Genomic DNA, 72,089 nt, shown 5'->3' on the forward strand with positions numbered 1-72,089 from the left:
AACGTCCGGTGTGCAGACGGATGAAAAAAAAGAGAGAGAGAAAAGTGCTACTGAATCATGTAAAGCTCAGGCTAGGTTAATGACGGACATGTAAGAATACATTATTAAAGGGGGGAAATTAATTGTTAAAATCGGATTGCCCTTGACAAAAAGCTTTTTTTTTTTTGGCGAAGTAGTTACAGTTCTTATGCTCAAAGCTGAACGCATAATAAAGCATCCACACCTAACTCTTCAGCTAGAAAGTGTTCTCCTCCAGAGAGACTCAAAGTGCTGCCACAGCACGGCGTGACTTGTCTGAATTGTTGTCATTGAAAGTAGCGTAGGATATGTGGTATAAAAATGCCATTACGTGTAGACTTTCTCCTGCCAAGCAAAGATATAAACCCTACCAATTCTTGCAGCAAGTCACCTCACCTTGCTGTGCTGTGGGAACCTGCGATAAAGTACGGCCAGCAGCTGTAAATCTTAAACCCCTCGAGTAAATCACTTGCCATGAAGCAATGTTCCGTGGTACTATGGCTGGTTTTGTAATTGGAAGACTTCTGTAATGTTCAGTTGCGCTCTTCCCATAATATATATCATGCTGAGGTTTTGCAACAACAATAAATATATAAAGAAAGAAAGTAACACAATATTGAGAAAAAAATGCTTTACAGCCCGAGCCTTGGATTATCTCAATTGACGCTAGCTACCAGTCTGGATAGTGGCTACCATTGTACGGTAATCCTGTCAGAAAGCAAAGTAAAATGGCAGTAATCTTGGTTACAGTCGGCACAATGCATAGAGGGGTCTAGCTATTCTGAACAAGGGATCTGTGCATCGAGGAACATTGCTGGTGATAAACTGACAGGCCTCCATGCCAACTGTGAAAAGTGTGATCGGGGTTCCTGGAATTGTACTGGTTGTTGCTGGTCAGTCACCCAGCCGGGGCACAGCTGTCACCACACCATTCTCCATGAACTTAATCTCAATGAATTATACTGCAGGGGTTTCTAACTGCTAATAGGCTCCTCTAATAAATGATCGCCGAAGACAGGCTTCTGAAAACAAAGAATTTATCATGGGCTTGTCAATATTGCTAATGAAGCAGGAAGATCCAACACACAGCAGAAATTAACTTACATTGACCCTCTCTCTCTCTCTCTCTCTCTCTCTCTCTCTCTCTCATTTTCTCCTCCTCTCTCTCGTTCATTCTGGTGCCTTCATTCTCTGTCTCTCCATCAACCACTTCTGTCTCTTTCGCCCATTCCCACTAATCTTTACCGTCTCCTATTCACCGCACTGATTTCAGTCCAGCATTAGTGTCGGACGTTGAGAGCATTGGCTCACAAGAAAGTGTGTGTGTGCGTGTGTATATACCTAAATGAAATGGTGTATTATTCATCGTCCTCTCCTCAAATGCTATGAGCTAATCAGTTCTCATTTCAATAAGCAAATCATTTCCAGATTAACTGCATGGGCAATTTGTCATTCAAAAGAAAGAGAGAAAGAAAGAAAGAAAAGCCCTGTGGAAGACAAAAACAGAACAATAGGGAGCACTGGGTTTTGGGGGGGCGTTATGTTAATGAAGTGAACGTTTTGTCTTGGTAATTAACAAGATTGTGTTTTTTCTTTTACAAATAAAAATGTGGAAGTGGATTTCCTTTCTTAAAAATTGAAAAATGCCTTTCATTTTGCCTGTGTCCTCTTACAAGAAGGCCATTTGATTCCACCTTCCTTGTCAACTGAAGAAACTGCAGTTATTACTGAACTTTCTCTGTCTAGTTCAGAACCAAACATTTCATGATTTCCTGATTGCTTAAAGACACAGTGGTGTATATTTGTGTTTAAAAAGTTATGAAGTGTCCCCACCAGAGGATTCATAACATATATTTGGTGCTATTCATGTTTTATGAATCTGTTGAAGGATTTCTTGAATATTACAATATATTCCTGGCCTTTTTTAATGCTGCATGTGCTCTTAACAGAGAAACATTGCGAATATCAGAACCCTTGCAATGAAGATATTTTACCTTTATAATGTTATGTTATGAATCCATGTTTTTCATTTTAGTGTTGTTCAGCGAGGTTAGAATTTATTAAAATCTAAATCAATATGTCGACATTTGTTCAAAACTAAAACGCATATATACACCTTACACTCCTATTCAAAAAAGAAAAATTGGTTAAAAAGAATAGACTATTCATTTGAAGATGTGTTTCTTTGGTATAGTATATGATTATCTTGAAGCCCACTGTGAGTCGCATCCGCAGTCGGGCACGGGAGTTTGAAAGCCTCAGCAAAATGGTAGAGTCAATAGAAAAGGAGCATATATTTGCGTTATCTCATGATAAAAACATTGCTCTATTCAAAGCAGGAACAAAAAAGAAAAACTAACTAACAAATGGAATCCCTTTTCACTTTTTCTCCTCTATTTTTTTAATAAACTTGTCATCAAGGCGCATAACAAATTGATGGGGTTCTTCCAAAGACACAAATTCAATTTCAGGTGGACTAAATGAACGCGGAGAAGAACACAGAGGCAGCCGGGCTGTTTTTTTGCTGTCCTTTGCAAAACTGCAAAATAGATTTTTGTGTCTTATTACAGAAGAGACAAGTCCAGACGGTAACAAAAACGAGTTTAATTATAGAGTTAAAATGATAATAAAGATACTAATAAAAGACTGTAACTGACTCTGTGGTTGCAGAGGTTACAGCGTGTCCGTACCAGTGCATTCAGTCTCCATGTGCCTTTTATTCCCAGTTCGGATAATGGAAAACATTGTCCTAAATGTAATCTAAGGTATTCATATTGGGGCCTCTCTTCTGCACAGAAAAAGAACAACCTCTCTCCTCTGCTCCATTTGTAAAGCCTTTCACTTTTATAGGCAGCACAACTTGGCCACCAAATGTCACTGCTGTGTAATCTTTTCATTGCACGTGTGAGAGAGAAATGTAACAGCTTCACATGAAGTATTTGGCAATTAGCAAGAAACTTGGAACCTATTCATTATGAGAAGAAACAAGTAATTCAATCCAGTAAGGAACTATACCTAATTATGCCTTTGATTGGAAGTTGGGAAATACCTACAACTTCTCATACAAACCTGTATATATATTTATATAGAAAACCTCAGAGTTTAATCAGTAATTTGTTACAGAATATGTTGAATCTCTCCCTCTCTCTCTCTCTCTACACACTTACAAACATGTGACTGAAAAAACAAATGTCCTCTTCTATTTCGAGTGCTGACAATCTGAAGTGATAGTTTTGCACTCCACACCACGGTCTATGCATTATTTTTGGACTTTGAAAAGTTTGACATTCTCTGCCTTTTCGAAAGCTAGGCTTGCCTATCTCTTGATCCCTGTTTAGGACAGCTGGGTCCTGGTCACCTTTCACAAGCGAGCGCTACTGCATTTGGTTATGGGCAGAGAGGCCAGGCAGCCCCCTGCCACGCTACAGGTGCCATTTTGAGGCCCATTTTCAGTGGCAATGGCAGCTGGGAATGGCAGCTATTAATAGCAACTGTTCTGGAGAGTCATTCAATTTGTCAGACAGGAACCCCCCTCCCCCCTCACACACACACACACTGTCCCACATCGGTGGCTTTTTTAGCAAGCAGGGCACTCTGGGGCTCTTTCCTTATCTGGGCACAGCAGCACACACAGCCACTCAAGGCTGAGACACCCAGCTTTTTAGAGCTGCATTAAAAAAGAAAACGGGACATCTGTTCTCTTGCATCAATCAAGTCACGTCCCCCCCGCACCCCCCCAGTCCCTACCACACCTACAGTGCTTCAGCAGGAGAGCAAGTTTTGTGATGACTAGCGCAGGACGCTTTTCTGCAACTGTAACTGCTGTCGCTTTGGTGGTTGGTATTTAGTGTTGTATTAAAATTAAAAATATATAATAAATATTTATTTTACATCCAAATATTGGTTCTTTGAAGGCAATAGTATATTCGCACTGAAGTGTGACTGATGGACTTGGTCTTCTTGACTGAAATTTGATCACAGATCCACTTTACATTGTCTGATGCAGCAAATAGTGACTGCGAAACGGAGCAAACGCTTCTGTGTTAAAAGTGTATTCAGACACTGTGAGAATTACGCGGCTTTTGGTTTATAATAATTGCCGTCTCCCGATGGCAGATGTAGCACTGCAGTATGGCCCTCCATCAATTTTAATTAGCTATCTAATTTGATTATTTTAATGTCTGTAAAATAAGAGGCTGACCTTTGGTCTGTCCATAAACTTTAATGAGGGTTCTTTCCTTTAATAGGGATGTTTTGCGAGTGAAAGGTAAGAGAGACACCTGTGGGCCCCTATGCTGCTGCTGCGCCAGAATGCCTTCTGTTTTTTGTGCTACCTGAACTACCAATTACTTAATTGATGTGTACTTGTTCAGTTGAAGCAAGTAAGCACTGTTTCCAGGCTGTAAGCAAGTGGGGGAATTAAAAGCACTTGCAAAATGAGCACTGGCCTACAATGGGGCCTGGGCGTGGGAGCGCGGCGCTGGCCCCGGAGCAGGCCGGTGTCAGGGCAGGGAGCTGCTGCAGTGCAGTGCAGTGCTGCCTCCTCTTCCCCTGCAATCGGACGTGCACAGCACCCGAGCCTGAGTCAGCACAATTCCCTTTTTGATTGGTTGATCCGAGTAGCATACTTTCCATTTATGCTAAAGCAGCGACTACCTAAGCCTCCTTTACAGTAACACAAATTTTGCTTTTCGGGTTGTTGATTTTTTAGTTTTAGTTTTGTTTTTTGTTTCTTGTTCTCTTTCACAAACACTGTAACTGCAACCCATCTCGGTGAAAGGCCCTGGTCGTTCACAAAATGGTTTTAATCTCTGTGTCTCAAACGCGGTTACCGCGTTTGTCATTTTGTTTATTTACTCTCACACATTTGCATTCAGCAGTTTAAAATCCCCATATCTCCTAATATTATTGATATCAGTAATATTTTTTCTCCCCCCCAAATAAAAAATAAATTCAGCACCCAACGCAGATTTTAGATCGACTAGCACTCCTGCAGCAGCTAAAATATCTGTCCTGGGGGTCAATGTAATCTTGCTTAATAGCAGTTTACTCTTCGACACAACATTTTTCTTGTTGGGACGACAGTTTCAAAGGAGATTGCTGATGCTCTTTTCACTAATGCTTTTACCAGGGCCGGCCAGCTCGTGCTTTTAAATACCTGTGCCATAAAATGCTTTACAGCCTCAGATGAGAGCACTATTAAATTTGGATCACTAACCATCTCTATCGTTTTCTTTGTGGACACACACATTTGCTGGACTGCTTATTCATCAGAGGACTAGGCTTAATTAATTTTATAGTTAACATCCGAAGCAACGGGCAAAAACTGGTGAGGTGTTATGACCGAATAGACAAGTACAGGAGACAGTTACTCTGCAGCAGAGACCCAGAGAAAGGATGAACAGCAGAAAAAGAAAAAAAAAAAAAAACAGTTTTCTAAACACACAATGTAGAAAGAAATCAACCTCTTCACCTTGCATTTTGATGTCGGCAGAACGCTTATCCTTACAGCCTTTAATGTGCATTGTAACTAATTGCTACCATGCAGTTGTTTCTCTGAGGTCATTAGTTGTTTTTTGCCTGTGATTATTTTCAGAGTTGCAGACACAGAAATGGTAAATTCATTCCAATATATTTGGATGTGCAGACTACTTAATATATGGCTTAAATAAAATATATTACCATTTTAATCTAAGGAAACACATAGGAACATATAATTTACCTGCCATTTAAGTTGACAAATGCTGTGTAAGACGGCAAAATGTGGCGCTTTTATTTTGTTGAAATTACAGACAGATAACTAAGATGTATGTGCACAGGAAAAATATGAATTCATATAGTTAACAAACCCCAGTACTTCACTGGAATGTTTGGTATTCCATTAATGACAAAATTCATTGTATTACTAAAAGTCCATTACAATAAAAATCTAATGAAAAGCATAGATTTTGCCTACATTATCTAAATTATCCATCCATCCATCCATCTTCGAAACCGCTTATCCTGGTGAGGGTCGCAGGGAAGCTGGAGCCGATCCCGGCAGGCATACGGCGCAAGGCAGGAATACACCCAGGATGGAACGCCAGTTACCTAAATTATCTCAACTGAAATTTGTATTATGCCTGCTTAATTTTGTACTGCATTTTTGCACTTTATCTGCCAATAAATAAATACAATAATAAACAAAAATACATGTTTTTATATATATTATATCAATACATTTTTTAAATGCCTCTTTGAAGTGTCCTTTTTCACCGGATTATTAATCTGGACTCCCACAATGTTTTTTTTTTTTTTTTCTGAAATCCTAAGAACTAATAAATAATAAAAAACAATTACAGTTCATTCCATTATCAATTATGTTCATTTTTAGGAATTGAAAAATACATGGGAAAAACTGAGGTGATAAATCAACATCCCCAAAAACCCTGGATCTAAAGAACTTGTCCGTGTTAATTAAATTAAATATTGTAAATGCCTACATTGTCGTACGTAAATGTTAAAACACGGTTATTTACAAATAGTTTTTTTCTGTGCTGCCTCATAAGTTATATAGGCTTGTAGCATTTTAAAATATACGATCACAGTTTCATCTCCTGAACTGCCTCCTGTAATTTGGTTCATCTTGAAATAGGTGAATTTCTTCCAGTGCTTCAGACAAAACCAGTACTTTCGGGAGAAAATTAAAAAAAAAAAAAAAAAAAAAAAAAAACAATCTGCAGCAATACAGTAGAGAGCAGGAATTCAGGATTCTCGGCCTGAAGCGCGGATGACAACAGAAGTTATGGGGCATCGTTGAACCTCTGAGGCTCTGAATTATAAGCATCCTGCTTCAAACGCCACCACTGCGCAGTTTGTCCGGCTAAAACGAGCAACATTCGCACAGGCACCTCACGGCCCAGGAACTTTGGTAAAGCATACAAAAGCGTCTAATTTAACATCTCGTCATATGGAGTACAGTCATAAGAAAATAAATAAATGGATTAGTAAAGTATGTCCTTCAGTAGTCCCGCAGGAATTCAGAACATGGGTGGTAGCTTCTGCAAACCCTCTGACCGTTTCCCTGAAAACAAATCACTTTGCTAAATGTTCTAATCGGGTGCTAGGCCCACACCCTGGGCTGTGTGAAGTGACGTCTGCTGATGCGGTGTCATGCTGTCAGTCACACGAAAGGGCACCGCCGTCCTGCCAGGACATTCTGGGGTTCAGACGGCTTCACACCATGAGTGGATCTCCCGGCAGCCTCAGCAGGCCTGGGTCTCTAGTAAGGATGGCTGCTCAAGCGTATGACAGGAGTCTGGACAACAGCACTTCTCACACCGACTCTTGAATCGTACTCCATCTGACTGTCTTAAGAACAACTACAAGCCCTCCCAGCTACACCTCTTTTTTCTACATTATGAATTTAAACCATATTTTCTCTTTTCAGAGTTTGCCTGAAAGCGTCATAATTTCCCTTTTTTAATTCTCACTTTCGTTTAATCTGTTCTAGAAAAAAGCCCTCCTTTCATCTGAATCAAAGTTATCAAAATTAAATGAATACTACTTTTAAAAATAATAAGAAAAGCAAAAATAAAACTCTAGGAGTCACGTTTGTTGACCTCTCTTGCTGTGCCACCTCGCCGTGCCATTCCTGGCCCGAGAAGCAGATAAGTTTAAATCACAAATACAAATTGACCGAGCTGCACATAAATCCACTTGCCACTCATGTAGCAAGCCGCGTCATTCTTGATTTTATTAGGGGATCTGAATTGAATTTGCTTTGCATTCTTTGAAATAAATTAAAATAAAGCTCTTGATGACTGTCACTGTTAGTTCCTTGTCCTTCTAGTGAAGCATCAAGGGCTCGGGCTGATGTATCTCATCCAGAAACTCCTCTTGCAAAGTTAATAACCGACACTATTAGCCTCCGAAAAAATCTTTACATTATATCTTCAGAGCCTGATGATGAGTAGATTAGGATTAGTGGGCTGATTTATAGGTATATAAATCTGATTTCTTTGGTTTAATTGTACACTCTTGATGGACAAATTGGTGCATTTGAGCCTTAATATTTTCTTTGCACAGGCTGCTACAGACTGGGTCTTAAATATTGAGAAGTATCTACACTTCTCTCTCTCCACTCCCATCTATTTTGCCTCTGTAGCCCCACTTTCCCCCAGGAGAGATTCAATTGATCATGAGGAGACCACTATTGATGAGAATCCACTACGGCAATGCACATCGTCTGGCAGTATGTCTCCCTCGTTTCTCGGGACAGATTGTTCATTTTGTTACAACCTCTGCTCGCTTCAGATTTTAAGTATTTGTTGTTCTACATTTCTTTATTATTATTATTATTATTATTATTATTATTATTATTATTATTATTATTATTATTTTATTCCAATAGTTGTGGTCTTTTAATATAATCTCAGCTAGACATTTTCCTTCACCAAATATATTAATCACAAAAGGAATCTGTTTTCTCGTTTTCAGTTTTTGCCGTTTTCTCATGCATATGTTGCCCGTTGCCCGTAGCTGTTATATTATTTGAAAATAAATATGATACAATACAATAACAATAATGCTGATAATGAACACAGTCCAATGACTTAATATATGTATGGTACGAGCCTCAAGACCTGTTTTGAACGTGTCTGTCTTTAAATGCGTTTGAGCGATTGTTAATTTTCTTTCTTCGGTATCTGGTTCTAATACTGTTTCCTTGTGGCTGTCTCTTTCTAGCTTTTAGCTAAATTCACCGCTGTCGTGGAATGCTAACTAGGTCTTCACTGTCACTGCATTCCAGAAATATATGTGTACTTAAAGCAAGCGCTCTGATTGGTAATGCAGTCTGTAGCATCATATGCCTACTTAGTGGACTGTTAAGACATCAATCTACATAACAATGCAATTTTCAATTAAATTCCGCTTATACTAGTGCACTATATGAATATATACCATAAAATACACTCTGGATACAAAGTGTATTCCATTAGTGTGCTGGCTGCTGCCGTGTTGCGAGAATGCTGATGTGAAAGATATTTTAACGTTTTATTTGAGAGGAAATTGTCTGGGCGGCAGTACAAAGTTGCTACATTTTACTCATGTTGAGAGATGTGGTAATGTAACATACGGTACTGATGATGATGATGATAAATAAATAAATATAATATAATAATAGAAAAAAAGTTCTCACATAGAACAAAAAGTATTGTCTTGTGAGTGCACTTGTTATTTTAAGAATGCACTGTTTAAGAACCCCCCACTCTCACACACACACAAACATTTGTCTGTCTGTTTCGGTTTAACACATCCAGACACACAGTCCCCAACACACCAAAATGGCCATGCTGGAAATCTCTTAATTTCAGGATGCATAGCTGTAGCTGACAAAAAGAAGAAAGTTAGACATATCTACTTGATCTATATTATCTTTAATCTATCTTCAAATAAAGGTAAATTGATGAGGAGGTATCTGTAATTTTAACTTCTAAATAATTCTGTTTTCCCAGTTTTAATGAAGCTGTAAGAAAACATTTCTGTGACTGCTAAAAATGTACATAAAGCATATAGTATGTACAACTAACAGTATGCAGGATCTGCAGAAAGAAATGTTTAGTTCTCCCTCCCCTGCCAAATCAGTATTACAAACTGTATTAAATAAACAAAATTCTTAATTTATTTCTCTGCCAGCAATTTAGGCCTCGAGATGCAAGTTGTTCCATTTTAAAAGAGTTCAAAGAAAACAGTTCTGGATGCTGATTATCTGCAGTGGTGTTTACTGGAATATTTTACACTTCACAGAATGTTTCCTTTTCAAGTGTTCAAAGACAAATATTTAATAACCACCTTTAGCGTAAAGATGTTAATTATTCAATTTTCTGACAAATATGGCCAGTTAATTAAGCTCTTAAATAGTATTTGAAATACTAATTATGTTCTCATTTACTGCATTGCAGCTTGCTTTTATTTTGTGTGATGATTTTACATTTTTTAGATTAAAATCATCACCACAGACTTGACCTTTTTGTTGAAGGCATGTTCTCTGTGATCTGAGTACAATTGATGTAGTAATGATGAAAACAAATTGATGTAATGCCTGCATGCTATTTAAGAAATTTGCACTACACCTGTCATGCTTGCTCTCTTCTTTTTTCATGAAAGCAAAAGCATAAAAAGCAATGCAAGAACACGTAACTTTGGTCCTGTTTTACTGCAGGAATTAAACACGGGTTCAGACTTAACGTGATAGTCGATGCTTGGCGTTTTTCCTTTTTTCTTGATTTACTTGTTGCTGTTTTGGCACTGATATTGGATTTTTGAAAAACAAACAGAAGTTGTCTTTAATTGATCAAACTCATTGATCCCGGCCCTATTGTTATTCCAACACTGAAGGTGTGAAAGCGTGCAGCCTGGCCTGTCCCTGGGAGTTGGGACTGATGGCAGTCTTGCGTGGCCAGCAGATGTTAGCTGGTAGGAGGCCAGCCCTTTATGCAGGGAGAGCATCAAACCTGCTGGGAGAAGGCCCTCTTTATGTGATTAACCTGCCCCTGGATGGTGTCCAGCTTGACAGTCATGCTGGCAGGGTGCTGCTGAAAGCAGGCCCCTGGCCATCCTGAGGGACAGGTTGCTGCTCAGAAAGCCCCCTCTCCCCGTGCCACCTTCTGCCCTGGTACTGGGCTCCATTGCCTTCTCTAGCCTGCCTATTCGATATATTAGTAGACCCTGCAAATTAGGATTTGGTTCGTTTCAGATTTGACTGACATCCAACGATGCATTCTGCTGAATTATTCAATGTCAAATACTTTTGCTCAGCGCGAAGGCACATCATCATAGTATTACTATTACTGCTCCTGCTGCTGCTGCTACTACTACTACTACTACTACTAAAGGTTATTATTCTTATCTATTTGATTATGAATAGTTTTGTATTAATCAAATTGATATGTTAATATTCAACAATTCTAACCACACTTTGCAGTCAAGTTCAGTTTCCCCTGATCTGTGCATGGCAGGGTCCTATGTCATTGCTGTTCGCATTATTTAATTAGATTGAAATGGTAGCGGGTAATAGATTTTACGCTGTTTAGATTGACAGATTAATTCAGACTATGAAATATCACTGATTTTCATTGTACAATTGACAGTTTGACCCGCATGGTTCTCGTTTTGTCTTTCTACGGTAAACTGCTGTAAAGTTTTTATTTAAAATTCCACACCATGGTGACCAAAAAAACAAAACAGAAAAAGTTGTCTGAGGAAGATTTTTATATTTATAGAATTTCATTTTTAAAAAGATTCTAAAAATCGCCATGAAGAGCTGCCATGGTAACCATGGAAATGGCAGATCGTCACGCCTTCCGAAGAGGCGGATTCTACAGCCCCGGCTGTGTGTTTTCTGTGTTGCAGATAGTTACGTGTCGTAAAGCGCTATCCTCCAGCGAATATATCTCGAAACATAAATATAATTATGTAGATCACAGTCACCTTCCCTGACTGTTAAGTAGTGTTTCTGTGCTTGTGGTCTGTCGCCTGTAATCATTCTGCCATTGTGCTGTATAAGGTTGGGGCCATGATGTCAATAGCACTGCATCTCAATTCCCAATACAGCTGATCCTGGAAACCCTGCAGATATCCTTCTACCTATCCCTCGCTCTCTGTTTCCAATCTATCAATATATTAATATATATAAGTATATACAGACAAACCATTAAAACAGACCATTTGTCTTAGTGCTATAATATGATTAAGGCCAATGGTATCTAAAAAACGAAATGTTCTTTTTATATTTGTATATATTTATTTTTTACCTCACGCTTTCTCTCCAAAATCTGACCCCTTAATTCACCTTGATTCCGATGCTTGTAAACTAGAGGCAATTCAAATGGGGCCCCTGGTCCACTGAAAGCACACACTATGCTACACAAAGTGGACCCAGCCAGATCTTGTCTTGTGGCATTGCCTTTCAGAGCCCCTGCCGCAGTCAGCATTATTGCATATTTAATGTCCTGATGAGCACTTCCACCTGCTGACACAGGCAAAGTGACAGAACAATACACCCCCTGGAACAAGATCATCAATCGCCTCCTCTCTCCGGCTCCCGCGCCTCCCGCTCCTCACCGGCAGAGGAAACCAGAGGTGCAGCGCATTTGCTCCAGATTAAATATTAGCTCAGCGTACAAGCGTTTACACTGCGCGCACTGTGCACACTGTAAAAAAAAAAAAGTGTGTATGTGTGTAAATACATATATATAGTTTTATCTTTTCAGCTCATTTATCTTTAACTGCTTTCCTTGCAGAACATTTACATACAATTTTACAGATCTGTCCATGCGCACGTTGCGGAATCGCCTGTGCTGGATAAATCATTCGCCGTCATATTTACAAATGTATGTAAATACAAAAGCGTGCAAGATGTGTACTTTTTTTTTTATCTTTTAAGTTTGAGTATTGAAAACTGGACATATTAACCGCCCGTGACCATGTGTTTTGCTGCAGGTTAATATACAGACCACATTGTGCACAATATCTGAGCCTCCTTTTCATTTCTCTGGTTCTTGTTGGTTTTCTTTAATGTGTCCTAAGCATTGTCATACGATTCTCCCTCTCCTGTGCTTGCTATGTTTTTCATGTGAAGTTCACACATTGGGGGGTCTCAATGACTGCTACTACACCCGTGCTGCACTGTAAAGATAGGGGGCAGGGGGACAAAGTTAACATCCTGATGTTAGCGCACACTATTCTAGGTTTTCTGGGTGAGGGTCTCTAAACATTTAGTCGTTGGTTGACTAGATGGCGGCAAATCTTTCTAGCTCTTCTTCTGAGAGACCATGAAGACTAACACAGTTCAGAAAAGTCCACCAGTCCTTTTTTGACTGTCTGTCTGTCTGTCTTCATCTTAGCGCTGGGAGTCCCCTACCTGAGATACATACTTCTTTACATTCCATAGCTGGCCTTGTTCATATGGGCATATAAAGAAGTATGTCTCCCAAGCAGGTAGTTTCAATATGCGCATATAATCATGCCTGAGAATAAGTGCTGATTCAGGACTTCAGCCCCCTGAGTGCTGGAGATCAGACAAAGCCTATCAGGTCCCCCACGCCCCTGCTCCTCTCCTCCATACCTCATTGATTAATCTATATTTAGAGTAACAGCAATTGCTTCTAAGTCTTTACCTCATTATTGGGGTTTTAAATTAATCAAAGAACTCTGCACAGCTTAAGACAAAATTCATAATAATTATGATAAAGTATTTCTTTCAAATGTTTTAGTTATCTATGTATTTATTTCCGATTTCTCCAATATTTAAGCAGATCCCGTACACACACGTCCCATTTAAAAGTACTTAAATCACAACAAATAAAGAATTACTCTGCCTGAACAAACATGGCTAATTTTTCCTTTCCCCATGTACATCCAGAAGCTTGACAGACCTAGCTATACTTAAACGTACATTTTAAAATTTACTGTTCTGGACAAGCACAGTTCTGGGCCTCGTTCTGAGGTGTAAATCTTTCCAGACCTACAGCTGTGATTCAGTATTAGTTATGTCTTCATTTGGATTTAGTTTTAGTTTTCCCCCCTATAAAGGTCAATGCATTTTACTATTAATATTTTAGAAATAAATAAATAAATAAATAAGATAAAAGCATAACATGACATAAATCTGTCCATCACCACAATAAGGATGTTTTAACACAAGCTACGCAGTACGACAAAGACTTCACCTTGAGTGTGAAAGCAGAGAAGGGAAATGGCTTACCTACTGGGTATGTGAGTCCAAGGCTGTCAAGGTAACTCACCCCCCCCCCCCCCCCCCAAAATAAGAAAAAGCAGGATTTGTTTTTCTTTTTTCTTTTTCTTTCTGGTTTTTGTTTTTGGGGGGGAGGAGGTTCAGTTATCATATGCTGTCTGTTAGTATCTTCCTCCAAAAACTTTGGTCAGATGTAGTCCAAAGAAGATGCGTTCACCTTATCCACTGCAGGCCTACAGAGGAATCTGAAGGTTGCCACTGATAGATAGATTAGGCTGGGGATGCGAGACTCGAGATAATTTGCTCCCACCAGTGAGTCTCCCTCCCTCCCCTCCTGTCTCTGTCTGTATCTTGCTCTGCTTCTGTCACTTTCTCTCTCACACTCTCTCTTTCTTTCGTTGCCTCTCTCTCTCTCTCTCTCTCTCTCTCTCTCTCTCTCTCTCTCTCTCTCTCCCTCTCCTCTCCCCCCTCTCTCTCTTTCTCTCTCTCTCTCTCTCTCTCTCTGAGCTTTAAAGCTCTTCTAACAATGTGGCCTGGGCAGCATTGCAGAAACTGATGATTGCACTGAATAGAAGGCTATTATGGACAGATTTAGGTATCAGGCACACGCTTGGGGTCATAAGGGGGCACGTCATGCTCATTCAGCACTGCTGTAACGGTATGCTTCAGTGGTCCGCTCACCTGAGGTGCGCTTGGCTGCTACAGTCCGCAGCAATCCCCCCCACCTACCCCTGCCTCCCCACCAACCCCCTCCTCTCTCCTCTGTCCAAGCCTACACCCCCTCCTTTCTCCTCCCTCTCTTCCTCCCCCAACTCCCCCACCATCAATAGATCAATACCAATTTACAGGCAAATGTGGAATGGCTGCTGTTGTCGTTAATGAATTTTTCCATTTCTCACAGTCCTTTAATGAATACTTTAAAGGGGGTTTAAGTAAACCTAACGAGTGGGAAACAAGTGCCTAAAAATAATTGCGGCCCGTGTTTTAAGGTCTGTTCAGCAACACGCCTTGTCTGAATTTATTCTGATTTACATGGTAATGTAGCCGTACTGCAGCTCAGCTGGTTTCTAATATAGCACTAGTGCAAAATGAAGTGTCAGCCCTTACCATCATAAACTACAACAAAGGTCAAAGGCAAGAACATTTTCAACTAATAATATAATCACAGTGATTAACCATAGTGCGCCAAAATATTGCTACACAAGCGACACCGTATCGCACTATTAGAGGAAGAAGCATCTTGTACTAACGGTTGCAGTTTAAAACATCTAATTTCAACACAGAAATGAATACATATGTGCCAATATATACCCTTCTCTTTCTGAAAACCCCCCGCCCTCTCGGCACACACAGTACCTACAACATATTCACACTGGGAGGTGTACAACTGCTCTATTTCGTTAAAGTGCAAAAGCAGTGTTTTAAGCATGACATTAATCAATAGTCGATAATACATATATTAAAACAAGACCGCAGTTTTGTTGAAAACATATTTCCTTTCTAGTGTTTAAACCCTGCAGAGGATTTCTCTCTCTCAAGCGAGTGTGATACACCAAGGGAACGATCTGCAGAATATCCAGCAGTGCGAATTGTGTTTCATAAAACAATGATTACTGCACACAAACTTTATAGATGTTTTCCAGAAGGCACCAGCCCTTCAACTGAATTATGCCATGCTGCATATATCATGCAGTCCATGTTGCAAAGTACATTGGATTCCAAAAGGAAAAAAAAATACACTTGACTTGAGAGTAATTAAACTAAAAGTGTGCCTCATAAATCTAACTTATTTCATTCCTTCTTTTTCCACCATCCTGAAAGCAGGTTCATATAAATCATCAAAATGATAACTTGCAATACACCTTCCCCACTACTGTTCTGTAATTAAACCAAATTAAACGAGTTTCTGCTCTACTTCTTCCTATCACTTCTGCAATCATTTTTTTGTTTTTATGATTTTATTGCTTAAATGTGAAATTTAGTAAAACATTAATGAAACCCTACCACAGGTGTGAATGGGTGTACTGTACAATAAGTGAATTTCTCCCAACTTCTGTCCCTCACACCTCTAAAATAATTGAAATGCATTTCGCTGCACTCTCTTTCGTAACGTGCATTGTTTTGCCAGCCAGTCTGCCCCCATCAATTTCCCCCGATCTAGGTGAGAATGAACCCAAAAAAAAAAAAAAAGAGCTGTATGACAAATGAGAGAGGGATTGTGTTGAGAAAGAGAGAGAGAAAAAAGACTAAGCCTACTAAGGTTGTCTTCTCTGGGATTAAGGTGATAGAGGACAGTTCATCTTTACTGCTTCTACCCTCCCCCCCATTCCCCTCTCCAGTGTCTACAATTATGCTGTTTAATTCTGTATGTAATGCATGCATTTCAGAAACCTATAGATAGACATGGCTCCTGGGATTCAACTTTAGTAAGGCAGTTAAAAGCCACAGACGCCTTTTTCATTCAAACCTGGTAGACACAAAAATCATCTCAGAACTGACATCTATAAAGCAACCCCATCCACTTTCCTTTCTTCTTCTTCTCGTTTAAAAAAATGTAATCTGCACTAACTTAATTCCTCAGTGAGAATATGATGTTGTTGAGATTAAAAATACACTGGTCTGTATCGCCAGAAGTCGACAAAATATTTCAATTTCAATCATTTAAAAATGTAATACAGTACGAGCCCTTCAATGAAGAATCGTGAAATCAACCAATCCCTTCAACCACAATTTCAAATAAAGAATATGAATAATGGCCCAACAGGAATGTGATTCAAGCCAGAACTTAGTCTCTGGGTGAAATATTGCTTAAATGTAGAATGAAGTGTAACACAAAAATATCAGTGGTTTAGTGTTGCTGCTGCATTGTCAACAAGAAGTTGTGTTAACTTGCGCCCCATTTCAGGGGTTCATTAAAGCCCTAATGAGGACGGTCACTTTACAGTTTTTTGGTAAGCTCAATATTTAGTCAGCGGCCATTAACTCGCTCGTTGTTTCAGCACGAAGCATTAAGAGTCTTTCTAACCCGGCAAAGTGATCGCATGTCAAAGGTCTAATGTTTCAATGTAGATCATTCCAGTGGACTGCTGGCTCTGCAGATTTTTTTTTTCTCTCCTTTTAAATGCGGAGTGTGCCAGAAAAGGAAAAAGAACAAAACCCTCCTGCGCGCTCACACATACTCCCACATATTTTAAAACAAGACAGAAAGAGAGAAAGAAAAAAACAAAACGCAGAACAACAACAGAAAAAAAAAAACTCACTCGTCACACGCAGATACACGTACACACAAAGCCCACGGCACACAGATGCTCCCGTACCCTATAAAATGCTGCACAGTATGCCGTGAAGCAAACCGCCCCACATTGAGCCCGAGCAACTTTGACAAGCCGAAGGACTAGCTACAGCCCTTGCCTGTCTAGGAAAGTGTCAGGATAAAGCCAAGGTAGTTAAAGAGGAAAAAAGGAGGAAAGGAAAGAGAAAAGGAGAGAGAAAGAGAGAGTGTGATAGCAGGGACAGCAGAGAGGCATATACATGCGCGCACACACACACACACACTCTCTCTCTCTCACACACAGATACACATACCAGTGAAGAGATTCCAGCGGCGGCAGAGGCAGCAGTAGAGGAGGAACAGTTACCGGAGCGCCCGTTGGAAGCTGAATCAGCTTTTGAGAGTTAGGGATGCAAAGAGGAGGGTCACCGAATCACAAGGTAGTAACGCGCTTCACACTGCAGCCGTCAGGCATCTCCCATAGCCAATCTCTTATGCGGGAGGAAGAAAGAGGGGAGAAAGGAGAAGGAGGAAAAGGGCCCTCAAAAAAAAAAAATCTTTTATATTAAAAAAAAGGAGGATAAAAAAAATTCTGTCAGTAGTCCACATCAGAAAAAAAAAAACCCACTCAAAACTAACAAGAGCAGATCTATGTTTTAAATGCGTGGAATCAGAGCACCTTGTCAGTGCGGCTTGTAATGAAGCTTAATTAACAAAGCAACACCGAAAAACTGTCAAATTAAAACAAGGAGACGGGAGATGGGAGGTGTGCAGCCCTGAAGGACAAAGCCCAGGGCGAGGAGCCGGTGTCCTGCTCACACGGCTGCAGACACCTTGATGTGTCTGAGCTGCCGGGTGAAACGCACCCTCTCTGTCCTTTTACCCCCTCCCTGAGCGCACACCTCCCCACCGCCCTCCCCCCCAGCCTCCAGTCTGAGGTCACGGCAAGGTAAAGGTCAATCCCATCCATAGGAAGGGAAAGAACAAGAAGAAAAAAAAGAAAATCAAAAGTTGCCGTAAAGGGGAGAAGCGGGTTGTTTTAAACTGTGAACGCAGAAGAGAGATGGGTTGTGTTGCTTTGTCGCTCTTGTTGTTGTTGTTGTTGTTGTTGTTGTTGTTGTTATTTTTGCCCAGGAAAAAATAAACACAAACTTTGTACGGTGTAATCGGAATGAAAGCCCACCTTCCCAGCGCTTTTATACTCAGCCAGGCATGTGAGGCATGTACTCCCATGCTACACAGCCACCAGTAGGCCACCCCCTCCACACACACACACACACACACACACACACCCTCCGCTCCCTCCCCAACTGATCCCTCCCTGACCATATTTAGTCAACCGTGGCAAAAAATAGCCTGTCAACTGTAGATTGTCGAGCCGGGAGTACATAGAGTTCAGATCAAGCTCTCAGTCCATTGACTACTCTGCCCTGCGAAGCCCTGACAATGACCCCACAAAGCAGCCCACCTCCCCCCTTTAACGGCCCAGCAGTAGCCAGCTACCCCCCCAGCTATTTTTAGCCAATCCAAATAAAGAGGTGTCCCATCTTACCATGCTACCCCTGCAGTGGAGATACGGTGTCAGGCAGGCCCCGGCTATGTATGGTAAGAGTGTGTTTGGATGCAGGGACGCAGGCAGCAGCCTCTGCAATGATCTCGTGGAAACCTTTTTGCAGAAGGAACATATCTTGAGAGAGAAGTGGGGGGAGTTGAAAAAAGATATTGATTTTTACCTTAAAGAGGCAATCTCTGCAGCCGAAGAGCTCCATAAAGTGCATGTTAAGGTTGTCATAATGATGCGCTGTTTAACTTTTTTAAGAGCGGGCCACCCCTGCTTTTTCACTGCAGGGGACCTTTTCCAAGTGGGGTCACGTGGCGCAGGGGTCCCGTATCGTGTAATAGCGACCGGGTGGCCTCCTATAAACCCATTAAAACTCTTTAAATATCTTGTGCTAACATCTCTCTTGGCTCCAGCCTTGCTCTGGGCCTTTTCGGACATCGATTCTGTGACTGTGCTGACACATTGGCTGCTGTTTGTGCTGCTCTGAATTTCTGTCTTCTTGCAGTAGCTGTACGTGAGCGTTTTCTGCTCATCCTTTGGACCGTTTTTTTTTTTTTTAAAGCTTATAAATTGATTTAGTCTTAAGTGTATCTTTTGAAAATAAGAGATCACTTTGTCGAATTCAAGCAATCGCAGAACATTATAATTATCATTATTATTATTATTATTATTATTATTATTATTATTATTATTATTATTATTATTTTGAGAAATAATGATTGTTTTAGTGGAGATCGTAAACACCTAAAATAATTTTAAATGTATTCCTTGTATATGTTTTAATTTTGCCCCAGACATTTTTTGTATATTGTTGATTAAAATCAAGCTTGTTCTTTAAGCTTCTGTGCAACCAAAAATTTACATTACAAATTTTATGAATGAATAATAGTTACAGAGTTGTGAACTCTGTCCAATTTATTTCAATAGTTTTTTGTTTTAAATCCTGATCTTTAATTCTAGCGCAAGTGAAGAACACAAGAGAGCAGTTGTTTGACGTGTGTGAAGGCTACAACCATCAAATATACTTCTCTGTCATTCCCTCGCACACTACACGATGTGGCTGTTCGGGCAGAGAGAGACAGTGACTTTTCTGAAATACGTAGGGGCATTGATCAGCTAAAAGCAGAGAAAAGTGAGGAAGTGTATCCTTTATGTCTGTGTCCTCAGGAGGTGGTCCCTTGAGACGAGGTGGTTAGCATGTTTCACCACCGTCCCTTTTTCTGACGACTTAAACAAAATGGAAGTTGCATATTCCAATATCTAAAAACATTTTGCTCCCTACTTAAAACTATCCTTTTTTCTGCCCACTTAAAACTATCCTTTTCTCGGTGTTCTGCAGTTGTTATTAGTAAAAGTATTTACTCATCTGGAGAATTAATGGTTTAGCAGTATCAACTAAACTGGACTGGAAGAAAAAGGGTTACCGAATCAAAAAACACTGAAGACATCACTCTAAAGTTACTTTTCTGTTTTTCATTTATCCAAAACCATTGACATTATTTTTGTCCTGCCAGTCCTTCCTCAAATCACAGGGCTACTGCCGCCTCCTCCTCCTATCCGTGTTGTGTGTGGTGCCTTCTAAGCACTGTATTACATTTCAGCAATGTGTGTGACTTTTCAGTGGCGCTTGTCCCCTGAGTGTGTGTTTGTGTGTGTCTATGAATGTTACTACATTAGGGACTTTGTTGACATAATGTAATAATTACATTGTGCCATTACTTTTTCTCGTGAATTAAACTTTCCACCTGCTAATACAGATAGAAGCTGTGGGATTTCTGCGATTGATTTACTAGTGGAAAACAGTGTTAGGATCTGTCACTCAGTTGTTATTCTTTTTTCTTTTCTGTAGCTCACATCTCGGGGGGGGGGGGGTGTTGGGAGCCCTGTACAGCTTCAATGGAGACTAAAAATGACAAATTCAAGAGGGCTTTCTTATCTGAGTGGGTGACGGAGCCCCCTCCTAATGGGTAATAATATCCCAGTGTGTGGCGACAAACAAGGAAAGCACTTTTTATAATTGTGGTCAATTACAGCGCTGTGTCAGGGAGATAGGCTGAGATAGTGTGCCCCTCAGGTTCCTTAGCCCTGCTCCATTGAACACTAATCAACTATCGGGCTTCACAGAGGAGTACGCCAAATCTCATGGGGGACGGAAATGGAGGGAGAGATAAAGAACCTCTAGGGTCAAAGCTGATAAGTGACCAAGAGATGGGGAAAGCAGACTCCCTTCATCCTCCATCCAGATGCGAACGTTCGCTGTGGTGCCTGTCTTTCGTACAAATGAGTTAGGCCTGTGGGAGCTGGGCTATCTTATTTATTTTTGTTTGTTCTGTATTTGTTTTACTCAATGACAAATCTTTTTCTCCGAAATGAGCTAACAAGAGCATTGATTTATTCTGAGCACCACAGACTGCTGTGTATTACAGGAGTGTAGGGTTTACAGGAGGTGATGTTCTCTTCTCTGTCTGTTCCTCCAGGCACTCTCTCTCTCTCTCTCTTTCTTTCTCTCCCTCTCTGCTTGCAGTCTGTTGTTTAGAGAACCACAGCTATTGAAATAACCCTGGCCATCGATTAGTGAATGGAGGATGACGACATGTATTGGGAAACACCTTGATGGACTCGCAATCTGGTGAAGCACCACTAAAATATCAAAGTTGTTTTGTGTGTGTATGTGCATGTACTCGTTATTAGTAGTAGTAGTAGTAGTAGTAGTAGTAGTAGTAGTATTAGTTGTTGTAGTAGTAGTTTTTTTCCAACTTGCTGAACATTTTCCAAAATGTTTCAAATTGCAAGAACTCTCGTGAAATAAATAAATAAAAAGAGAAAATAAAATGTTAATCTAAATCGAACCACTAGATACTTCTGGTCACTTACTGTGAGAGAGGTGTGCTACTATATCTGTTTTATTTTCCCTCCGGTAACTAAAGTAATAGACATCCACCAGTAATTGGCTTTTCAGCACTATTTTGCCTACTCGCATCAGTAAGAGCTGTCATGTCATGCCACCTGTCTGAAAATGGCTAGCAAGCGCTTCTCTCAGGGGTGGCCCCTTTACAAACAGGTTCAGCTGTAAGCAGCTTGTTCAGGCAGCTCCGGGTTTGGTGCGGCAGTGGCTTTAAGGCTGAACAGGGACATGGAACAGGTAGAAACAGCTTTCTCAAAAAATTAGTTGGGAACAAATGTTTGTACGGAGGACGCAGTTAAAGCCCTCTGTGGGACACCAGCTGCAGAGCTTAAAGGAAAGAATCTTTCCCCCCAAAACAAACATAAATAAATAAATGCATAAATAAAATAAAAGAGGGGGGAGTGTATAAAGCTGACAATATCCACCTCGTATTCTGCAAATGAGCTGGGGTTTCAATCTTTTACTAGAACCTCTGGTCCTATATTAAAAAAAAAAGGAGGAATAACTCAATCTGTGCTCGAATGTTAGAGTAATCCACATGGCTTTATCCCGCACTTGCTGGGCTACAGCTGCACTCGTTCCAGAGAGCGTCTGCAGTTCGAAGCAGTGAATGCACTTTGCAAGTATTTAATTAAATACTGGCTTTGACTACAGCTTGTCTCATCTTACATTACACTTGGCACAAAATAATTGAAAAAACAGACAGCTTCTCCGTAGAGGTTGGTGCAGTACAATAGGTTAAAGGGACTGAAACACTGGGCTAATTTCTCATCTTTTCACTTCTGAACAATGTGGTTTAAGTCCATCAAAATTGGGGCCACTCTAGCCTTGCCCCAATCTTACGTTTTATCTACATTGCCACACAATTCTCTGTGACGTCATTAGGCAAAGTTTGTCAGTCTAACTTAGGAGCAGTGTCGTACTGAAGCTCTTTTTATACCTGTGGATCAAGTGACCTTCATACTGGACAAAATTTAACTCCTCCACATCATCAATGGCTCCATCTATCATTTGCACTGAGCCCTTAAAATCAGTATAACATTGAATTACATAACACTTCTCACAAACACTTTAATCTCTGTTTTTTCTCTCTCTCTCTCTCTCTCTCACGGCAAAGAACGAAAATCTGAACGCCTGCCTCTGTATTTCAGTCCCCATTAGTTCACCTCCTCCTGAGTGGAGAAGCTCATCTACAGCCAGACACAATCCTCTTTTGCATGCTGCTTCACAACGCCAGGCAACGGATTAAGCATTCTGCACAATACTAAGCCTTGTGTTATTTGTTAATGTCCAAGTAATGATTAAATGCCAATACCAATTTAACCAATCACCGAGAATGAATCTGAATTATTGCGCCCAAGCAGTGATAGTATTATGTGTCTGTTTTGAATCAATAACAGATCTAAAATTAAGCCAGTCTCATGTAGCGAAAATTAGTTTCTTTGAATTACAGTCAAGCACTGAGTCAATTGCAGTGAGAAGTAAGGGGCTCCCACAGTTGTGCAGATAGAGGACAAATTATTTACAGGATATAATAAAAACTGGTGCTCTAATACAGACTAGTCTTAGTCTGAATCGGGGGGTTTAAATTTATGTTTGTTATGGAACATTAGGACTGGAAAAACCAGGATTTTAGTCAAATGTCAAATGTGTATTACATTGTAATAACACATTAGGGTGCTAATGAAGGGTGAGGTCTTACGACACTCTGATAGTTCAGAATGTGTGTCTCAGTTCAAGTACCTATTGAGTAATTCAATTCTGACTTGATATATGTGTTGTATTTTAGTATACTGTATCTGTTGGTTGGCTATAGTCAAAACTGAAATCATGAAAGTTTCATGTACATTGTGCGACAGCAGAGAGGAGGGTGCCTTGTTTTATAGAGTTGCAGTAAGATTAGTTTCTGTGTAGAGTTGGTTTGTCTTGATATGTCCGAGAGAGAGAGGTTAAAATTGAAAAAACCTGCCAGGGGCAAAGATGAACACCAATACCCTGCTGACTAGAGATTCCCTTTTATAATATTCCCTAGATGTTTTGATTGTTTGCAGATGATTTTAGATTTTAGATAATGACTTAACAGGAGCTTCGGCGAATGGCCACGCTGAGAAGACAATACAACAAGAAGAACAAAAAACCCACCATCCAAATAAACATCATGGGCGTCCTACAAAGCAACACAAATCATTCCCTGCGCTTGGACACGACCCAAGTGTTAATCTCCAGTAGCAGCTCAGCCGTGGACTGACTTTGAGCCAAGCTTTATATTAAGAACAGTGACTCTATAAAACCTTGACTTCCAAGTACATCTGGTATGGCTAGTTCCTTATCTAACAGTGAAATTGTTACCCTGAGCATGCCCAGCAAGAGCTAATCTCTGAGTGCGAATTAGCTCTGCTGTGCAGTGCCGACACCACAGTGATCCCTAGCCACGGATCAGCAGGCTCCTCCGCAATGTGAGGAGGAGCCCAAGACTCGCACTGAAGCTCAAGCAGTGTTGGGAAGGTCTGGACTTTGTAAATGGCTGGAAATAAAGGGTTATGTCGTTTAAAAACCCTGTAATGAATCATTCCATATCAATATTGCTTTCCACGTTCTTCATCTATTACCAGAACGTATCCCAAAACATTCCCCCCTGCCGCCCTCTGCCGGGTATTATTGTTTATTGCCCTATTAATCTTTGACAGAGCTTTGCTGTTCTGTACACAAGGCTTGCTTGCATGATGGCAATATATAAACTGGTAAAGCAGCCCCTGGCAGATTGTATTAAGCTGTATGGCTATATTACATAGCCAGGGACAGTGAAGGGTGTTTAAATTGCCACAGAACTTAGATCTGGTTCTCCTACTTGTCTTCAGCGGCACCCATTGGAGAGAGTGTGAGAGAGACCCAAAAGTGTGCACAGGGGTTTGTTGGTCAGATAACGAATTCCTGGGTGTTGAAGGAGGTGAGAGAGATGGATTGAATTAATAAAATATAAAACACAATTGAGCAGGGTCAAGCCAAGTTGTGGAGGTTTTTCTTTCTTTTTTTAAAATTCATACATCTTGTATAAAAATAAAACAAAGCCATTTCCACCTACAGCAACACTACTCAACGAGACACTTAAATACCCAGATAAATGTTAAAACGGGTAAACCAGGTTCCGGTATTGTGAAAGGAAATAGGAATACTAGGCCACGTAACTGGATTTCTTATTCCAACGGCACAGCATTCCCACGAGTAAAGAATGGGTCTCGACAGGCAAAGTGATCAGCCAGTTAGTTCACTGACCGTGAGTAAGAGCTCTTATTTTGCTGCATGTTTATTTAAATTTTTTTTGTAACTCATAGGTAAATCAGTGGATGAATTAAAAATGTTTTTAAGATAATTACTTTACCCATAGGCCCCCACTCCTGCGAATGAGGAGAGTTGTCCTCCGAAGTCAGGATAGGGGCACTGTTTTTGTGTGTCCCTGCGGTACCGCTTCTGTTTCCAGCTCGGCCCTCATTAGGAGTTAACTGCTGTTCTGATACAGGCTAGCGGGGGGAGATCCGCTGGAGTACGTTCAGCCTGTCGCAAGTGCTGCTACCCTGACTGAGTAGGCATCCAGGGAGGCCAACCAGGGTCAAATCATGCCCTCCGGGATACAGCAGCTGAGCTATATCTATTTAAGTGCGAGAGGCAACTGGCAAGAAAGTGGGATAGGAGGATTAGCGCAGAGCCTCAGATCTTGTGGCTTAGGCATTCCATTGAGGAGAGAGGCGGATAGAACAGGGGGGAGATGGAAATTAAATTAAATTAAAATTAGTGAGTTAGGCTGATTGATTGAAATCTGGGATACTGTGGTTATCCCCCCTACCGCTGTGCATATACAGAATGGGTAAAAGCAGAGTAACCATTTTGATGTTGCTGTGCCGTGCAGGGGAGACTTGTGGGAAGTGTCTCCTGGGCCAGTAGCTGAGATTAACCTTAATTTAACCCAGAGGTCCATAGGAAAAAGACTTGTTTGCAGGTGAATAAGTCTGATGTCCCACTCTAGCTCCCCGTCTCACTGGCCTTCCTGTAGGATAAGGGAAGGGAGCTTCATTCCAGTGAGCACTGACCTATGGGCCAGTAGGGATACCAGTAAAACAGTCATCAAATCAGCCATGGCTACAGTCTCCAGTTCACTGTGTCGTTTGACAGCTGTGACTGCAGATAGCGCCGTATATTAAATACTGCACTGCTTGCTTCGGCCTTGAAGCTGTCGCGAGCATTTCTCTTCTCAAATTACATTCTAATACCACGCGTGTAACCCTGCCCTATCCTATTATCCCGGAGGCAGCGGTGGATGTCTAGGTGCCAGCATGCGAAATAATTTGTAGCGCAGGGCACAAAGTTGCAGTCTGTCTTGGAGAGTATTGTGACTTGAAGGGGCCCCTTTTGATTTGTAAGTATGGCATTGCAGTGCTCCCTGTCTGAGCACCGGGTTTAAAAGTGTGAGCACACCGCATTTTTCCTCAAAAAGGAATTTTCCATATGTAGGTATACTGTCACAATAACGGTGATGAATTGTATGAGAACAATGGTGTCTATTTTAGCAAGGAGATCATGTAAATTTGTGATTACCAAATCTCGGTAAAACTCAGCACATTTTCACTGGCTTCAGATAGAAAGCAATGGAAAATGTGATGTCCTTTGGTGCTATGGCATGTAAATAAATAAATTATAAAGCCAAATATATAATATATTCATAATATATGTGTGTTTTCCATGAGAGTGTAAAAGAAAAATTTTCACAAGAAGTTTTGAATAAGGATTTGAATAAGATTTGCACAAGCAGTTACATTTCAGTTCTTTGATTATTAATTACATAATGAGATATGAACCTGCTGCAAAAGAAGGCCCAGATATCTTTATTATGATGATAAATGTCAAATTTATATTTGCTTCCAAAAAAACAAAGAACATTTCTTTCTCTTTCAAATCAACAATTTAATCCATTTAATAATGAAGTCAATAACACAGACCCATATGTTCATGAATGTTGCTCTTAAAAATGTTGGCAAGATAAACCATTTTAACTTCCAGTTTGAAACCCGAGAAGTCTGGGCCAAAATTGAACAAGCTTTCCCCTGGTTTCCAAGCCCTCATCTCCTTAAACACTAAGCTTTTGATGTACAACTTTTGAGCACCAATTTATTATTGATAGGGAAATAGTGTAATATTGGCCTAAAGGGAATTATTTGTTCAAGGAGCAGAAAACATGAAAATGACATTTTGATGGATTTTTTTCTTCAGTAGCATAATCATTTCCATAGTCACTGAGGGAATGGGGGGGAGATGAATGAGGTAGGATATTGTCTTCCTATTTGGAAAAAGAAAGTGGTGGCAGAGACCATCTTTAGCCCAGCACACTTAGAAACATATGGAAGGTTTGCTTCTGTTATTGGTGTTTTAGAGACACGATGGGTAGGGTGATATAGCAAGTATAATTCTAAAATAGTGGAGTTATTTCAGAGAAATGTGTAGATATCTCATTTGATTTGAAACGATCATTAAACTAATTGTTTGTATGTGTGTGTCATATACATTTTAAATTACTGGAGGAAGAATGTTTTCAAAAAGATTACAGGTTTTCTCAGTGATACTATATTTAAAAACATGTTCATTGCACAGCATAACTGCTTTTATTCCGATTTATTTATCTATGTATTCATTTTCATCAGATATACCAAGCATTGTCTGTTTCCTGTCTTATCACAGTGGTTCTCAAACCTGTTCTGGAGTACCACCTACCCTGCTGGTTTTCGTTCCAACCGAGCGCTCAATTACTTTATTGAACCCTTAATTGAACTAATAATTTCCTAAATCAGAGCCTTTAAATTATTTTTAACAGTAGGGGTTTTAAGTTAAGTATAACATTGTATAAGTAAATGATTAGGGAGCCAACTTTTAATCAGTTAAACAATTTAAATAATCAAATGTAATCAAATTACTTAAATTAATGGTTCAATTAAGTAATTAAGGAACAAAAACCAGCAAGGTAGGTGGTACTCCAGGACAGGTTTGAGTACTACTGTCTTATCAGATTGTGTGCCATTCGTGGTGAGTAGGGCTTGGTGTGGAATGGGACAAACTTTGTCAAGACATGCATCTCTTCGGATGAGGGATAGTAGGGAGAGTCATGCGTTGATCTTTTTTAAATTATCTGCTGTGCTGCATACCCATAATGAAGACATTAATATTGTTATGATTGTTTACAGTAGTGGTAATTAATAGTAACCGTGAAATAAAATACCTTGTTTATTTCTTGCAAATATTGTCAATAATGGTTGCCCTACGACATGTAAGCATCATGAATATGCTTTTCAGAAGCCTTGATTTAGGGATTTGGGAAATGTGCTCAGCCTGGATTTTTGTCGGTTTGCTTGTTTTTGTGACATTTTACCTGCAGTAGTTTCAATTAATCACTCTGGCTCATTATATATCCCTTCCCCCAAAACGTACCTATTGTACCTGGGAACTGATGGGATGTTTCCACTGTAAAATATGCTCTTCTCCCGCACCTCGACTGCCGGCAGAGTGCCTGTTACAGTAATAAACACTCTGGAGCCTTTCAGGGATGGTGCACCCATGGGAAGAGTGCGGCTTTCCTCTCAAACCAGCCTCTTCCTCGTCTCACCGGTGACTTGGTAGCATTCATCTTCAGGTGACATCTGTGTCTAATCTCAATGCAAAAGTCTTTTTCCTTTCCCTTCTTGTTATTTATTTGAGGAGGAAAGCCGGTAGCAGGCAGAAACCAAAGACAGACTCTCGTTTGTCAAAATAAGTTTAGAGATGAGGATAGATCGGCGCACAATACCAATTATATATCGGCTTACTCTGTTGAGTACTGTAAGTGTTTTGTTTTTCTTTTGAATGGTCAACAGAACAGATTTTTTTTTTACATTCTGCAAGATCAATACATACAGTGACTTTGATTGCTGTCTGCCAATGTCTTATGTTGGTTTCAAAAAGAGGGTCCAAAATTCTCCTGCTCCTGCTGTACCCACTTGCTGTACCCACTATCCATACTTTTTCTCGATTTTTCCAAACAGTTCAGTCAAATCCAGGCACTAAATCAGGTTGTAGCTGTTCTAATCCCAAACTTGCACAGTCTCTCTCTGGAGCCACAAGTCTATTGTATCGTTATACTCAGCTGCCAACACCATTTTTCATTCATTTATTTATGAATTTCATTTATTTTATTTTTTTAGGAGGGGGGGTAGGAAGACAATGCAGCAATTACAAAGTGCCGGGATGGTAAATGTGCGTGTCAGAAAGAACAAGTCAGAGTATCAAAGGGCCTTTTAGTGGATAACAGTTTCTGAATTATATAAATGGACTGGAAGACCTTTCGAGACACTTCTGCAAATTTACATTAGAAACTGTGAAAGACATCAGATAATGCCTGGAGAGGCTGCATTCTCATCCCTGTGACTTGCGAGCTAATGGTACACACGGCCTGACAGCCCTGACTCTGAAGGACAAACTCCCCTAGACTCCAGTGGTTGAAAAGGACAATTTGAGAAGTCTACAAACAGGTTAAAATAAAAAAAACAAAAAAGCAAAGTGAATAAAAATGTTCACGAGCCCACTGATGGATTTGTGTGTGTTTTTGTCGTGACAGTTTTGATTTATAACTAACACTTTATTCAAGGTCTAGAAATTAGTGAAATACGGTGCAACATGACAGACAAAAATCTTCTTGGACTTTCATTATACTCTCAACTTTTTTTCTTTTATCTTTTTTTTTACCTTCAGATTTGTCATTTAATTTTTCACTTTGTCAAATTAAACTAAATAATAAATTAAACTGGAATCATGTAGTAGGCATAAAAGGTATCCAATTCTTGGAATGGAAATGCATTGGAACTGCACAGAACATCCCCAATTTAAATTCATAGATATTTCTGTACAATAATCTAAAAAGCAACACACTTAATTAATTTAGATATACAGGGGCATTTTGCAGATTTTATTTTTCAGAAAACTTTACATAACCTGCCTACCTCATCAATTGTTTCCTGTCTATATAAATAAATGACACAAAACATCTACCTGACGTACTGCATCATTTTATGAATTGGATCACTTGTGAAGCCTGCTTTTTATTCTCACCCCAAATATACAGATCTGATTCAGAGTGCTCTGTACTGAAATTCTTTTTTTGTGGTGTTTATATCTTTGCAATAAAACGCCATTGCTCTATGGTTATGCTGTGCTTTCTGCATTTTACTGTCTTTCTCGTTGATTTGCTCAGTTGGGGTTATACTACTCTGTATATATTATGAAGAAAATACTGAAGAGGGGAAGTTGCAAAAAGCATAGAACAGCATTTATTCACCGAAAAAGCGGAGCAGGTTTCAGCATGACAGGTTCAGCAAGTCTCCTGGTGACAGATGGAGACTCCTCAAGTGACCATCATTTTGTTCTCCAAATCCAAACGTGAAAGGCAAGTGTATAAAATACTGCTCCCACCAGTGGTGCCGGTTATGGGGGGCTTTTATTCATTTTCGGAATAGGTTATGCCTTGAGGTACCCTGAAAATGTGAACAATGTCGATGGAGTGGAGTTTTTGTTGTTTGCTTTTTCCCCCAAATGGATAAAAGGCAGAAAGCGAAGACCCCAGCCACACACTTTCACTCATGTGTACTGTGGGGGGGGGGGGAACTATTTATTTGGACAAATCTGGTCCCAATACAGAAAAAGAAGCTCCACAAACAACAATCACCCCTGAAATGGATTATTTGTAACAGGAACAAGTCGCTGCAGATTGGAGCCCGTGGATTGCTCTTCTCTCTTCAGCTAGTTCCTGAAGATGGATGGGACCAGAGCCCAGGCTATTGATTTCAGTCCCAAGTTTTGGGCAGAGAGCTGTGAGAAAAATGGTAAAACTCACCAGAAACACAGGAGCTCTTACAGCAATATGATTTATCATTACGAAGTAGGAACAATTCCCCAACTCTCTAGGTTGTTTGTTTTTATTTATTTTAGCTTCTGTTTTTTTTGTTTGTTTTTTTGGTCTCTGGTTTTTACAAATATTTATTTATTTACTTATTTGTGTATTTCTTTGAGTGTTAAACACAGAGGGAGGTGAGCTCCAGAATTGGTAAGTAAACTGAAGGGTATCATTTTATTCCCCTCCACCGTATACATGGTGAATTTAGTTACATTAATTAATTTATTAACTTCTCCATTTATTTTATTTGTTTTTCCATGACACACACAGATCAATCCTCTGAGCTCGACTGAAGGAAGTCTGCCCATCTGTCACCCTTTCGTTTTTTTACGCCAAGTGTGCTGCGCTCGTGGTCTTTTGAGATGTCTATAGCCCACACTTCAGGGAGTATTGATTCTGTGCAATGCCCTGTTATCACAGGATAACAAGATTGGGAATCCCATTGCAGCAAAATGGAGCACTAGATCTGACTTGCCTTATAATACCTAGTATGCGTACCCTGAATAACATGAGATATCGCAGATAAATATAAAGTTACTGTTGTTAGATGTTAGTCTCCCTAGGTTGACATATAGACAGGTAGATAAACAAATAGATGGTGCTGTGATTTTTATAGACTGTTCTAATGGTTTTCATTAAAAAGACTGGTGTTTCTCTTTGTGTGTGTGTGAGAGACCTTTGGTTTCTTAAAAAGTACAACCACACAGCTTTTATACATTTTACATTTTAAAATAGTCTGTTTTTCCTCAAATCAAGTTTTTTTTTTGGTTGGTCACTTTATGATAAATCTGTATGACTGCAGCCTTTTTCCTCCATAATGAAAACCCGGCTTCGGAGCACGGAAGGCCGGTTATTGTTGTGTTCGCTTTATGTTTTCATTAATTAGGAAGAAAAGCAGAGGTAACAAACGACTCCCTTGCTGCCCAAGTGGTCATTTTTCATTGTCAGGTTATTATAGGCAGTGGGCACAGACGATATATATCCTGTCATAATCCAGAGGACTCGATGTCAGGACAGGTTGTTCACCGAAATAGACATGGCTGCATACGTGAAGGACAGGGCCTGAGCCAAATATTTGCCAGTAACGGGGTTTATCCTCATGCTGTTCCCTCAGAAAGGGGTGCGTAATGACTCATCCACCCCCTGTGCAATTGCATTACGCAGTAATGAAGAGTGAGAGGCGCAATCTGACCTCTGTCTTTGTCATTTTCTCTTTGCTAGGGGAGAGTTGGCTCCTCACCCCGACCTTCCTGGAGATACTGTGAAAGCGAAGTGGCTTTTTGAGTCTCGCCCAGGGTGTGTGTTTTTTCTTCCTTTTCCCCTCATTGACTCACTGAATATGTAAAGAGACCCGCGTATCTGGAACAGACTCTCATCCCTCAAGTGTTCAATTAGGTAGCAGACGCACAAAATCATCATGAGGGGCTTATTGCCTGTTCTTGTTTGTAATCATTCCTGTCTTCTCTTGGTTAAATATGAAGACATAAATACCACATGTACACAGAGTACTCTTGAGGTGTAACATATTTATTTCTCAAACTGACTAGAGGTTCAGTGGGTCAAGTTCTTAGCAATCCGGTTATCATATTTACACTTCAAATTTTACATATGATAGGTTACTAAATGTTAGTTGGCACATTTGTTTGGGTATTACATATCAATCTGATTTGGGCCTTGCAAATACACTGCCATATTGACACTAGATATACTGTAATTCACTTCTCTTATTTGGTTCCTCAGCAGGAGCACGTACAGGGTCTTTCTTCACAATAAACATATAAACCAGTCTTGCACTTAGCACTTCTTTGTTGTCCTTGTCACTAGAAGACCAAGCTACGCAACTGGCCCAGTTAGACTCGACTGGGAGGCATGTTCAACAACACACTTATCCGTCTGTCCACAGAGCCCAGAACACATGCAATGAACTAATCTTCAAAGTGAGAGAGAACAACATACACATATGCATGTCAAATGTGTTTTACTAGGGATATTTACAGCTGAAATGCACATCATGAATAATACATACAATACCATTAAAAAGCGATATATCTCAATGCCGGCTGTGAATTTGGATGGTATATATACTAACTTAATGATTTGGCTTTCTTAAAAGATATGGGGGGAAAGAGTGTTTTGCGCATTAATATCATATATTATGAATGACATGAATCTGCTCTTGTTAGAATATATATATATATATATATATATATATATTTAGAGAAACTAGTAACAAAAAAATGCTGACTTTTATTTTTTGTTATCTAAAACTCAGCTCCTGTACATGGTCTAGTTATATTTACTGGATTTTAAAAATACATTGAATTCTACTGAAATAGAGCCCTCAGCTGCCACAATTGTACAGCAATTAAAAATTACGTTTTTAAGTTATTTTGGGAGTTTTTCAAATGAATGTATTATGAGAAGTATCGTGCAAATTCAGGTCCTAGACGTATGTATTTATCCTTTTATGACCCTTGTGGATGAACCACAGGACTCCTGACCATCGTGTGAAATGGCCGTGACTCCCCACGTGGGCCAGACGTGTTGGAGATAATATGGGAACTGACATGGAATCCAGACACAGTGAACACAGTGCCCAAAACCCACGGCGCCACACCACCCAGTATGTACAGTATATTCATATGAGTTTGTATATACTTACTTGAATGCGTTTCCATGATACTTTCTGGTTTTCTCTTACTGTACGTCTGATACACTGACCGGTCCCGACAGACACGTAACTTATACACTGTCATTCAACCTTGTAGATGCCTTATGGTAACTATTTATGTGCAACGTCGACTGTTATGCTTGTCACATTTCATTGCGACTGGCACCCTGATTTGTTGAGACAAACATGTTTACCGGCAGCCTCTTTCGTTTTGCACACGCCAAGGTTGTAGCCATGGAATAAAATTGTCAATACCGTCCCGCGTGCGTCCCATGCATCACTTCAGACAAAGAACAAAGCTGAGTGCTTGCTTCTACAGCAGCCAGGCTGGGCTCCCTGAAAGTGGACAGACTGAAGTTCTGTTCTTTAACAAACTAGAAGTGAGGGAGGAAGCAGGTTGGCAAAGTAAATAAATACATGGGAGAACTTTATAGGTGTTATATGGATAAACAGCTGACTTTGTGTCCTTTAAAGGGCACTAAAAATTGATGATTGCCAGTATATTTTTTCTATACCAGACTGTGGATTTTGCAATATACCTTTCAAATCTGGTTGCCCTGGACAAATTACATGCCTAGATGATAGTTTCCACCATGGAGATCCTCGATATCTTATCAGATGATGCTGTTCATAAGATTTGTGCATGAATAGATTGAAGCCAAAAGCTACAGGAAGAAACATAAATCTTCCCCTGTATAACTTTTTATCCTGGCATGCAATTTAAAGCACGTATATACTGTACACCCTCTTAATAACCTGCTGACGACGGCAAATACAGATGAACAAATCGGGTCAAGAAGAGTTATTCACAAATAGTGTTATGTGGAACCATGTTACATAAATGTAGTTCTTTTAGAGAAACTATGTAATGAAAAAATGTGTTTTTATATATATATATATATTTATTCATATCATAATATGGCCTATACCGCATCGCTTATCCCTGCCTTGAAGCTCACCTTTTGGACAACATCAACGCTGCTCTTATGGAATTTCGCCAAAGCATTCCAGCTTGATTGGCAACATCCGTATGAACCACATTGTGGAAATGCTTGTGCTGTGATATCAGTGGTTATGTGTGCATTTATCCTGGCTAAGTGAGGGAGTATGGCATGGCGTGTGTCACATTTGTATTTTCAAATGTAGACCTAATCCTTAAGCACTGTCACTGAAGAAGGCGGCTGTACAATCGATAGTTCCGTGCAAGCAAACAGTGCTGTATCCCCAGTTGCCCCAAAGGAAAATGGCTTCAGTGTTTATTGCAGTTTGAGGAGCTGACAAACCCTTGAACCTGGCTCCTACGCTAACCTTTAAATAATTTCTTCAGGGGCTGCACAGTTTGAGAAATCCCATTTCAAGGATAAATATAAATATTAAATTCTGGGACTCTGGTTTAGTGTGGTGTACAGAATATACTTTAATTCACATTCATTTGTATTCGGACAAAAGTGAAACGCCATACATGGATATATACTTTATTTAAAGCCTTTTTTTATCCCTAAGAGGGAAAGATTCAATTCATTAAACAAGATTAAATAACCCTTTAAAAAGGACTCCAATGTGAGCCAACCGCTTACTTATGTTTTAACTCAGATAATAATGGGCGAAAAATGTAATACGAATCATCTACATTAAGATCGGAAAACTTCTTAGTTTTATATTTCATGCTTGTCGATCTGTATCACATATACCTCTCAGTGACTGCTAAAAAAGATGATCCCTTTTAACAGGCTGGGTGCTTTTTTACTGTCTAATGTATCTGTAGTACAATAAGATATTCTAGATTACTTTTGAGCATTCCATTGTCTGACAACTTTATCTTAGAAAAAAAAATTCAATCCAGCCTATTAATTTGTAGACAAAAAGGCCCATGAAGCCTGAAGATACTGTTCCAAGCTGCTATGGATCACTATGGGCTTGATGAGGTTCAGTCCATACTATACCACATTGTTTTAACATGATAATTACAGAGAAACCAAAATACATCTGAGTTGTTGAATAGACCACCATGGCCACACATTTCATATTTTGTTATTTCCAAGATGGCGCAATGTAGCATTGAGCCACCAACCCGTAAGATGCAACTTTTTTGATTTTCCTAATTTTTGTATATAGGTTGAACGATCTGTGTGGGTTCTGGATCAGCACTGGAAGAGACTCAATAATGGCCTGGATTTTACATCCCTCCTTTGTTTGTGTTGACATTACCGCCATAAGTATAAACACGGTGCGAAGTAAGTGCTTTAATGTTTACAGCGCTCTGTGCAATTGTCGTTTCAGATGTCTTTGACAAACCAGGAAGTCAGGCGGCTGACTTTTACACTGCTGCTTTATGATCTTCAGTACAATGTAAATGCTTGGCACAATCAATGCTTCAGCCAAGAGCCCTTTCTCAATAAACAGACTATTGACAAGTTTCTCAAGTTTTGCTAATTTTCATCTATTAACCTTTTAGCTTCCATCACCAGTATGAGTGAAGCTTTTGTAGCTTACTGGCTGAACAATCAATAGTCTATGAATATTCTTATCAGTATCTGAGGTCCTAAGAAAAATGTCAATGCCTGGGCCACATAAAAAAACAGAATGAGGACTTCAAAATGAAAACCAAAGCGGAGCATTTTGTAAAGGCAAGGACGTGAAATGTTAAAGTGATAAGGTGGCCGGGGTTATCGGCTGAATTTGTGAAGCACACTCATGGAATTTACTCCAAAGCAGTTGAGCTGAATCAGAGTCCTGTTAATACACTGACCCCTTACAGCAAATAGTAAATTACTTACGGAAGCAAAAGAACTGTTGACACGTAATACAGTATCATGTCACAGCGAATGGATCAAAATGGATCATTCAAAATGTTTTCAATTCTTTAATGCAAAACCTTTCATCTTTAAATGAAAAATTCTAATGTGCAAAGAAAGTTCAACATCTGGGCTCGCTGGCATAACAGCACCATAATTCCATTAGGACCCTAACAAATGTACTCTGCCGAGGAAACATTCCATATTGATAACCTCAGTAAGAGTGTGCCGAGAATATAGGATTAGGATCTCCACTCCCAGCACGCTTAATTGCGATGGATAGCTATGGGGAAACGGTGCTTTTGAAGGGCAGCCTACAGTCTTCCTGGCTTCATCACTTAAGTGATGCCCCGAACATTCCATTTAATCTCCTTTCGTGGCAAATGGGAACCAAAAATCTATCAAAACCACTTCTTACGCCGAGACTTTTGCATGATAGCTGGTGACCTACTTCAGGGTTCACGCGAGGGACAGTTTTGCATCGTATCGCTTACTACCTGAGAAGCCTAAATATAGCACACATGCCTCCCGCTTGTCCTAGATCGGCAGGGCTTCTAGGGCCGTCTCCTTGGATTGAAGTCATTTCTCAGGACGCTGCTTTTGTGTAGCTCAGCACAAAAAAAGAGTAATATTCATAAGTAAATACATGAAGAGGGAATATTGAAGTGTTGCTAGTTTGAATGTGATCTTCAAGATAACCCCTCTGCCCCATTTAGAGAGAGCTCTTTCAAGGTGTCATGCACCCTAGGTTCCCTTGCATTGACAAGCCTCTTCAGTGACACACATCTGTTCCATTATGTTGTACCTGAGGCTTTTATACCACAAAAATACATTTTTCAGTCAATCCTTAAATGTAAATACGATGACTAAAGATTATAGAAATATTATGTTTACACTCATAAAAGGTTAAGACAATATATCACAGGTAATTCACATCAGTATATGGTACAGGAATTGTACCTTGGTACACGGCAGCACACACGGTTTGTTTCTGTTTTTGCAATAAAATGTGTATGTGTGTTTGTTTTACAGGTCTCTCTTAACTAGCACAGCCCAGGCACACTCGCTTTACAAATTATTAATGCTAGAAATCATTTTCAGAGTCACTGTAAAAGCAATATGATTTTACAGATCATTTATCATTTTCTCACCATTAGGCGTCTCCTGAGAGGGAGGCCTTGTTTCTCCAGGATTCTCGGGAAAGCCAGGCTTGATTAACTGTACCCAGTGACGGGGCCTCTGACCTGCTGGCCAGAGGTCAACTAGGGGGACTTTGGGAGAAAAGCCAGATCCCTCAGGGAAAGATCAGATTTGTGATTCCCAAACAGAAAAGCATATTGAGCCCCGTGGTGAATATATTGTAATTTTGCGTCCCCCATTAGCGTGTGTTAACTACCATCTGATTCCCATAAGGCTCACTAAACCTCTTGCTCTTCATTCCTGCGGTGGCACCTCTGTTGGTACCACTGTCACCTGTTTGGAAATGTCACACTCTTCATCTCCCTCAAATGCCACTTGGATCCCATGGGGTTGAAATTCTAGTTTTGTTATGTTAATCTGCCTTAAGCTCCACTTATATATAGATTGCATTTGTATGTATTATGTACCAGGACCCATGTCGTATCATGTTGAAAAGGAATTTGGCAATTGCATCTCATACTAGATGGTCCAATCCATTGATTTTGAATATTTGATACAATACAATACAGTACAATACAATTACATGAATATATAGAACTCAACTTCTCTTGACGATTGCTCTAATGCTTATTGATAATACGTCCCAATTGGATTTGTTTAGATTTTTTCTGAGGAATAAAGCTGCCTCAGCATTAGATTAAAGTAACAAAGCCATGAAGCTGTGGCTGCTGCTCTAAAGTGCCATAGAGACATCGGGAAAGTCATTTTGACATTGGAAAGATATCCCCGATATACCTTTCCCTACCACCAATACTTCATTCGCCAAGCCAGATAGACAGCTTTCTGGCCACATGATTCTGTCATATCCTGTTTTAGGACCTTGAGAAAAAAATCTGCTGTGCACAGGAAAATTTTCTCACCTGCTGTTAACGGTTAAAAATCATACTAAAATAAACTCTTAGACATATTTCCAAGATCATCGGTGTTACTGCTGTAGATAACGGAACAAAAAAAGCTGCAGTATTCTTTTACTTGCTCTGTATAATAGTATACATTTTCTTTTTTTAAAGAACTGATTTGATTAATGCTTAAATTATCTGATCATCTGATGCTAAAGGTAAATGGGGACCTGTCTTGTCTTTTTTAAATATGAGATTCTTCCTGGTTTTGGTTAATAAAACAGAACTAAAATGCATTTGACCTCAAGTCCACATTAACAGTGTTCCTGCTTTGAAAAATTACCCATTAATGCATCAAAACTCTCTCCTTAAGGTATGCTGACCTTGATTTCTTAACCAAGTATCCCTGAAAGTAATTGACTTTCACCCAAAATCCATTTTTTTTAAACAACATTGGCATAATTTCACTCTACGTTTTGGCATGAGATTAATCATTCAGTTGAGCTTAATGTTTTCTTCTGTCATTTATGATTAAATCCATCACTGCATTGCTGTATTAGGAGTATTGGGTTTTTTCGGGGAGAAGTTTTCTTTGCACCCTCAATCTAACCCTAACACTATCCTTAACGTGTGTGTAGTGCTGGATATCTGACTGAACTACAGCCTTTTCTGTGGGTCAGCTTTTTCAGTGCCTTTCGAACAAAATTAACAGGCTGGAAAAGATGGCATAAAATAACCCCAATAACCTGATGATAACAACAAGAAGAGCAGCAGTGAGAGTTTCAATGGATACATTTCCAGGAGGGCTGAGCTGGAGTCTTTCATTTCCCAGAGGGAGAAGTGCGAGTTGTGAACTAGCTGGCTCTACACCTCTGTACAGTGGTGGCTGTCCTTTTCCCTTTTCTGGGCTGGTGACCAGAAGGCCTTCTTCTATAAATGGAACAGACCTTGTCAAGCCCTGTGATTGAATCGCATGTATAGGTATGGGGCCGGCCGGGTCGCGGACGTGTGAAGGGAGTGCCTAAGTCCTAGCTGGGCTCACTTTCTAAGTTTACTAAACTTTACAGAGCCAAGAATAGCTGCTGTGCTCACATTAACCCTTTGTTAGCTAGAGACATATAAATACATCAATGAAGTGCCTTGGCTTTCTTGGAATGCCCTAAATACAGTACATCTTTTAAGAAGTCTTTATTGTTACTGGTATAGCACAGAATAATGTTATTTTAGTTTTTACTTGCGTGATAATGACAGTACTCAGTTTTTCATGAAGCAGGACTATAACTATAAATAACTATAAATTAAGTCATGTGTGAGTTTAATTCATTGCAATATTCTCTGGTTATTTAGTTCCAGAGCTGCAGTAGCTTGTAAACGAGGAGTTGTATGTGTATATAGACTTGGATGTTTTTTTTGCTTTCAAAGGATAATTGCCTAGTTAAACCAACACAACCTGATATATTGCTTCCTTACTACTTTACTACTACACGTCCTCAGGAAGGTTTGCTTCTCTCTGTTTCTGTAAATATTGCTTTTCGGGCGAGAGCAGCTTAAGTGGGGGGAAAAGGAGCTCTTTTCCTACCCCCCCAGTCTTTTTTTTCTTTGAGGTTGCGTTGAAGGAAAGGAGCACTGGCTTGTTTTGCTGAGTTGCATTATCGAGATTAAGCCTTCAGAAAATACCTTGCCCCCCCCGCCTCAGCCCTCATTGGGGACTCATGCTGCTTGTTTCAACCCGGAGCTGAGCTATGGAAGCGCATTAGTAAAATACTCATGATCTTAGTTCTGCAAAACACTGCGAGTGGTGGGGGAAAGCAACAACAAAAAAAGCAAAAGAGACTATAATAAAGTCATTGAGAAAATGACAGGTTACAGGGCTGTGTGATTTGGAAACTGATTGCTATTAAATTGACTTATTTTCCTGTGTTGGTGACAGTGTCAGTGATGTGCATCTTCCATTGTATTTTACATCAGGTCCCAATTGAGCTCAATCCTGGGAGGCCGTTCATGCATGAAAGGGAGTTTGACTAATACCAGACCCTCGGTGATCGTCACAGCTCTGAATGTTAATGCCACGGCTGCATGTGCGCCTGTGTCTCTGAAAAAGCCCCTGAGTTCATTAGTTTTGTTTGGTTTTATTCCAGGCGACAGGTGGGTTTGGGCCAGTGGAATGGGGTCCAAGACGGGGATCCAGTTGAAACATTTATTCTCTTTCACTTATTTTTGGACAAGTTAAAAATGATTGACTATGGAGCTCTGGGGGCTGTTTTCATCCATTGGCCATCAGCTAGAGCTGGTTGTTTTAATTTAAAATGGTTTTGCATTTGATTAGGGAAACCTGTAGACATTACAAAGGGAGGGATTTCTTTCCTGTATCGCTGGGCTGAGCCCTTTCTTTCATGCCTTCTCACTGATTAATCAATACCAATTCTTGCTGCTGCTCTTCATTTTTAAGTGTTAATCATTCAACCCCCCCCCCCGAATAACAGCCTCTGAATAATCAAATGATTCTTTCATGTTGCTCAAGTGTTTAATACTTACAGCTCCTATGTGATAGAAAAATACATCAGATGTACAAAAAAATGTAATATCATCATACAAGTGTAATAGTGTGCCAATTAATAAATTATATTGGTTATTTTACCTGCAAAAAGAGATACTTGACTTAAAACACGGTTTGATTTTATTGATCTTGTTCCAGACACAATATTAAGCAATGGCACCACAGTAAGATGAAACAATAAGTGGTGAATATTTCACCTCACTTTTGTACATTACTTATTTTCAGCTGTGACATTCGTTTGCGAAAATTATTCAGATGCTTTAAAACCAATTTCAGTTATTTTAAGAATGTAATCAGATACAAATATACAAGACAACAAGTCTATTTGAAGGATATTTGGTGAGTTCCATTTATTAGCTTGTTCGTCAAATGTTTTAATTACTACAAATGTTTTTTTTCACCAAACTTATTTATTTATTTATTCTGGCAACATTCCCTAGAGTCACTAAGTATGGGTGTCAGTTCTCGAGCTGATTTCATGTCTGACTGTGAGAGCATTCCTTACAAAACAAAATAACACACAACCAGGCAAAATCAATTGAACACCATGTCTACTATAGGCCCTTAGAGAAGCAAATGTGCCTACAGAGACTCATTTCTTGCAGTGGAATTGAAATAGGAGGGATACAGAAATGAGTCATTTTTATTCTTTACTGTATAAATAACCATATGGTGTGTCGTTTTCAGAAACACACAGAAAACTCTGAAGGAAATCACTGATACTCTGGTTACGCCACAGTGATGTGTATGTAAATGTAAGAGTTTGATTCAGTGGAAAACAGTATTCTTTCTCAGAAGAGATCCAGATGGAATGTACAATCAGAAATACACTATTAGGCTCACAATGGCTTTATGGGTTTGTGAGAATTATTCCTGGGCAAACAAAGATCCCCTTCAGGGTGAGCAGTGTGTTTGTGTCACTGCAACTTCAATAACAGGTGTAGCGGACGTGACGTGTTGCTTCAGAGCTCACAGATTTACACTGAGACTCAGCAGCAGATTCTCTGTGCCGCGGGCTGGTGGACGATCCGGTCTGACGGCTGGACCACATAGGTTTAATAATTGAGAAACCCTTTCCATGTTCATGTCCTGAGCGTCATGTATAGTCAGTGCCGGAGTGCAGCGGCCCGCCACATTGAGCGTTTTAATGAGAACTAATCTGGGCCTCCTGTATTGGATTTTACTGAGTCAGGCCCTGGGTATGGCCGGGCGCTCTCTGAGTGTCTGCTGCCAGACAGCCCTTATTGGATTCCGTCAGTTTTCGCCACCAGTGTCGGCCCCTATCCGAACGTGCTCAGCAAAGGCCTATCTTAAGCTCACTGATCCCTGGCTGCTTTTAGCTGACCTGACAGATGGAGACATTGATATGTCGTCCTCAGGCCAGCACTCCCATGGAGCCAGGCAAGCTCCCGCCCCCCCTCCCCCCCAACTCCAGGAAAGATTGGCCCAAACTGTGAAATTCCCACTGTCTGTGTTAAAAGCCAGCCAGGCTCACTCTATCAGTTACTCCTGGCAGCAGCCCAATATCATCAGACACAGCATCTCCAGTCCTCTGCCGGATCCACTTTCATTGTCTTAATTGCCTTCCCAGTAAGTTAGTTTGTTCCATTCTGCTGGTAAGGATTCCCTCCACCTCTTTTCACCAGTTCTCAATCGTTCACCTTGGCACAAACGTACAGAAACAAAAGACAAATTAAGCTGGAAAAGCCAGTGTGTTACTTTGTGTTTTCTTTAAATGCATATGCTTAGTTTTCCTTATTGCGTTCAGGGGGTGGATGGGAAGTTCTGTAACAAAAGGTTCCATTTATCAAGTTCTCCATTTCTTATCACGATATTTGGTTGTAGAGCAGTGCACTTGTGTTGACTGTAAGATGAATGCCTCTGTGGAGCATTGAAAGGTCACACTAAAAAGACATTGAGGAGAGCTGATGTTCATCCCTCTAATCTTATAGAGAATTAAAAATACATAAAACAGGCAGAACTCTGGGAGAGAGGTTACATGTTCTGTACAATCCCATTTTATCTTGTCACGACTTGTTTCCAGTTTCCATAGGGAAATAAGGACTCAGCTCAGTTTAGAAGTAAAATGGTAAAGAGGTTTTAGGGATAGAACTCAACAAGTCAGCAGTATGACTTTTTCCAATGGCCAAGTCACCCTTGCTATTAAGGTCGTGGTGCTGTTTGCCTGCCAGTCTTTATTTCGCCTGCACAGTCGATTTAATCATCAGGAGAATCGACGAACACATAGGTCTGGCAGAATACTGTTCTGGAGGCTCTGGGAGTAGTGTTGAGCCTAGACCAAAGGGTTAATGTGTTCATTGCTCGGCGGAGTGTACCCAGTGGAAAGGGACTGAGCTATTTAAAGCAAGGAGACCTGCTGCAGTCGCAGAATTAGAGCAGGGGCCGTGTTTTGAGCAGCAGTAGACCTGGAAGCTGCTGTGTAATTAGGCAAAATATGAGTAGCTACGAAAGAAAGAAAACAAAGTTGACTCCTGATCTCCACTTTGTGACCTTGGAAGCCTCAGCAGTGTTTGCCAACATGACGCTTCTTTTGCTCCGTCTCACACACTGCCCCACTGGTTGACACGGCGATAACAATGAGCGGGAGAGTTTATGGAAAAGAGGTGTGATATCACCGGCGATATAAAAAGACAAACTGTTTCTTACTGATGGAGCGGCACGAACAAGATTTGTGCCGTGCAGGAGCAGAGTTGCTGTGCTTTTAACACATCCTGCTGACAAAAAGGGTGACGTACACCCTGCAGTCTGGACACTTAACATGCTTTAGGTTAATGAAAAAAAAAAGAAAAGAAAAAAGGAAAGCCCGTTCAACCTTCAGGGAGGATAGTTCAAATTCCTTGGGTGATTTCTTTGCTTCTGTTAGTATCTATCACTCAGTATCACTATCTATCAATCAGTCAATTCGTCCTTTAAGTGATCAGGTGCCTGACTGCAGAGCACTTGACAAGTGATGCTGGGATATTGCACGGTATAAGGCAGCTGAAGAAAAGTACAATCAAATTTTAAAAATTAATTACATCAATCTAAGAGAGCAGAGATGGGGAACTCGATACAAAGCACTTTAAAATTCAGACTTTTACAGGAAGTTACCATAGAGGTATCCCAGACAGATCACCCCGTTCTGTACATTGTGTATCAATGCAACCAGCATTACTAAGTGAGGAATTAGCCTTGATGTGAAAGAAACTAATTTCACAGTGCGTTGGGGAAAGACGGGAGTGACACAGCTTTAGAGGGTGGACTTAAACAGCATGATAAAGATCTGTAGCTTAAAAATAAATACATAAAAATGTGGTTTGTAATCCGTTTGTTGTTGTTGTTGTTGTTTTTATTTATTTATTAAATGGAAGTTGACAGTTGAGCATGACAGGCAAAACAAGAAAGCCAGTAATGAGACATTGCGACACTGCACATTTTCCCCTTGGTTTTGGACGGGTGGGAAGGGTTTTGCAACTAACTCCTAGGGACTCATGATTAATGGCCTCCCTATCAGCTGTTTTACATTTGGCCTGGACTGTCCAACATTTTTAGAGCACCTTGCCATACGAGGGCCTGCGAGAGGCAAACATATCACACAGTCCTACTTGCTGGCATTTGACCTTCATTTGACCGTCATTGACCTTCATGAGCACAAACGCTCTCTACCGGGTTTCTGTTCTGTTTGGCAGGACGGGTTGCTCCCCTCCAGTGTTTTTTTTTTTTTTTTTTTAAAGAGACATCCATTCTCTTACAACAGCTTGGATAGTGCCAGTGGGAAAGTACCGTCCCAGCTGCTATTCCTTTGTTTGCCTTCCCCTCTTTCTCCCTCTCTCTCTCTCTCTCTCTTTGTCCCTTTTCCTGCCCTTCGCTGTTCCACCGCAATGCCACCATTTCTTTGATGAAGAAACAGGGGCTGCAGTCCAAATGGGGTCCGCCAGCCATCATTTGCAAGAGGAATAAAAGGGTATAAAAAACTGGTATTGGTTTACCCTGGGGTCCAGTGGTTGGTGGCCTTTTTTTGATTGCAAATATTGGGTTTGTTTATAGATTCTACATAATTACCACAGTGGAAATGTGAAAATTGTAGCCGATTAATGTAAAAGAAAATTATGTATTTATTTATTGATTGATTGGTTTATTTGTTTGTGTGTTTATGTTTACAGTTTAGAGCCAGCAGAGGTTTACTTACCAATAGTTATCACGATGTCACTTGGACTTAAAGATGAAAAAGCTGCCCAGAACAACCTCTCGCTCTGTCTGTCGTCCTACTCAATCTCATAAGACACTGTGTTTAGGTATAAGTCCTTCAAAGCAATGTGTTGAGTTAGTTACCAACCCTCACACCTCAATAGTTTTTTGTTGTTTTAATCAAATCAGAGATCTGTTTATTGGAATTGGTTGTTCTGGGTGAAAACTGTCCAGCCTGCAATGGGTTAATATGTTGTGGGCAATATTTGGATACTGGTCCCCTCACAAGCTCCAGTCAGCCCACTGCTAAATGGCATTGTCTCCTGCTGTTAAAGGAAGAGGAAAAAATAAACTGACAAAGCGATACCCCGTTATTACAAACGCTTTCAACACAGAACAAAAAGGGAAGATTATAGTCAATGTCACATCCCCTAGCCTTAGATTACATTTTAAATTAATTTTATAAGGTCACCGGTACCAGACGCTCATATTAGCGCTTAAAGAGGGGGCCATTACACAGATCATGTGAGCACAGCACCCTGCAATATTGTCATGAACTTCTGGATTTCATTGCCTTCATTCCACCGCCGCTATAAAGCTGCGAGTTTGATAAATTATTGTTAACTAATACACTTTGGCGCAACTATACAAACATTCCGAGATTACATCGCAAGCCTATTGTTCAGCAGACAGGAGCTATAATTATAATTAATGCCTTTAATTTGCACTGATAATTATGTCATTACTTGAATTAGTTCACTTTAAAACTTTTGCGTTTACTGCAGCCACTTGCAACATGAGCAGAGTGGTTCAATGCGTCTCTGCAGTGGATCTGCTTGTTTGCAAGAGAACCCACTAAAGATCTGTATTTATCTCAGGGGTTGCACCAACCAATACTCTTGCACCAATTGGATTCCTTTTCTCGATAATGTGAACTAATGAGACCCTAAACACAGGCAAAAATGATCATTTTTAATATATATACCGGTATATGAATCCTACTGCAGGTTTAGTTATCAGAATTGTTTTGCTTGACATATTTTCTGGGCAGACCTGATCTTACTTTAGATTTGTAACTGAAGGCCTTTGCTGAGCTGATAAAGTTGTGTTTTCCAATTTTCATACTTCAGTTAAATACTAGACAAAAAACAACACAATTTGGAGTCCCCCGAGCCACACCGTTTACATAAGCAACAAGCCGTCTACACCAAATGACTGGTCAGCAAGTATGGGGCGACTCGTACACTCTTAGGAACCCAGGGGGATGATGTCACCGTCACAGACACATACACACAATGAGCCCTGCTACATACAGACTTACGTAGCGCATGCAGTAATGCATAATGACATGATGTTTTCTTTCTGTTGCCCTGCTTTTACCAGGTGCTTTCCCATGAATAACTTCCTGACGCAAATGCTTTGACAGGATAAAGCAATGTTGCCATTTCCCTTGCAAACGCCACAGTGAAGAGAGAGCTTGTGTCAGTTTCAAATCTAGCAAGTCTGTGAGGGAGGGGGAGAGGCAGTGGTGGAATGGCACTCATTCACAAGATGCTGCCAGGAGTTCATGAGTTTAGGAGAGTTAAACTACCCTGAATCCTGCCAAAACAAATCTGTACTAATCCATATGGTAAGGTCATTGGCTTCTCTCAAGATCATATGGGCAGCCAGAGTCGCGATCATGTAAAATTACATATTCATACACACTGTCTTCACAGCGCACCCCCCTCGCCTTTTCCAGCATGCATTTTGGAGATGTGATGGAATATGTCCACTAAGCTGTTTTTTTTTTTTTGGTTTAATCTCAAGAGAAGACCTTTAATTATAACACAACCTTTTAAAATAGGAATACTTATATGATTTATACTAGACAGTGATCTAACTTGCCAACAAGTAACGCCTGCATTATGACTGACTTGAAAAATTAAGCAGGTGGGGATTTAGCAGCATTTTACTAATTTGCCTACTGAAAGAAAACATGTTTTGAACCAAAGTCTGTCCTGATGGGGCTTAAAAGAAAAATAACTGTAAATTAGTGTATTTCCTGTGACATCCAACACCAGATTAAATCTACTGAGTTAAAATGCAAAGGAAAAATACTAAACACACCGGCAATGTTTCAGATTTAAAACAGAAAAGGTGCAGAAACATAGCTTCAGGCAAGATGAAAATACTTTTTTTCCCCCCTCAACTGTTTCTGATGGAGGCCACTGTGAATACTGATAGAGACTCGTATGCAGTTTCACCCAGTCATGCTTTAATGAAACATTTTAATCTTCAACTTATTTACCATAATGTACAAAGCAGGGATAAAAGTCCAGAACGGGAAGCTTAGAGCTGAAGCTAAATACGGCGGCTTGTGTCCCACTGAGCATAACCAAAAGAGCAAATGATGATTTTCAACATCTGTACCTTTCGCAAGACCTAAGAAGTCACTTGGCCGTATTAATATCCTCATGGCAAAGTCAGTTAATTATTTGAGTTGATACATAATTGAAATTTATTAAAGGAGCACCTCAGGTCATCAGCATATACAGATTTACAGGGCATGCAGTTACATAGCCTATAAGATCCCTAACAGAGTCCCACGACACATGTAAGCATCAGTATGGATATTGGCCTTAAAATCATACATGGATGTTGCATATTATCTGCAGAATATGTTTTAGGAGCCATGATTTGATCATGAATGTATTATTATTATTATTGTTGATATTGTTATTTTTATAATTTAAAAGAGATCTAGGCACAGCCAGGACCATCTATATGAAATAATGAAACGCGAATACATCTTGATTAACGAGTGGCTTGTGTAGAAAGACAGTAATTTAGCCAGGCACGGGGAATCAAGAGAAGTTTTTCGGCCTGGTTGATTGCTTCTGGTTCACCGGGGCAATGACATCATCCGCTCTCCTTGTCATGATTGATAACCATGTGCCCTACCTCGATACAATATGACTCTCATGTGAAATAGCTGCTCCACATTGTTTTATGGCCTACCATGTATCCAGTAGCCCAGCCCGGAAAGAGCATTGAGTGTATTAAAGGATACTAATTTCCAACTTGCCTATAAAACTTTGATAATACAGATCGGAGGGAGATGACAGCCACACCGGTGAGCATTGTAGAAATTGTGGAAATGCCAAGGAGGTGGTATCCATGTTCCTTTCATAACCGGTGACATCAGCCTCTGATTTCAATCTTTTAACTTTTTTATCCTAAACTACAACAGAGAGAGAACAAAATTCCGTTGGTTGTATTGTCCCGTTCATATCTGCCACAAAAAAATACATCACCACCCCAAAAATCAGCTGCCTCCTGTTTAACATGTACCCAGCCTGCAACAGTCAGCAGCTTGTTTTTCCTAAAAGAAAGATCCATTTTTAACACTAGTAATTTGTAGTAGTAAGTGTAATATGTCCTGCCCAGTCTCCAAAGCTGTGAGAAACCACATTTTATCTTTGCACCAGCTCATGGCAGAAACAAGTTTCCTTGAATTCTGGGAAACCTATTGCTGTGCTCCTCGGCCAACCTGGGATATGCTGAGCCTCTTTTAGGCTGTTTATAGCATTTGACATCCCGTTAGGCAGGGCCAGCTGAGTGCCATTTAAAAGTTATCTCGGGGGTACGAGTTGGATGAAGCCGGATCAACATACTTGTAACCATACCACTTCACATGCCTGCCAGGATCATTTCAGGGACCAACACCTGTCAGACGTGCTGATTTACGACAGCCAACAATCACTCTCGATGTGGGGGCTCTTGGTTTCAGTTTGCAACACATGAGCTATAGAAAGCACAATGGCACGCTCACAAGGTTATTCTACCATGCAGGTACGCACACACACTACCGGGCCATTTCAATTGCAGATATCCAACCACCCCAAACCCGGTTAGAAAAAAAACAATGTGCCACGGCTTTTTTTTTTTTCTTCTTTTCACAAGTTCCCCTTCCTAACTCGGTCATGAGGAGACTTGCCTTCAGAGGCAGATGTATGAGTGAAAAGCCCAGTGGCAGGGAAAAGGCAGCCACTTGTACCGTTTAAAGAAGCATTAATGTGGAAATCCTTTCATGTCCTATTTATAGAGGTGCTTGTTTGATTTAGAACAGTGGAGGGGGTTGTAGAACAATTAGGGCTGTCAGTCACATAACAGAATTTGATTAATCTTATCGTGCCCTATCAGTCTGTCCTATATATACAGTGAGGGGAAAAAGTATTTGATCCCCTGCTGATTTTGTATGTTTGCCCACTGACAAATAAATGATCAGCCTATAATTTTAATGGTAGGTGTATTTTAACAGTGAGAGACAGAATAACAACAAAAAAATCCAGAAAAACGCATTTCAAAAAAGTTATAAATTGATTTGCATGTTAATGAGGGAAATAAGTATTTGACCCCTTCGACTTAGTACTTGGTGGCAAAACCCTTGTTGGCAATCACAGAGGTCAGACGTTTCTTGTAGTTGGCCACCAGGTTTGCACACATCTCAGGAGGGATTTTGTCCCACTCCTTTTAGCAGATCCTCTCCAAGTCATTAAGGTTTCGAGGCTGACGTTTGGCAACTCGAACCTTCAGCTCCCTCCACAGATTTTCTATGGGATTAAGGTCTGGAGACTGGCTAGGCCACTCCAGGACCTTAATGTGCTTCTTCTTGAGCCACTCCTTTGTTGCCTTGGCTGTGTGTTTTGGCTCATTGTCATGCTGGAATACCCATCCACGACCCATTTTCAATGCCCTGGCTGAGGGAAGGAGGTTCTCACCCAAGATTTGATGGTACATGGCCCCGTCCATCGTCCCTTTGATGCGGTGCAGTTGTCCTGTCCCCTTAGCAGAAAAACACCCCCAAAGCATAATGTTTCCACCTCCATGTTTGATGGTGGGGATGGTGTTCTTGGGGTCATTCCTCCTCCTCCAAACACGGCGAGTTGAGTTGATGCCAAAGAGCTCGATTTTGGCCTCATCTGACCACAACACTTTCACCCAGTTCTCCTCTGAATCATTCAGATGTTCATTGGCAAACTTCAGATGGGCCTGTACATGTGCTTTCTTGAGCAGGGGGACCTTGCGGGCGCTGCAGAATTTCAGTCCTTCATGGCATAGTGTGTTACCAATTGTTTTCTTGGTGACTATGGTCCCAGCTGCCTTGAGATCATTAACAAGATCCTCCCGTGTAGTTCTGGGCTGATTCCTCACCGTTCTCATGATCATTGAAACTCCACGAGGTGAGATCTTGCATGGAGCCCCAGACCGAGGGAGACTGACAGTTATTTTGTGTTTCTTCCATTTGCGAATAATCGCACCAACTGTTGTCACCTTCTCACCAAGCTGCTTGGCGATGGTCTTGTAGCCCATTCCAGCCTTGTGTAGGTCTACAATCTTGTCCCTGACATCCTTGGACAGCTCTTTGGTCTTGGCCATGGTGGAGAGTTTGGAATCTGATTGATTGATTGCTTCTGTGGACAGGTGTCTTTTATACAGGTAACGAGCTGAGCTCGTTACCTGTATAAAAGACACCTGGGAGCCAGAAATCTTGCTGATTGATAGGGGATCAAATACTTATTTCCCTCATTAACATGCAAATCAATTTATAACTTTTTTGAAATGCGTTTTTCTGGATTTTTTTGTTGTTATTCTGTCTCTCACTGTTAAAATACACCTACCATTAAAATTATAGACTGATCATTTCTTTGTCAGTGGGCAAACGTACAAAATCAGCAGGGGATCAAATACTTTTTTCCCTCACTGTATATATATATATACACACACACATAGAGTAAAACACATTGCTTTATTTCATTTTATAATTGTGCACTTGGAGGGGGGGGAAGAAAGGAGCTGAAAACTTTGTGAGATAGATTGGTAACACTTTATATTATGGTTTCATTAATAAATTATTAATAGAACATTTATAAAACAGTTAGGAACATTAATTCCATTTTTAAATTATCAATAAACCTTTATAAGATATGATTTATGATTTTTCACAAGGAACACAATGTTTGCGGCAGATTGGAAGAGCTTTAACCTGTTGATGTTGCAACAACACATCTAAAATCATCCTCCTAAAAGAATATGGAATCAAAACTGAAGAGTGGTGTAGTCGAGTAGCTCACCCAATTATATTGGCAGAAGGTGGGGGGATAGATTGGTATTAGATTATAACCACTACTTCAGTCACTGCTATACTACAGCCTTCCCATTTTAAGTATGTTTGTGTGTCTGATGTATCATGTTGTGTGGGTCAAGCTATGGCAAAAATCAGCATATTTTTGTTTCCCTTAAAGAAACAAAGCAAAAACAAGCACACTTTCCTCCTAATGTCAAGCTGTGCAAATGTAACTCAACTCTTCGTAAATTCAGTTCTGTGCCAACTGTATTGATGTCAAGCACTGAATAATTTTGTGCTGTGATTTGAGTTTTTAGTTTTTTCTAATAGATCAATTATGAAAATTGATTCCTGGAATGTTTTACAATTTTGAACAATGTAAACTTTTTGACAAACATAAAACACTCATCTGCATTTTTTCTTTTTTTTTTTTTACTGCTGCAACAGACATGATTATTACAGTGTGTGCCATTAATTTCCCCCAGTGCTTGGTTCAGCATTATTGATATTAAGTGTGCCAAGGCAAGCACAAAAAGACCCACTTAAATGTGATGCTGCTGTAATTTATGATGGGAAGATAATACTTATTTCAAGAACCAGAAAATGTTTTTCAGGTTGCAATATGTGTCTGTAGAAACTCTACACCCTCTTTCAAAATGTTCACCTTGTGTTGCCCTATAACCTGGAATTAAAATAGTTTAATGGTTTAATCTACACATCCTACCCCACAACTTCCAAGTGAGAAAAACATTCTAAAAACGTGCTTTATTTAAAAATAATAACTGAAATAGCTTAGCTGGATAAGTATCCATCCCCCCCCCTTGTATTTTCAAAATCACACACCAAGTTAAGTGGCCTCTACTCATGATTCGCATGATTGCAGGATACATTCAGTAGTTCCTGTATATTCCCTTTGCTGGGTAGAACATTTCAAAGCAAAGACTCAACCATGAGCACCAAGGAGCTTTCAAAAGAACTCCGGGACAAAGTGGTTTGAAAGACACAGATCAGGGTAAGGAACTTGACAAAGCTTGAACAGTTTTTTAAAGAAGAATGGTTGAATATTACCAAATCTAGGTGTTGGTAGAGACCTATCCCAACAGACTCACAGCTCTGCAAAGGATGCAAAGGACTTACAATTTCTGCCAAAAGTGCTTCCATCAAGTATTAACTCAGGGGGGTGGAGACTTATCCAATTGTGATATTCCAGTTTTGTATTTTTAATATATATATATATATATATATATATATATATATATATACACTCACCTAAAGGATTATTAGGAACACCATACTAATACTGTGTTTGACCCCCTTTCGCCTTCAGAACTGCCTTAATTCTACGTGGCATTGATTCAACAAGGTGCTGAAAGCATTCTTTAGAAATGTTGGCCCATATTGATAGGATAGCATCTTGCAGTTGGTGGAGATTTGTGGGATGCACATCCAGGGCACGAAGCTCCCGTTCCACCACATCCCAAAGATGCTCTATTGGGTTGAGATCTGGTGACTGTGGGGGCCAGTTTAGTACAGTGAACTCATTGTCATGTTCAAGAAACCAATTTGAAATGATTCGACCTTTGTGACATGGAGCATTATCCTGCTGGAAGTAGCCAATCAGAGGATGGGTACATGGTGGTCATAAAGGGATGGACATGGTCAGAAACAATGCTCAGGTAGGCCGTGGCATTTAAACGATGCCCAATTGGCACTAAGGGGCCTAAAGTGTGCCAAGAGAACATCCCCCACACCATTACACCACCACCACCAGCCTGCACAGTGGTAACAAGGCATGATGGATCCATGTTCTCATTCTGTTTACGCCAAATTCTGACTCTACCATCTGAATGTCTCAACAGAAATCGAGACTCATCAGACCAGGCAGCATTTTTCCAGTCTTCAACTGTCCAATTTTGGTGAGCTTGTGCAAATTGTAGCCTCTTTTTCCTATTTGTAGTGGAGATGAGTGGTACCCGGTGGGGTCTTCTGCTGTTGTAGCCCATCCGCCTCAAGGTTGTACGTGTTGTGGCTTCACAAATGCTTTGCTGCATACCTCGGTTGTAACGAGTGGTTATTTCAGTCAAAGTTGCTCTTCTATCAGCTTGAATCAGTCGGCCCATTCTCCTCTGACCTCTAGCATCAACAAGGCATTTTCGCCCACAGGACTGCCGCATACTGGATGTTTTTCCCTTTTCACACCATTCTTTGTAAACCCTAGAAATGGTTGTGCGTGAAAATCCCAGTAACTGAACAGATTGTGAAATACTCAGACCGGCCCGTCTGGCACCAACAACCATGCCACGCTCAAAATTGCTTAAATCACCTTTCTTTCCCATTCAGACATTCAGTTTGGAGTTCAGGAGATTGTCTTGACCAGGACCACACCCCTAAATGCATTGAAGCAACTGCCATGTGATTGGTTGGTTAGATAATTGCATTAATGAGAAATTGAACAGGTGTTCCTAATAATCCTTTAGGTGAGTATATATATATATATATATATATATATATATATATATATATATATATGTTTTACAATATTTCCACACCCCATCTTAACAGTGTTGAGTATGGTGTGTAGATAAGTGGAAACAAATCCTCATTTAAATGCATGAAACGCTGAGGCACTGACACAACAAAATATGAAAAAAGTTCAAGGGCGGGTAGACTTTCTATAGGTACTGTATATGTATCCTTCCTTCTCGTTTTGGGGCATGGTTTCAAAAAGTTCAATGAAATGTCAGTTCCTTGTAGTCATCTGCAAAATCTATCATCCTATCTAAAGGTGTGTGCAGGCAGTGTTTGCCAACTGCATTCCTAATCGACCCTATTACAGTAATGCAATGTTCCCGATTCCAAATAGGAATTGCTGTCAGTTTTCTAGTTCTGTTTTATAAGAACAGAGGCTTTTAACAGTGTTTTTCGATTGCTAATGAGTTTTTCTGGGCTAGTCGCAGCAGGACTTAACAGTTGGCCTATCTTAGGGTATTATCCAATTATCTCAGTGTGGCGTTTAAGCATTTTGTCATCCTGATGCTACTTTATTTAATGCTGTTAAATAACACATTGGTGTATTCTGTACAGGAATAGTATGACTTCCCCACAAAGGCCTGGGTCAGGGTTTGAGTGATTTAGGTGTATATACTTCTATTTTGTTGTAATTAATTAAGAGGAATGTAATTTGATAAAGAGAGGATTGAGTTGAGTTCAATACCTGTGCCACTTTGGATTTACATGCTCCTTCTGAACAGATTTTTTTTTTGCTATAAAGTTTTCATGAATCGTTAGTCAGTATTAGACAATGCAAAGAAGAACTGTATGAACTTAGACATACGGTATAAACTGAAAACTGTATTCTTACAGTAAAGTGCCAGTTGTCTTTGGTTTAAGTAATATCTGTTATGATTCTTGTAGTATTGTGGCCATTCATCAGTACTGGTGAAATATGGAGACTTTGTAAGGCTTTCCTTATGGATAAATGATGATGTAATTTAAAAAATCTGTCAGACTTGTAAGAGAACCACAGAAGTGATGAGTTTCTGCACAATTCTTGCTCTCACACTCCTCAGCTCTTTCAAGGCCTTATCTGTGGGGTCATTATGTTATGATATAACCTCATGTATTGGGTCTTTCTCTACTGGTAAGAGCCACATTTTATGTTTAAAAAAATAACTGCAAAGCTTTCCAGTGTAATAAAATAATAATTTCCTGCACTAATAACCAAATATTTGGAAAAACGTCTGAATACAAACGAGGACAAACGACCATACATGAAACAATGCTTTTTATAAAATTGCCAATCTAGTATCCACTGAAAGTGTTTATGCCATAATTATAATATGAAATCCCAGATTTAAAAATCCAAAACAAAAAAACTGCAGCATGGAGTTTCATTTTTTCAAGTGCTTAATGTGGTTTATGCAACATTAAAATGCGTTTAATAATTATTGATCCACTCGCGATTGAGCGGAGCAGATTACAGCCCTTGATTCAAATCACTGTAGGGTTTCATCGGTAATACACCGTATATCTCCGTTTGGGGTTTTATTAGCATAGAAAGGTCTCAATAGAGAGAAGGAAAGCACTTTTCTAATTTGTACAGCAGTTTAACTGGGTGTGGAAGAACCGAATTAGAAAAGGACCTGAGAGAGACATAAATTTGCTTCCTATGTGCTCAAGACCTTGGTTTTCCTGACCTTTTAAGAAGGTATTAGAATGGTATTTTTCAGGTGTGACAGTGTGACAGCCAGCAGGGGAATATGGGGAAGGGGGGAGGGGAAGAGAGAACAAACTATGTCTGAAGAGAGAACTACATCCAAAGAGGAGTGCTCTCATTCTAGCTGTCTTGATTTACAATTATTGGTAAACTCCGGGCGACCTTGTGGACTCCAATTGGCAGCAGATCGGTAATGTAAATGTGAGTCACCGAAACTTGTCCAAATTATATTTCCTGAAGTGTAATAGTCCATCCAGTTATATCCCTCGAAGAAAAAGCAGTCTTGTAAAATACTGTAATAATATTAATAATATAAAAAAAAAAAAGTTGGATCACAAACACACATCCACAGGCCAACAACATCCAGTAAACAGTAAACTCAAAAGCACTTTTAAGAATGCGGATTAGGAAATTTTGGATTGGGTATCTTTCCCCCTCAAGACTTAGTTGGGCTGATCGGTGACGCCTTTGTTGATCTAACCAGAGCCCACGGACCGAGGCGGTTCTGCTCTTTGGGTCGCAGGAGACATGGAGGCCACTGGCTCTGTGCTCCTGCTGGTTTCGGGGGGGAGCCAGTGCAGCTCTGATGTAATTCAGGTACAATAGCGGGGGCTGGCGTGCTGGGAAGCGGTCGTGACGGTCAGTCGAGCCCAGCTGTTGTCACATAGCTATGAAGTGACACAATCGCTCTGTCCCCTTGTCACCATGCGGGGGGCTGAGTCGGGGTGTTATTTGCACAGTTGTCAGCAGTTTGCCGCTCCGTTTGTCCGTGCCGTACCATTGAGCAAATCTGCCGTCACAGCTGAAATGGGCAAGATTAGTGGGGGAAGAAAAAAAAAAAAAAAAAAACAGGTCTGCTACCACGTGGGTCTGACTGAAACAGGGGGTCCCAGCTCAATTCTCCTGAACTCGCAGGGGACCAGGCCTCCTGTGTCCACCTGCGCACGCACGCAGACACACACATGCACACGCACACACACACACACACACGCACACACGCACACACGCACACACAGGGTAAGACTTTTACATGTGCCTCACTCTGCTGCATTCAATAATACCCCATGAAGCAATCTTCTGACTATTGAACTGTGTGGAAGTGTATCTGTTGGCTCCTTGTAATGATTAATAGTAAATAAATGAAAATAACAACAATAAAAACACAAGAAACTGATTGCAAATTAAAGCTGTTATGTAGCAATCCAAAGTGGTTTCCTTTATGACTTGTACATAATCCTCAACCGACACTGACACTTTAACTGCATCAGGCAATAGCCGATAACGGAATATGTTTCAATTCTTCTGTGAAGCTGAGTGATTTTCTGTACACTTTATATGCTGCCTTGCAAAACTGATACCCTCTGTAATGAATGTCACAAGAGCTATTAATAAATTAATGTAACATTTACTTTCTTGATTAATGGTGCTTGTAGCAAATCACAGTATATTTAATGCATGTCATCTGATGTTTATGGATGTATTCACAAAACAACTTTTTTTTTTTGTCTTTCTTCAGAAACAATTTATGACTTCCAGGCGGCATGAGCCAAAGTCTGATCGGAATGTTAGGGCTTTTTCTGTTTTGGGTTTATAACTCGATCAGTGATTTGCTGCTGGCCTGTATTTCAGATGTGGTTTGATCCTCCACAGAACAATATCAACCCATCTGTAACCCCAGACTCCTGGTCTCTTTCCATAAGGGCTTGATGTAAAGAGAAAGACGACCAGATGAAATCGATGAGCTTTGCGTACCGGCTCCCTTGTACAGAGGAGGAATTTGAGACCTTCTGTTCATTGATATAGTTTCTATGTGTCCTCTCTCTCCCTGCATACCGGTTGACCTTGGGTGGGATAAATAAATAAATAAATAAATACATACATACATTCAAACATAAATTAAATGTTTTATGGTGTTTTGCATCCAGTTTTGTTCTCATGAAATACCTTTAGACCTGCAGTTGGTGACTATGAGCAGATCCCTGAAGATTTCCCTGTGCTTGTGACCCTGTGTGTGGGGTCAGTCCAGAGAGTTGTACTTTTCTTTCGCTGAGTCCACAGAATGCTGCATGCAACCTAGCTGCAGATTGAGCTCCGTAACGTAAACAGAAACTGACAGGTGTCACTGAATTCTGCATTTTTTCCTCCTTTTTATATGTGATGTATTGTTCCCTGCGATTTCAAGGTCACACTTAATACAGCCAAACTAGGCCCTGGAGAGAGCTGCTGCTGCCCACACCTGCCAGCCCACCGCAGCCCTGCCTTCTCCTGTTGTGTCTTCTTTTCGAAAACAGACTCAGGCAGCTGTGATCCATAACCTAGCTGGGCCAGAACACAGCCCCCCTCCCCCCACCAGGTCCTCTAAATACACCCTCCTCACCTCTGAATCAGCCAGGCAGTCCTGCTTTGGATATTTTCTTTATTTCAGAAAAATAAATAGAGTGAGTCATTTTAATTGTCGTGGTTTTGGGAGGTTAGGTTTTGTAATGGATTGATTGGCTGAAGCAGGGTTTTGTGTACGCACACCTCCCAGCTGCTCGCATTCATGGCTCCTGACTACAATTCAGGGCCTCGGCGAGTTTCTTTAGTCTTTGAACAGACACTGTTTTGGCCAGTGCCCCCTGAAGTGTAAATGTAAACAGATTTGGACCATCCTGCCAGCCTGCTGCCGCCTGGTCTGCGGCAGCGGTTCGCCAGGCTCAGTCAGTCAGGAGAGGGGCATGGCACTCCGGGGCTGAACTCTAGTCAATGCAAAACAGATCTATCACTGCCTCCCCCGGGCTTTAGACAACTAAATACAAATTAGTGACACACCACAAGGAATAATGGACGCAGGAAGGTAGGCACTTGTTTCAATTAGCTTTGAGTTTGTCACATTTATACAAAATATGTATTTTTTAAATGTCTTTTTTCCCCACCATTAGTTAAATATGCTGTAGTTAACAGGATGCCTATGGTAAATAAATGAGTGCAACGGACAAGCCTCCCAGTGAAAACTGAAACACTGAAATGTAAAAGCCTAGAGTGGGGAATAATATGGGGAATTAGAAATAGGCCCGGATTTTATGTTTATGCCACTTTTTAAAGGCTTGTCCCTGAAAAACCTGTTCTCTCTCTTTCATCTCTGTCCTTTCCACTTCTGCTTTATAAGTAACAGAGATATATTTCATGATGGATTTGTTACGACTTCCCTTAAAGTCAAAGCCTGACAGCTTTTATTGCCTTCCCCACACTTTTGTTATATTGCTTTGTTTTTCCCCTAAGAGTGCTCCATATGACAAACTTCAGATCAGTCGTGAGCCGTCTGGAAAACGGCGGATTCAAAAGGGGTCTGTCGGTGAAAAGTATTCGCTGGGAGTTACATTTTGGGAGACTTTTATAAAGGTGTCCTTTACCTGCGTTTGTTCTTTTTCTTTCTTTTTTCTTTTTTTGTTTAAACCTCATAAAACAATGAAATTCTGTTTCTCTCCCCCCAGAGTGATGGAAACGTGAAGCATATTCTAATTGTTCCCGACGAGGAATGTGCCGTGATGATTAAGTACACACTAATAATAGTGTATGAGTTTAAGTCTGCCCTTTGCTTGTCACCCTCTCAATGCAGCTGCTCGCTTGCTTTCCATCCCAGAGAGGTGGAGGGGCACAGGTGCATTGCAGTATTTATTGTCAAGATATTTTCAGTGTTGCTGCATTGGAACATGAGCCGTGCAAACTCACCCATTCATTGCTAATTAGCCCCCCTTCCCCACCTCCCTCTGACTCCCCTCCCCCGAAAAAGGGTGCGTGTGAACGTGCGAGTGTGTGAGCGCATACTTCCTCGTGTGGCACATCCTACTTGAGTTTTTCAGGTCACTCATTCCCTACAGGCTCAGCGGCTTCAATGAAATAATGACCATAATCTTCGTCCTTGTGTCTCCTGCCTCTCTGACTTTGTTTCACCGTGCAGGTGTTTTTCGCCAGGCTTTCCCCGAGTTTGGAGGAAAGAGGAGAAGCCGGAATCTTCAGAAGCTTTTCTTGTGAACCACAGCATTTTTTTTTTTTTTGCCTGGGGATGGCAGCTCTTTCATGTAGACTTTGTGCAAAACGTCAACGTGGTGTCCCACTTGCCTGCTGGTGTTTGGTAAACGCTCGGCTGTGTGCGTCTCCCTGCCAGCTTGTAGGCACCACAGCTTCACAATATTAATGTACAGAAGAATTAAACAATAATCCCTACTGAGATCAAATTCGGTCAGGTGACACATTTGTTTTAAATATAAAAATAATTAAACAAAATCCCAAACTGCTGCCAATTTTATTCTCTTTAAAGGAAGAAGGATTTGGCTTAGATGGCCCTTTTTTAATGTGCTATTCTTCAGAGAGAAGCACCTCATTCTCCTGCCTTTGATGAAGTCCCCTCAGAAGATGCCTACCTTGGTTGAAAAGCTTCATAACACCATCAGACATATATGTCTGCTAAGAAATGTAATAATAACTAAAAAGCAAGCAGGTCTTTCCCTCATCACAGTTCTCTTAGAAACATGTCACGTTATGGGAAACACCTTTGCGTAATTTACTGGAGTGTGGTAACTGATACAAATTGTAGTTAATACTATGCAATCAGGGGAACAGGTAGTATTTCCATTGGACAGCAGTTTAATAGTTTAATAGCCTTTACAAGCTGGATCACCTAGTTTATTTGTTTGCTACATGATGTTCAAATGTTAGTGCTGAAAGGTACATCTAAATCTGTGTATTGTATTTCGTGTGAGGGCAATTTTTTCTGAAGTTTTATTGTTATTATTTTGACAATAAAATGACACACATATTTGCATCCATACCTTGTTTAGCACTGTCTGTCCCCAACACCAATACTGCCAGAATCACGGGTGTGTATGCAGGCAGTAGGTGTTGTGTGTCAAGCAGGGTTTCAGCACCTTTTTTTCCGAACTGACCCATTCAGACAGTGTGGTGGGGTTGCGATTAACTGTCTGTTCCTCCTGACCTTGGGGTGTGTGTGTGTGTGTGTGTGTGTGTGCGGGGGATTGGAGAGAGAGAGATGGAGGCACCGCCACCTGGACAGCAGCCTCTGGACTCTGTCACTACTCCACTGCCTGCCTGTCGCTGACACCCCCGCAGGGAGGCCTCGTGAGGATGGACATTTAATCATTTGACTTGCTATCACACAGGTCACAATGTCAAATCCCAAACCTGAGATTAGGCTCTGTGCCGTTCTCACTGATACAGGCTCAACAGGCGGCTCTAGAGTGCAGTAGACGATGGCACAGGGCATGGTGAAGCCCTGCTTAAACCTCTCACCGTAAAAATCTGAACATGCAGCACTGCGGCCGAAACAACAGTGCGTCCCTGCTGTCCGTGAGGGGTCGTAACGTGCTGCCGTGTTAACTCCTTTCGTGTACCTATGAGTGAATTTAAGGGACATGAAATGAACCCACTGAATCATTTATTTTAAGCCGTATCTGAGAGCTCTTAATTACATTTGGTTTTGATGTGGTTTTCCCGTTAACACTGTCCTCTCTGTGTGCGGAGAGAGCTGCTGTCAGACTCACTGCTTTCCTCTCTTCTCAAACAGCAAAAGACACACAGACTGGAAGAGCATTGCATTTTTTTTTTCCCTTTGAAGCAGTGCATGTGTGAGTGAAGTATGTTTTATATGCAAAACAATACATGTTGGCTTTAATACCACAGATAGCCGGGCTGCAGTGGGAGAAAATGTGGGGCCCACTACTGTCGTTGATTTAGAGCGACTGGTTAAACCTGCTGAGCTTTCAGGCATCGGTCCTGCCCTCCTACAGCAGGACAGCAGAGAAGTAACCATTCCCAAAGAGCACCAATCACTACCGCTGAATGAGCACATACACACAAACACACATGCGCACAAGAAATCAATTGTCCAGATGAAATCCACAGTGGGACATTTTTGTGTGTCTATTCTCCTTTGATTTTAATTCTCATGCTTATATCTATATATATATATATATATATATATATTTATATATCCCTTAATTAAAATTAAAATATTTTTACTGTGCAAAACCCACATACTGGCTGCAATTAGCTCATCATCTGAGCTGGGAAATACAGCATAAATCAGACCAGTGACTTTAGTTGGCTTTCGTTTTTATTTTGTGCCAATTGCAGCCTCCATTTGCTCATGGCCAGATTACCTTTCCTGTTATCGTGCCGCCCCAGTCTTTTAATAAGGCTGTTATATTTGCAATGAAATCAATACCATATAAACCTTGTTTAGCTGAACAAGCACTCAGGCCGGATCAGAAGGCTTCAAGTAGGTCAGGTCACTCAAGTTAAGTATGTATATGTATACAGATATTTATACCTCATTAGTTGCCTTTGTGTCCACATTTATATACAGCCTAGAGATGCCTGTGTTTTTTTCTTTTTTACACACACTATTTTGAAGATCTCTTACTGGGGTAGGCATGACCATTTTAACTTCCACTAAAGCCTCCGATCTTGAATATGCTTGTATGTAACAGTCCTGTGTTACAGGGGCGTCAAGTGCAGTAAATGCTTAAGAATTATTTGTTCATAGCTGTTTTGTAAATGCTATCTTGGTGTGACAAACTGTGTCCAGCCCAGGTCATTCATGATACAATGTGACAGTTCGTCTCTGCTATGAGAAGGGTTTACTAGAGATACTCTGTGCTAATCGCGGGCTACACACAGTAACTCGGTCTGTCTTCGTCGTATTTGGGCAGAAACCAGGAAAAGGAGAATCGTAGTCCTCCACACTCCCCCTGGCCGGGTTGTATGGGCACAGTACACTGCAAACACCGGCAGACCCAAATCCCTTTAGAGCCGTCACTGTCAATGCTGAGATTTTTAAATCAATTCTGCGCTTGATTGGGAGCCAACACGAGGAAGCCATAATGGCGTTGGCGAAATTTGCCCCATGTCAGCACATTCAGCCTTAAACACAATTCTCTCCTCGCTCTGCCAGGGTGGCGGGGTCTTCTGCAGACAAGATTGATGCAGATGAGCTGGTGGGGCCAGTTGCGACTGGGGAGGGAAAGGACTCGGAACAGTTTTATGTCTCCGCTGGTGGCGAGAACATGCCCGAAGGCTTTCTGATTTTATTTATTTTGCTGTCTCTGCAGGAGGCCAAGAATTTGCAAATATTCCCCGCACCTGAGAAGTGTTGGTGTTAGTTGTGATGAGATGGATTCATCTGTAACATCATGTGAGCATTGCGATGGGGTTCCGGGTGGTCGAGTGTCCAATCCCAAACCTCGATGTCATTGCCTGCAGCGTCCCAGGGCTTAGAGAACACAACAGGTCTCATCTCTGTCGTCTTCTTTTTTTAATACCTTTGGTATTGATACAGTTGTATGGATGTGTAACTATTAATATCAATGATACCGCAGAATAGACAGTGCTCGGCGGTTTAATTAATTCTCCCATCGTGGCAGACGTTTCCGGAGCTGTGAATTGCTGACACAACTCATTTCTGCTGTTTAATGAAACATTACAACTCCCCTCGGACTCCAGGGCCAGTACAAGCGCCTGCAAATGCTCTTGTGGGAGCTGGTAGGTAATGGCAGAAGCTGAGGAGGATTGCTGTCGCTGCTCGTGCTGCTGCTCAATGGCGCCCTCGTCTGGTGTCCTCCCACCACCGCAGATCAGCTGCTGGTGAAAAGAGACTCACTTTCACCTTGGTGTTATGTGACGTTTAATAAGTCATTGTAATAGGCCCTTGTAATAAATAGAACTTTGTTTTTGAGGAATTTCTTCTCTAATATTCATATCTGATCTCCTGAGCCCTGCATTATAGGGAGAAATGTTTGTGTTAACGAGAGTGGGGTGATTATATATATTTTGACAATCGAAAGCTAGAAAGAACATATCATTGTAAGAAGTGTTGTTGAAGAATTCGTAAGTGAAGGATGCTGAAGAGTGTGTAAGACGGTATTTTCCGCCACACTGATACATATGTCCTCCTGCGCTGTAGGAGCCTCTGAGAAGGCGGGGGTTTAGGTATTCAGGAGAGACGATCTAGGATTATAGTTCTTCCCTAGTGGTGATTATGCATCTCCTACACTGCAGATAGCTGGACTGTCTGCCGAGAGATGTAATAGACCCAGGAACAGATTTCAGCTTTGCTTCCCTGTTCCCCCATCACAGCCTCTGTAGGTTCGGCAATAATGTTGCCAATCAGAGGACCCATATTAATAGAGAAATGAATAGTGAGCTGCAGGCGGTGGGATAAAGTCAGCCTTTGCTGGAAATAATTCAATATATATCTAACTACTACACCCCTAATGCTGCAGGGAGTGTTTCTGTATTTTAACCATTATTATTATTATTATATTACATTTATCCAGGGTGACTTACAATTGCTACAATGTACAATATCTACTTATTTTTACATACAATTACCCATTTATACAGCTGGGTTTGTACTTGAGCCATCTAGGTACAATCCTTTGCTCAAGGGTACAACAGCAGTGTCCCCCACCTGGGATTGGACCCACAACCCTCCACTCCACACTACTGTTGTGTTTATTGTGTCTTTTCCCTCTCACCGGGCTTGCTCGGCTCCTCTGAAGCCCCCTTGGCTCTGACAGCTTGTCCTTTTTCCACTCGTAAGGTGTTCTTCCCCTCCTTTCCTGCATGTATCAATCCATATTATGAGGTGTCAGAGATTCGCTCCCACCAGTGTCACTTCAGCCTCATTCGGTCGTTTTAACCACGGTCTCTGTGGTAAAGCAGAACCGTTTTTAGACCACTAGACTAAGACAGGGACTTTAACATTGTCATTAGACTGATACCGGGTGGAAACAACTGACTACGCACTGAGATCAGAATTAAAGGCCGCAATATTTTCATCAGCTTGATGTGTAAGTCAAAGCAAAGTATCAGTCCACACAGCTCACTCGACCACAGGCTGATACATGTCCTCAACATGCAGCATCTGAAGACAATCTAGACAGTTCAGATATAATAAATTAGACAGTTTAGGAATAAGTACATACAAAATTGCCAGGAAAAATTGAATGCTTGGTGTTATGTGTAGTGGAACAAAAGAAGGAACCGCAGATATCTGTCTTTTGGTGGAGTCAGGAAAGATATAATATAATATATATATTTAATATATGCATATATTTTTTATGTCCAGTATTTCTGCAGTGTGGTAGAATTTAAGAAGGCGTGCGTCTGTCTGGCTATAGAATGACACAGCACTTCGGCCAGCGGAAGAAAAAAAAGTGCTTTGTGAGGCAAATAAATATTCCCCGAAAACAATTGCATATTAAACACTAATGAAATCCGATCAAAAGATATACGTACATTGCAGCTGAGTGGCTGAATCAATTTTCAGATATCGGCTTATCAATTTCTACATGCGAAATCATCGCTCTCAACAAGGAAGGAACAAAACGATTCAGGAAAGTAGCTGCAACTCTGCCTTCACAGTCATACAGTAAAGAAAAGCTGGGGGATGAGTCAGAAACTTCTAATTGTATATAAAGTGGGATATTTCCTGAAAGACTTATCATAACAGACACTTATCTGTTCCTAGATACTGTAATTACTCAGATTAAAATACATGTTCTCAGATGCTGAATGACACATTTATGACCGTGGGTGAAACATTCAAATGTTTACCCTTTTTTCTCCTGTCTGTCATGGTCTCAGGGTGAACCAGACAAAGGACAGAGAGGCGATGGGAATAGAATCACTTGAACTGGGCCAGAATTGAAAATCACTTTAGATGCAATACTTCAGATTTATTGGACAAGCTTCAAATAAGTGGCCATTCATAATGAATTAATGTTAAGCTTTGTGTTTTATTATGTGTGGGATGAATCATTAATGGACATCTACTTCATAGATATTCAATAGGAATCATGTGCTTGTCCATTCAATAAGGCTTGTATTGTATTGTATTAACAGCATGCAAGTGTAACAGTCAGTTTAAAGATGGAGGATCCAAGATATTTTACAGTGAAACAGAAATTCTTATCTCGATTCCAGAGTTTTACTCAACAACATAAATTGTGTGTTTTGTTAGGGTATCTGGCTGCGTTTTATTACCCAGAGAACTTTGTGAAACTCCTCTCTGGGTAATTGTACCTGTTCCAACTATTTCCATTCCAGAACTCGGTTAATTCCACGAATTGCATTATTTAATTGAAATGGATGAAGACTGATTAAGTGATAAACAACATTCTGGGAATACAGCACTGCAGGAGTATAGATTGGAAGAGCCACAATCTTGTCTAAAGAAAAAGCAGAAGTGACAAAGTATTTTCTGCCAGTGTTGTGTATTCATGTATTAAAATTAATAGTTTGTTTTCTGGAAAACTAATGCTGATTGCATTATTATTATTATTATTATTATTATTATTATTATTATTATTATTATTATTATTATTATTATATCTTTAAAATGCATTCCTGCTAAAATATCCATCAAGCAAGTTCTGAGTTTCAGTACTATGAGTGTTTCAAGCATCCTTCTTCAGAAAATTGTATCAGATAAACTGGGGGGTGACACGTTACAATTGTTTGATTTTTTTGACCAATACCTGATCTGGCCTTTCTGCTAATTTTATGGATGTTCATAAGACGTCTCATCTCTCGGGAGTTCATATTTCCCAGAAGGCTTTATTCTTGAATAATTCAAAAAGCAGAGAGTTATTGACATTTTCAGGTGTGCATCACATGCATCATACGGCATAAATGCAAGGCTATGTGTATGTGTGTGTGTATGTGTGTGTACATGTGTGTCTGTGTGGCAAGTGAATCTGATATTTAAAAAAAAGTAATTTCATCGGGCATTTGTGAAGCATCAAAGGGAAAGCGAGAAAAGTAGAAAATTCCTTCGTCTGCAGGCGCAGTGAAATGCATGGTAAGATTTTTTACCCTTGGATTGCCCTAATTATACAGCGCATTGATTTTACAATGCATCCACGGATTGATTATACTGCCACGCTCCTCCCACAGGAAACGGTCTGCACACAAGCACTTTTTGATCTTTTGGAATTATTCCCCGAGGTGAATCAATGGAGCTTGCATTTTCTTGTCTGTTGCTCCAGTACGCCATTGCAGGAGATGTATCTGAACACTGAAATGATCTCTTATAGTGGATAATGTATTTGAATAAGAACAGCCTTAATTGATTTGAACGAAGAACGAGAAGAAAAAAAAAACACCAAGGCAATTTGTCAAATTCATCTTTCGGCATCTGCAGCTTTAGATATATACCTCTCTTTGTCAAGGGCTCTCTGAGGGAAGACTCACATCTTCACACACAACCAAGCAACACAAAGAAAGAAAATGAAGTGCCAGTTCCCCATAAAACTCCACTGCCCTTGGGGGTTAGTGTAATGAAAATTATGAATGTGGATTTTTAAATTTAGATATTTCTTTTTAGAATACAATGTTGTTCATATATTTCATACTGGCACACATGCAACTCGGCCAAATTACATCATTTCCTATCTTCTAAGAGATGTTTCACTGTGCTAAAACTTAGTAAAAAAAAATATGGTGCTAATTAAAATTAAATTAAATTAAAACATTGATTATAGTTTAACTGTGTGTCACACTTTAAATCTTGTATTAGAATTATGTTTTAATTGCTTTCTCACATTCATGATTGTTTTAACAATTTAGCCTTTCTTACTGTATTGTATTTTAATCTTATTTAAAGTGCTTGTGATAAATGTTTCCTTTAAAGCAAAATATATTCATTTCAATTATTGTTGATCATTTGTTTTATACTGTTTTACTAAGGTCATTCCCAAGGTGTGTGCTATTATTCTATATATTTTACAAAATGTTTTAAATTCTTCACTTCAACACATAACGTAAGTCGGCCGCAGTGCAAACACAAGCATTATTTTCAAAGAAAAGGATTGGAAAAAGCTTGAAAATAATCAGGCGGTGGGTTTAACAGCTGATTTGCTGATCAAGGGAAAATGAGGAGCTCTCCTTGCCTTTATCTGATGTTAGAAAAAAAAACATCATACTGAAAAAAAGAAAAAAAAAGATCGGCAGCATATGCTTTAAAAAGTGCATCACTGTTCAATTCCTTGAAGAATAATACCTGGCAAATTCTACCTTTCAACCTGTGGGTCTCTGCTCTGAATGTCTGCCAAGTGCAATACATAATCACTCATTCATTCTCGGAGAAATGTTTTACGTGACGTATAACCGATTTCAGACAGAGTTCTGGTTTACAGAGGTGCTCTTGAAACATGCCAAGTCTAAGTGCATCATATTCAGGTTGGGATGCTGAGGAAACAGGACAGGACACTTGATGAGATGTTGTCATGCGAGAGAATAAAAACCTGAGTCCTGTATTTCACTGCAGGTTTAGCTCACCTGTTAGGAGAGGTTGCAGTGGGGACTAAGATCACGCCATGTCACCTGGTAAGTGCGGCTGTTGAGGTAGGAGGACAACCAGGTGGGAACAGTGGCAGAGATCCCAAGATCGGCGATGGGGGAGAGGAGGATGGAGTGACTGAGAGTGTCAAAGGCTGTAGAGAGATCAAGGAAGTTCAGGACAGAGGAGAGTCAGCCATAGGGACCTAAAAGTGTCATATTCTACAAAAGGAAAGCCAAACCACAGCAAAACAATTATATTCACATTGACTGGCCGACCACATTGACTCTTAGCCAATTGTTAACCCCTATATCGGTTCTATCACTAGTTGTCAACTTTAAAAACGTGCATCATTAAAGATACACATATCTCACAGAAAAGGCACATCAGCGATAGGCAAAGGACCAGAGAAATCTGTGAAAACATCTAAACCACCAATAATGCAAAAGATGTTTTTGACAACCCAGCATTTTTTTTAAGAATTACATTATTCCTAATGAACAGAATTGATTAAGCCCTCTCCCCCCTTACTATGTTATTAATGGGGTTGCAGTGAGCACAAATTGTGTATTATTCTGCTGAGATTTAATTAACCATGGACAGCACCCTACCTAAATGTGCTTATGGAGCTACCTGTCATCCAGAAATCATATTAAACCACAATGTTAATTTGGTTTGCAGCACCATAGGGACACAACCCTTTCAATACGTTTTGACTTGCTTTTTTAAATGTTTTAATTAGGCTTGTGTTTTAACCTCCTGGTTGGATTTAATATTACACCTGAACTCTGTCTTGACCAGAAGAGGTGTTTTGGATGCAAAAAAGAGAAGGGCTCAGGGGAGGGGGGAAAAAGTCCTTCAGGAAAACATTGGTTGCAAATAGGTTTTATCTCCAGCAGCATCATTTGACAAGAAATATTGGGCTCCAAGGAATGATGAGACATAACAGTCACGCTCTTGAGGGAGGACACCAGAGCATTACATTATTACTGAACATTAAATTTTATAATATAAAACAATATACTGGGAATGATTTCGTTGTCAGGAGCCCTGTGATAGCTATCGGTTGTTTTCTTGCTCTCTATGTTAACAAGTTGCATTACATCACAGTCGAGTTTCTTTGCTCCCTGGTAATGAACCTTAATTGTGGTCTAGTGCTCTGTGGAATAAGAAATTGAACATCAACACCACAGCTGTATATTCATATCAGATTAAAAATAACAATGAAAAAGTTGTGCCATATAAGCATTTTTGTTTATTTTTTTAAACAGCCCTCAACTTGGACTGAGGCAACCCCAGGGGTAAGAACTATCTATGCTTGTCATGATAATTAATTTGATGTAAATCAGGCTTTTAAGTGTGAACAATATTTAATAGGCAGTTCCTGGAGTGTTGGCATATCGCACGGCTGTATTTCATTGATTTAAATACCTACTGATATTTCTCTGAAGCTTACAGTAGCCCTCAAAAATAATCCCCATGTTCCATTCACATTAACGTTTTTCAGAGTTTCCAAGCTTGCATATTGTCTTTCTCTTGCCTACATGCAGCCGTGTGCTTTTCAAACCATTCAGGAGGATGAATAAAACTGGCCTGTCTGTACACACAACTGACCTTCATTCTTGAGAATACTTCGATAATGCTTCAGCGCGTGCGACTTATATCTCCTGGACCCAGTGCAGGCAGCCAGATTTGGCACTGCTGAGAGTAAAAGATGGAGGACATGTCGGGTCCAGACAGCCTCTATCTGTTTGATGGAACACAAAAGGTGGTGCAGTATTATAAAGGATCATTGCCCAAAGCAAATTGCTATGAATACAGATTAATATTATGTGTATATTTTTCAGTAATTACACTGTGTACCATAATGTGTTTCCACCCCTGCCTGCTATGACATTATGATTTTCCTGGAGGAAATATACGACCTATGTCAGTGAGAAGTGATTAGGTCTGAAAAGCCTTCTGCCACCAGTAGACCTGAATGTTACAGCTTTATGGTGTTCCTGCAATGCCATCAACTTTATAGCTGTTGATTGTGCACGTTTATCATAGGCCTGTCAATAGAAATAACTTGTCTGACATTGAATGCACTCATGAATCAAAAGGAGTCATCTAAAAGGGGCTTTCGGCCTTATTCTCTCAGCTGCGCTCCGGCGTTTTGCAGAATAAAGAGTAACAGACCTTTGCTGATACAGTGAGCGGTTTAATTGGAAACATCGTATGCCACAGATATGGAGAATGGATTTATTTCCTGTGTGTGTGCATATATATATACAGCCTGGTGGTCACAATTACGGAACACATGGCTGGACGATTACTAGAATGCTATAAAGTGAAACATTAAATGTAAATCTCAATGCCTCTTATGACAGTGTGTGTAATTTAGCAAACTTTATTCATAATAATGTTCTCTAATCATCCTAAAACTTACAACTTAGGCTGGGTGAAATGTCTAATGTTAATCTGTCATTTTGGATTTTCAGTTTTTTTGTTTTTACTTACTGAAAATAAGTTTTAAACATTATAATGAGGTGCAAGGGGTTTTCAAATAACACCTTGGGAACACCTGTTCTACCTACACACACACACATCATTCAAATAATTTCTGCATGTTATCAGTACATAACAGTACTATATCCTGTGGGGCGCTCTGAACACTCAAGCCGTTGAAAACATAAAAAACCTGCTGAACGCTTTGGCTTTACTGCAGGATAATGAGCAATTATACCTGCTTACAGAGCACAATATCACACCAGAAAGACGAGCCTGCGAAGCCATGCCACTGGGCTTCTGTGCCACGGCCTCGAGAGTAAAGACATCTCCGCTGGGAGCAGAATACCAACAACGTTCATTTTCTGTGACAAAATAAAATATTTAGCACTGTCTTACTCTAAAATGTCACCTTGTCAAATTTCCCCAGTTTATTGCACTCTCAGTAAAAAACAAACAAAACAAATAACAAACAAGCCATTTCACAATCACGCAAAGAAAACTCTCTCCACCGAGAACCATTGTAATGCTGGGGACAGATTGGAGGTGGGTAAAACTCTTACCTGGTTAATCGGCTCCTGGTAAAGGCGATAGAAAGATCTGACACTCTTTGGGGCCTATATAACAGCTTTGCTTACAGCATCAGTATACTTGGAAAGAAATTGCAATACAAAATATTAAGTTGACCATAATATGTATTGGTGTAGAATTTAAATGATCTAGGCAAGAACTAATCACCCAGACTTCAAAATCTTCTGATATCTGAATTCCACAGAGTTCATGGTGAATTTCACTGCTGTGTTCACCGGGTCAGTAATTCTTTCATTCTGTTTAGTTTTTTAATACAAAAAAAAATCAATGAAAGAAGCATATTGAACTGAACTTCCTATTAAGAAGTCTTGCTATTTTCTCCTCCAAACTCTCTCCTGTCCACTTCCGTATATTTGAATGTAAAAACCCAGGATCATGACTGACCTCAAACGATGTTCACTTTGTGATGTGCCATAAAACAGGAAGGTTAAAGGACTCTCTTTTATTTATTCGTGTATCAACAAGTTTAGCTTAAGATTGGAACTGACATTGCTAAATGCATCTAGCAAGGAATCAAAAAGTCAAGCTTAGGGATATTTAAAAATCCATGGCCACAGAGAGAACACACAGATGTTGTTCTCAGCCTTTCTGTGCTGCATTCTTCAGACTAAAGAGCAGAGGGCTTTTACATAATAGATGAAAAGTAACCCTTTTGGGATCGATATGTAGAAGTCTCTTACCAGAAAGTTAATTTCCACCTCTGTAATCTTTTACCACTTTACTTCCTGAAATCCCACTCTGCTGTGTGCATCCTCAGTCCCTTATTTTCACATGCTGGTTTAAAACCCCTTTTCACTGCTTTTTCGTGATTTAAAAATAAATATCCTAATCGAATTGTATATTTTAAACAGTATCGACCAATTTTCTTTCTTCTTCCAATCCATTTACACCACAGAAGGAGAATCCCCTTTGAGAAGATAAGAGCAAGAAAATCTGAGTCAGTTTAGCATGTAGTTATACGAAGCTTTCATATTCCATTATGCATTCACCAGTACAAGAAAGGAATTGAGTTCACCACCAAAAGAAATCAATATGGTTATTAAAATAAAATAAAGTGCTCAAATAATTTCTGCCAGAGGGAAACAGTTTTGGGATGCCAGCTATAATTTACATTCACAGAGGGCTTTTAATCACGATTACAGGACTAGTTTAAATCATTTGCGTTTTACTATTCCATTTCTTAAGGTACTTGTTTTTATATCCTCTTAAATGTGTACTTTATGAGTCTACGACATTTCTGCTGAGATCATTCTGTGCCAGGTGAGGACCGTATTCATTAAACATCCTCTGTCACACCCAAGGTATCTGCAGTTTTCCACAACATACCAGCCTGTGGTACAATGTTGAGAAGAAACCTTTAAGCATCAGTGGGGGGAATGATTGACAACATTTGCCAACACTTTTGGTACATTTATAGCTTAAAACCACAGATAAGGGATAGGTTATCTCCTTGTCACTTGGGTTTCAGAAAAACGTCTATATTGTATTGTGTCCTTATAGGAAGTAACTTAATATTGAAGGGCTCGGTTCAAAAGTGCAAACTAAAGAGATGTCTTAAAATAGATAGCTTGACCCTACAATCCACTTTGATAAGGAGCCGTGGGATTGCAGCAAAGTGCAGACACAATGCTTCTG

The sequence above is a fragment of the Amia ocellicauda genome, chromosome 4, assembly GCF_036373705.1.
Source record: "Amia ocellicauda isolate fAmiCal2 chromosome 4, fAmiCal2.hap1, whole genome shotgun sequence".
Classification (NCBI taxonomy): domain Eukaryota; kingdom Metazoa; phylum Chordata; class Actinopteri; order Amiiformes; family Amiidae; genus Amia; species Amia ocellicauda.